Consider the following 70335-nt stretch of genomic DNA (forward strand, 5'->3'; position numbering starts at 1 on the left):
CTATGACTGGCCACCACCGACACCTACCCAGCAGCCACTCCCTTCAAGGCCCCAGAGGGGGCCTAGTGCCCGCCCCACTGTGGTGGGGAGGGGCAGCCCAGCTATTAAAGGACTGACTCATCCCCCTTTCATTTCCTCCTCCTCCTCACAGACCAAGCGGCCCCACCTTCCTCAGGCCACTCCCTCAGAATGGCTGTCTCCTGTCAGGCCCATGGAAGGGGAATCCAGGAGGGCCACCAGGGCCACAGCCAGTGGACAGTCCCCAGGTCAGGTGCTTCCTGTTGTGCTAGCCCCAGCCTGTGCAGCAGCCCCCACAGGGGAGCGGAAGGGAGCCAGCCTTTGGTGAGCACAGTGGAGCTTTCTCACATCAAGGAATGAAAACCCATTGGCCCCCAGTGGATTTTGACTCCTAGTAACCCTGTGGAACGGGGTACAACTGCCCCTAGAATCTCCAAGGCTGCATTATTTTGTTGAAGCAGAATGCCACATCTTTCCCTTCGAGAGCGGCTGGTGGGTTCCGACTGCCAGCCTGTCTGGTAACAGCCAAGCCCTTAACCACCAAACCCCAGGCTCTGTTCACCATGGAGCAGAGCAGGAGGCTGCTGCAACCCTCTTCCAAGGGTGAAGAAGCTGAGACCCCCTTGGACAGAGACTCGCCAGAGGTCCTTTAGTGGAATGTGAACCTCAGCAGCCTGACCCAGAGCTCCCTTCACTGGCCAGGGACTCCCCAAGAGTGCAGACAAGGGGTTCCATTGAGATGTCAGGGGTGCCCAGGCATAGGACAGGGCCCAGGCTTACCCCTGACTCAGAGCAGGCTCTGAAGTGAAAGCTGGAGTCATCATTTTGAAACTGTCACAGGAAGGGCAAAAATAACCAGCGGATTCTAAATCTAAGGGGAAGTGTTGATGAGATGCAACATATTTGAATGGGATTTAAATAGCTCCCAATATGAAACTTTCACAGATTTCATATTCCTTGCAAGGGAAACAAAACAAAATGCTCATTAACTATACAGTGAAAAATTGGTCAACTCAACCGGGTGATCCAATCTGCTTCCAGAATGAGCCCACGTGACCATTGCCATTTGGGGGCTGAGACCACATAAACTCAATATGGTCTGAGAAACCTCAGACAAGTGGCAAATGTTTTTATAGGGGGAGGGGCTAGATTCCTTTGGAAATGTCAACATCGGAAAGGCGAAGAAAGGCCATGGGCATGTTTCAGGTGGAAGCAGCTAAAGGCACATGACAACTAAATGCAAGGCCTGCCTACACTGGACCCTGCCCTGGAGGAAGGCGAACATAATACACGGATAACGAGTCAAATGAAGATGGGTTAGCATACAAGCAACCAATCATGGATAACTGTACTGTGGTTGGTATGCGAGAACAGCCTTGTTTTTAAGGAAGGCAGGTGGGAGCCTTTTGGAGGATAGAGCCATGATGTAGGCAAGTGGACTTTCCAGTGATTAAGGAACAAGTGCCCTTATGAATGAGGCATGCAAAGGGTAAAACCCTGGAGGGATGCAGGGAAAAGGATGTGTGGTGTTCTTCATACTGTTTTTATTCTCGTAACTTTTTGGTAAGCTGGAGATGGTTTCCCAATAAAAAGTCAAATTAAAAATAATGTTTAAGAAAATCATTGTTCCCTGACCCTTAGCTCCCAAGCCCCATGGCGATGCTTCTAGCCCTGCCTACTAATCAACTTGTCCACCCTCAGTTTCCCCAAGGCTCACTCTGGAGCTGGTCCCCCATCAACAAACAGGCTGGGGCAGAAAAGTTGTGCAGTAAAGGGTTTATTGCCAAACGTGAAGAAAGGCGCTTTATTAGTAGAAGACACAGAATGCCATTCTCCTCAGGAAGGCAGGCAAGGCAGCCCCTGGATATGGTGGCTCCTCGTCCAGGGAAAGCACCCTCCCCCTCGGGGCTCAAGTTGCCAAAGCCTGGGGAGCCAGCGGACAAACACTGCATTAGACCACTGAGGTGACCCCAGAGCCACCCATCCAGTCTGGAAACTGACAGGAGGAAACGGAGGTGCCAACTGCTGGAAGCAGGTGACTTGGTGTGGCTGTTGGTGGGCGGGGCTGGTCCCCAGCAGGCCCATGTGACTGACGGCATCTGATGACATACTTGCTCTCACGATGGAGGGGGAGAGGCATATTGTGGCATGGACACCCACTGTTCAAGGAGTGTGGTTTGGGGAAGGCTGGCAGACTTGGGAGCTGAGGCGCCTTCTACTCCTCCCCAGTGTGAGTTTCACACACCCCCGGCCACACCCTGTAAGAACAGAGTAAAGGTATAGAGTGAAGGTCTCTGGCTGTGCTTGCAGGCCCACAGTGGGCGAGTCTGGTGGCTGGAGCTGGGGGCAGTGGGAAGGGACCCCTTCCTGTAAACAAAGTGCTCAAGCACCCAAGCCCTTGGCAGGGCCCAGGGAGTCAGGCCCAAGCCTGTGGCCTGCAGGGCCTCTGTACCTACAGCTCTCCAGGGCCCGGTCACTGCAGCAAGATAGGAGACTCAAGTGCCCAGAGACCAAGGACAGCTCAGAAGGGCTCGGAGAAGGAATGGAGTCGGCTGGGATTGGGGGCCCTAACATATCACATCAGCATCTGAAGAAATGACTGGAAAATTAAGTCTATTTGGATTGAGGAGAAATCAGAGATCCGGATATATGTATCTCCCCATCCGGGAGGCACAGTTGTTGGGGAGCCGGGGAGGGAGGGTTCTTCAGAAGCCTGCTGTGATGATTATTACATATGGATTAACAACAGGATCACTTTCGAAGTTTGCCACTTCAGAATTGTGCAAGGTAGGGCACAGCTGGTCCAGGCAGGGGCTAGACTAGGAGACCCTTTGAGTCCCTCCTCCACCTTCAGACCCTTTGGCTCTAGGCCCTCCAAACACAGCTCATCAGAGGGGCCGCACAGCTATAGGCCCGGCAGAGATACCTCCTGTCTAACTTGGGTTCGAGGTCTCAGGCAGCCAAGGGGAGAACTGAGCCCACTAGGTGGGCTCTGGAGTGCTTCAGCCACTTGGAATAGGTGGGTGGGGATGGGAGAGGACTGGCTTCAAGGTGACCTCTTTCGAGAGGGTTCCCTATCTGGGAACATCTGGAGCTAGGGCTGGGGGCAGTAGAGGGGCAAGGGGGCTCAGCTGTGCTCTACTCAGAAGTCAGGAATGTAAACTACCCAGGGTGGGAGCAGAGATGGTGGCTCCCCCAGAGAGCCCAGGTGCTGTGCCAAGGACCTGGAGAGGCAGAACTGCCACACAGCATGTAGGTCCCACGCTTGTGCTCCTCAGGCCAGAGCCTGGAGATGTGCCCAGACAGTCAAGCAGCGGCCTGGGTGTCAGCTGGAACCACTGGGATGCCCAGACCAGGATGGAAGGGGCACCCAGACATCTGGGCAGTTCCTGGCCAAATTCCAGCATGTCTACTGGCCCTGTCACAGCCTTGAGCAGAAGCACATTTCTCAGCAGGGCTGGGCTTTGATGGACTGGGGCAGCCAAAGGGACTTGCCTGTGGCCTGGCAGGCCCTAGGGTGCGCTTCTCCTGTAGAGGGTCACCAGCTCCTTCCGTTTCTCCCTGAGCCCCGGTGCTTCCTGGCCCAGTTCCCCCAAATCTCTGATGTCCTGCAGGACCTGAGTGGCCTGTCTCAGCTGCTCCACAGCCTGGCTGAGCAGGGTCTCAGCGTTCACAGGTGTCAGCTCACGGTCCAGCACCTTGTTTAACAGCTGTTCTGTCTGTTCTGCAGCTACCTTCACCTCAAGCTCTGCCCGATACAGCCTTGGGTGCCGCACGCCCTCTCCAAGCAAGTCCCCAAGGGAGGAGCACCGGGGATGGAAGTGAGTCAACTGGTCCTGAAGAGGCGGTGCAGGCGATGTGCTCACATCCTCCTGCTGGGGGTCTGGGGCAGCCACAGCCTTGGATCGTTTGACAGGCTCCAGGCTGTTGTCCACACCATTCACTGCGACCTGGGCTGGACCTGGGGCAGAGCTCTCAGGGGCCCCAGGAAGCTGGGCTGGCCCAGAAGGACCCATACCACTCATGGAAGCTTTCAGTTTCTCCGATAAGATCTTGGGTGGGGGTACAGGGGGCTTCTTGCCCTCCTTGGGATCAGCCTCTGCGGTCTCAGAAGAGGTCAGCTGGGATGCTTCTGTGCTCTCAGGGGTCTCCTCGGAGCTGGGGTTCTCCCAGCTCACCTTCAGTTTGTCAGGCAGGACCTTGCTGGGGGGCTGCTTGGGGCCCCTGTCCTCTCCATCTGGGGTCTCCGAGTCCTCTTGGTCCACAGGGGGGGTCTCAGTGCTCTCTGGGACAGGAGTTAGAGCTCTCTCCCCTACAGGTGGCTCCATGCTGTCACCAGGGCTGCTTATCTCAGGCACGGGGGAAGGCCTGGTGGGGGGCATGAGGGGCCGGAGTGGTTCCCGAGGCTGGACAGCACTGACGTCATCGCTGGGGGCAAACACTGGAGGCCCACTGTCCGGAACATCGAGGTCCAGGCGCAAAAGTCCATCTGAAGCTGCACTGGCCACCTGGTGGGGTGAGCGGGTTAGTAAATGGGTATCATTTTGGAACACAAGGCTGACCCTCCTTCCAGGCTTGTCAGACCCTCCCATCCACACTCCCTCCCTCTGCCCGGGCTTCCCAGGAAACAGAAGGGGTTCCCTGAGGGGTCCTCTCCCTCATCCCCAGAGAACTGCTTTGGAATCAAAAACCAGGAAGTCATTCAGGGCCAGGTGCCCTGTTGGTGCCCCAGCCCAGCTTCTCCCAGGTGGGCAAAGATGCCATTCTTCTGGAGTGCTACTGGGCTGGCCGGGGCAGCAGGGGACATGGCCATTTCAACCCTATTTCTGCCTTCAACCTGTATGGTCTCAGGAGGGTCTCTTCTCCACAGCTCCCCCCACCCACACCCACACACCTGCCCCCATGCCTAGGGCTCCTCAGTTGGTTGGTGACAGGAGCAGGACTAAAATGTAGGCCTCCAGAGTTGTCTCAACTTCACTCATTTCTGCTTCCCCTTCCTGGAGACCTCTGTCCATTCTGCCCGCCCTGCCCCTGTCCTCCCGGCCAGACTGCTCCAGCCCTCGCTGGCCCAGGTGCTCAGCAGTCTGTGCCCGCCCTCAGCATCAGTAGCACCAGCTCAAGGATAACTCCAATGGAGCGGAGCTGGGGCACTCCTCCTCTCTCCAAACCACCCCCCCCAACTACCTCACCCGCCCTTAAAATTTTTTTCGCCTTTTTTTTTCCAAATCATTTTTGACATCAGCTTGAGCAGTCTGTGCCCACCCTCCTCGTGGTGTCAGATGAGGTCCCAGATAGGGACTGCCGCAGACCACAGCTGACGGCCAGAGGAGAACAGCTGCACCAAGCAGATGGCTGTCCCCACCTGGCTCCAGGGAACCATGAGGACACCAGGCAGCCCCATGGTCATGGGGAGGTACAGTCTTTCCTCAGAGGCCCAGGAGCAAGGCTGGGAACTAGGTCTCCACTAAGTCAAGGTTCCTCAGACAGCAGGGTCCTGGCTGGGACCCTCACATCAACAAGCCTGACCCTCGTCCACTCCCTTTCACATGTACACCCCAGTCACCTGATGTGTGACACGCATACTCAATCAGTGGGAATACCACAGACGTGACACATGCACAGGGAATTCTTCTTGGAGGGGCCACACTCCGGTGACCCTGCAGTTCTCCCATTCTCTCTGGCAACCATTCCTTTCCCTTGGCTCACAGACACGACCAGGCTGTCTCCTTTCAAAAGCAGGTCCTCCAACAACTTTGGGCCCCTTGCTTTTAAGTATGGCCTTGTCTCTTCCCTTCCACAGTCCCCTTGACCCCAGACTCCCTATAACATGCCTAAACTGACCCTTGTCTTAGAAAATATGACATAAATGTCCCAGCTGCCTTTTCCTTAGTCCCACCCTGGTGACTGGGGGAGGCCTGGCTGATGGCCACTAGGTTCTGTGTCATTCGCCTCTTCATTGGCTGCTTACACCCACTACTCTGCCCCACCCCTCAAGTGTCACATTTGCTGAATCTCTTTACTGGCCTCCAAAACTCTCCCTCACTGGCCACCCACAGGCTCACTAGCTCTGCTGCTCACAAAGAAGGCTCCTCTCTTTTTCAAGCGCTATGCTCGCCTCGCAGCCTCCATTCTCCCGACTCAGGCCTGGGGAGAAGCCTCTCTCCCCCGGAGGAGACCAATCTCCTGGTCAAGAGGTGCCAAGCAGCACACCGTGAGCTCCCCACCCTCCCATCCACCACATCCCTGCAATCCACCCACCACAATTTCCTCTCACCCCCAGTCTGCCAATTGAAACCCTTCCCACCGGCCCAGTTCCCAGGGTCAGCTCCTCATTGGTGCCCCTCCGCCCGGAGCCCTCGTCTATGTACAATGGGGCGCAGTTTTCCCTCTGCAGTCTGTGGGAGACCTGGAAGGTGAGCTCTGAGGGACAGGGCCTGGCTAAGGATTCAGCGAATGAAACCGGCTCTGGGCCCTGGGATATCTACAGCCTGAGCACATCTAGTACAGGCGCCTCCACACGCGGGCACCCTGAATGCTACCCTGGAGCCCCCAACCCCATGTGTCCTCAGAGGAAAAGCACTCCCACGTCTGCTTGCCTTACCTCTTTCAGATGAATTCTCGTAGGTGGCCGGCGCCGCTGGCCCCCCCGCACCCGGTCTCGTGTCACGTGCTCCAGGGCATAACTTTTGTCCACCTTCACCTGGGAAGTAAGGGAAACCCACCCCGTCAGCCCCACCAGGCCTTGGGGAGAGTGGGCAGTGCCCAGATCCTTACATATTGCAGAGGCAGGCCCTGTACCACCCCCACTCTCCCACTTCCCTTGTTTCCCAGGCTCAGCATCTCACCCTCATCCCCCTCTCTGAGGACCACGGCTTCTCTGTGCTTCCAGACTACCCTCTCATCAGCTATGTCCTCGCTCTATTACAAAGACCTAGGCAGCCCTGAGGCTGTTTTGAGGCTGAGCGGTGTGCTGTAGAGTGAACCGCCACCTACCCCCAGGCCAGCCCCTATGGTACCTGAGAAAAGGCCTCTCTCCACAGCCCCTGGAGCCTAGCCCAGGAAAAAGCAGGGCTGTACCCATGGGCTCAGGCATAGGAGGAGTTGTGCATGAGGTGCAGGACTGGGCAGTGTTTCGTTCTGTGGTGCAGCGGGTCACCTTGGGCCAGAACTGATGTGGTGGCATCTAACAACGGCTCCCTTAGGTCGGAGTGTCTGGAGGGGAGTCAGGGACCAGGGTCAGGAGCAGCTGGGAGCCCCAGAGTAAGGTCCTCACGGCAACTCAGGCTTGGGCTATGGGGCAGTGACAGCGAGTGAGGCAAAGGCTCTGTGCGCCATGCCAGCCTAGGGCCCAGGCCCACCTGAGGGGGCAACTGTGGAGGAACCATCCTTGCTCAGCAAGACTGTGGAACAAGGCCAAACCCAAGGCTTCTGGGGCCTCTTGTAAGCCCTACACCACAAGGTGTTCCGTGACTCTTCTCCCCAAGGTGGGGACACTTTCCCCAGGGAGTGAAGAACTGAGCAGTGCACAGCCCCCCAGGTCAGACACAGGAGCCAAGAGGCCCTGGTGATAATAGGGGACTTGCTTAGGAAGATTCACCCCCCCGGGGTAGCAGACTCTCTGCAATCTAAGGGGTTACTCAAGACAGCCCTAAGACTTACTTTGGTCAGCACAGCTAAGAACCCAACCCTCGGCAGGAGCCAGGCCTCATGGGACACCCTGCCTGCCCCAGTCACACTCTTAGCACAGGGGGCTGAGGTCTGCAGGGCTGGGTCACCACAGATGCTGAGAGGCCCAGGGTCAAGAGCAAGCCTAGCCCCCGGGGCTTTGTGGGCAAACCAAAAGCTAGCTTCAGGCTCACCAGCAGCTCTCACTAGCCTGAGCCTACCTGCTGCTTCCAATCTGCCCCACCACTGACTTGCTTTTTAACTGAAAACATGTAACCTAATCTCTTTGCGCCTCAGGTCCCTCGTCTGTAAAGCAGGGACCACCACCACTTTGGGGGAGGATTAGATGAAGTCACAACAGCTACCTCCGTGTGTACAGTCCTGGCATGATCTAGGGAGTGTGTGGGCAGATGTGGGCAGGGTCCTCGCTCTCACACAGGCAGGAGTGGGGCAGACTGGGTCCAGGCCCCACAGGGCTGCACCACACCTCACCTCGTCAAAGGCCTTGTTCTTGCCTCTGTTGATTCCTTCGTTGAGGGCTTTGATCCAGGCTTCCTTCTCCTCCCCGCTGGGGGCCTGGAATTTGATGTCACTGACCTGCCAGGAGGATGGTGAGGTTTAACAGGGCTCATGTGAGGGCTGGAGGAAATAATCACCAACTTTTCACTCCTTTCCCACACATGTGTCAAAGCCTGCTGGGATTTGGGGTTGAAAGGAAGTTTCTTGGCCCATCTCTGAGAGGCTTCCCTGGGCACAGCTGGCCAGAAACAAAATGACCCCATAATGTGTCGTACACCACAACTTCAGGAGAACAAGCCACCCACCAGCATGCATCTACCAGAGTTTTGGATTAAAACCAGCTTTGCCCAGTGGAAAGCGCCTGGATCCAGTGCCTGTACCCTGGAACTATCCTGACCTCTGGGCTTCAGTTGGTCCTCTGTGAAGAAGGCCTACTGTATATCTGTGCCAGGCATGACAGGGGGCAGGCATGGAGTATGTCCCTTGGTGCAGGCCCACTGGGACCAGGGCCTCACACCAGCCGTATAGTATAAGACTTGGAGAGAGAAAGGGCGCTGGTATTCCTCATGGAGACGACAGGGCTCAATAAACAGGCCAGGATGTGATCAAGGCCCTGTGTGGGCGGCAGTAGATCCTATGGCCCCTGGTCTATTGCCCACCCCACCCGTACTGGTCCCTTCCCATTGTAGTGAGGCGCTCCTGACTCCGGCATTAGAATCACAGGGTAGCTCAGAGAACCGCTCCGTGGTAAGCCCCACAGTCAGACAGGAAATGAGAGGTCACGTAAACTGAGGGTGGACAAGTGGTGAACCCACAGAACTAGAGGCCTCGGTTTGTAGCCTGAAGAAACGGACCCCACTGCTACTACCTGCCTCGTGGAGACGAAATCCGTGACAGATGATTTAGCCTCGGGGCTGAGTCAGGAAATGGACACAGGGCGAGTCCTGACCTAGGAGTGACCATCAGTGCCTGCCTTCCTGCCCGGAGTCATTCAGTTTCCTCATCTGCTAAATGGGACAGCAGAGCCTACCAGAGAGCTATGCTCAGGGACTTCCACGTGATCAAAACTCGGGCCTGGTATACAGTAGATGCTCTGAATGTTTATCAAGGGCTCACGAATGAATGAACTGACTGGCAGTTCCTTCCCTCACCCCGCTTTTGGGCCACTGCCCACTCGCTGACCTCAAGATGCCCTACTTCTTTGTGCAGCAGGTCTCTGGCCTGCCCACCCCCTACCCTGGTGTAAGATAGCCTTCCCTCCCCTCCGGCCACTTTCCCAGTAAAAGCGCAGTAGGCCTGGCCCCTCAGCATCCCTCTTATATAACTTCCTCCTGGCAGCCGCATACAGGGCCTGGGTCTGACCCACCTCCCACCCTCCATGCCAGACATAGCCAAATGCTCATTTGCATGACCAGGGTAAATTTGATCCTGGCAGCAGACTGGCTAGCAGTTAAGTCAGAAACCCCAGGGCACCTTGGCAACTGCCTCTCAGGCCAGCCACCAGGGCTGCCACAGGGCTGGAAGAAGAGACCGTGCAGTAGCGGGTCTTCAGTGACCTGCAAGGAGAGCAGCCAGAAAGGAGCTAGGGCCAGCACCTGGACCCTCGCTCCTCTTCACAGACCCAGGGGACGGCCCACTCCACGCAGGACTTGAGGCCATACTTGAACTCAGCAGCAGGGAGAGGTTGGTAGGCCAGTGGAAGGAGCAACAGCCAGGGAGTCACAGACAGCTGAGTTTAGCCCCACCCCACACAGGTCCTTCACTACCCTGGGCCTTAAAGGGGGAAAAAAAGGAACCATGGGCCCCCACCCAAACAGGGCCTCTTTCCCTGGGGCCAGCCAGCCAGGGCAGGCTTTGGGGAGGTGATTCTGCTCTCTTCTGTGAGGGAAATGTGGCCTCAAGGAAGACATACTAAGCTGCTGGCCGGAGGATTCCCACAGGAGGTTAACTCAGACTCACTCCGCCCTAAGGAGCCCGCTAAGCCTGGCAAATGAAGCAGGCTTTCCACAAGGAGGGTCAGGATGGAACGGTGAGAATATCAACACCAACGAGTGCCTCCCACCGCCGCCCCCACCCCACCCCACCCCACCCAGCCCTGTGCCCTAATGAACCAGGGGCCACATAGGTGCCAGGCCCAAGGCAAGCTCCCTGCTCTAAAAGAAAACAGGGCTGACCTTGGAGGAGAATGATCTGGGGAGGCGGGTAAAGGAGGGGCAGCAAAGAGGAGGAAAAGGAAAGGGCTAAGCGGGCCTTGACCAGTGGGGCAGCAAGGCCCAGCATGGGCCACCCTGCTTCCTGGCAGCGTCTGCCTGTGACCTCATGGGCAGGGGTGTGGGGATGGAGAGGCAGGGGGAGAAGGGGCATGCAAGACACTGGAGTCTTTGTTTATTTGATTAGAGTTGAAAAAAGGCAGCCTGAGGACCAGACAAGCAAGGTCACATGACCTCCTGGCTGCCTCTGGGAGGATGGGGAACACCCAGGGCGATGGGAACATAGAGTGAGAGGATGCCCTGAGACAGTCCACCATTCGACTTCTGGAGAGCTCCCTCCATCGTGGGGAGCTGGGGCGCAGCAAGGGGCAGGGGGCCATTGAGCTGGAAATGGGGTATGCTATCTTCCCACCGCCCACTGCTCCCACCCATGGCTCCACAGTCCCCATATCCGATTCCCAGAGTCATCCAGGGCCAACCTGAACTTTTGGCAGGGCTGGGTTTGGGCGGGGAGTGTTGGTGGCAGCAGCACAGAATGCAGTTATACAAACAAGCCCATTGCAGGCTCTGCCCTGTGCCTGCTGAGCCCACCACCAGCTGGTTTTCAGAGCTGGGCAAAGGGAGTGGCTCCCAGAGGACAAAGAGGTTAGGACCCTCCACCCCATCCACATAGCACACTGAAGGACACACATGGACCAGACACTCGCCCGGCTGACACTCCCTGCACAAAATGAGGGCACACATGGGCGACACTCGGGCACAGCCCCCTCACACATGATGCACTCTGCATCTCTCCCAAACTCACTAACACAGCAGCCACCCAGGTACAAATCAGATCTCTAGGCCAGTGTGGGAGCTCCCGGGTCCAAAGACCAAACATTCCCTCTTCTTCATAGAGCCCCAAGCAGCAGGTGTGGAGGGAAGCCTGGGCCAGCCCCATGAGCCCTCCTGACACCAGACTCCACCTTAAGCAGGTGAACATGTCCCCAGAGCCCCCACGTGGGGATGGGTGTCATGAGAAGAAGGGAGCCCTGGTGGCACAGTGGTTATGCATAGGGTTGCTGACCTCAAGGTCAGCAGTTTGGGAAACCCACAGGGGCAGTTTGACCCTGTCCTGTCGGCGAGCTATGAGTAGGAATCGACTCAACATGGCAAGGGAGTCATGAGAAGATGCAAGGGGGTATCAGAGCTCTGCAGCCCCTTTCACTGCTATCTGGGCTGTTTCTTCGTCTGCCCCCCACCCCCACCCTCCAACCTCCCACCGAGGAGGACAAAAGGTTGATGAGTGAAGCATCATAGAGCCTAGGGCCCAGGTCCCCTGGGGAACAAGGATCGGGTTCTAGGTCCCTCAAGTTGGAGGAAAAACCAAAGTGCCTCCAACAAGTTCCCCCACAGCTCTCTGACTCAGCCCCACTCCATCAGGCCGGGCCAGTGCTCTGTGTGTCCTGGCTCGGGATGGGCGTGAGCTGTGCACACCAGCCTCGGAATCTCAACACCCTTCTGAAAGCTCTGAAACCATGCCATGTGTCAACAACACCCATTGGAGTCCCCACCGGGGAAGGGAATAATGGCCCAAGCTGGGCCAGCCTCAGGGACTGAACAGAGCAGACTGGCCTGGAGCTAGGACAGGCTGCAGCAGACCGCTCCCTACCTTATTCCCCGGGGATCGCAGCAGGATAAACCGGTGTTTCCGCTTGAGGAGGGCACGGAGGTCTTGGCACTTTTCGTAGCTGCCCAGCTCCACTGTCTCCACACACTTCTGTTCATCCTGGGGAAGGAGATGGAGGAGACACGGGTTGGTGAGAGCTAGGCAATCCCAAACCTGCAATACCCAGGCCACACCTGATACCACTCAGCCGACGGCACCACGGTTGGGCAGGGGGGCTCGGCTGTCACTCCATCACCAGGATGCGGTGTTCAGACACCACATGGTGCTGGGTACATGCTAGCTGGAGAGATGTGAGTCCAAATGAGTCCCAGGAGGTGGGAGTGGCCATGGCACTGAGTCAGATGTGCCCGGAGAAGGAAGCCTGGAGATGCAGGAAAAGCTCAGAAGAGGAGCCTGGGAGCCCATGTCAGCCAGGAGGGAATGCGGGGCAGGTTGATAAATTCACGCCCATTGACTCGCGGTCGGCTCACAGTGACCCTATCGGTCAGGTTAGAACTGACTCCAGGAATTTCCTAGACTATAACTCAGTACAAATAGAAAGCTTGGTCTCTCTCCCATGGAGTGGCTGGTGGTTTTGAACTGCAGACCTTAAGATTAGCAGCTCAACTCATAACCACTACACTATGAGGGCCCCATTAGGATGTCAATGGGTGGGACAAAAAGAAAAGTCCAAACTGCCAACGGAAGCATGAACAAGGCTCATTTGGAGCCTCCACACCATGCCTTCACCACAAGTTTCCCCCTCCCCCCACCCATGTAGCATCTTTCTCTGTTGACCCTCCAGTAGGAGAGTCACCCCCACCCCCTACCAGCCTGAGGAGCATGCAGATGAGAGGAAAAGGCTTTCCAAGAGCACCCTGACCTGCCACCATGGGGCTCCTTCCAGGCTACCCCTGGACACAAGCCAGGCTACTTTCTCCCCAGTAGCCACTGCACCTGAGTGATTTGTCCATGGACTCAACCCACCAGGTACTTCTCCAGCAAGAAGCCAGGGGCAAGCGCCCTCGCTCAACTGCTTGCCTTCCAGGGAAGATCAAGCTGGAACAACTTCCAGGGTATGGCACATTCTTACTTGAGCAGCAGGTCCTTCCTGGCAATTCGCCAATCTGAGATTGGACATCAAGTTATGAAGACCCTCACTATGGGCCATTATGCAGAGAGCCAGCAAGAGCCTGCCCCCATGGAGCGCTGGCTCCGTGACTGCAGGGAAAACGCCCCCATTTCCCTCTGTGTGAGTCTGCTGTACTAATTATCAAGTGCTTGTGTGCCAGTGCAGTGTCAGTAGACAGCTTTATGCGATGGTCTTAAAGGAGCAGCAGCAGCAATACCAACCTGAAACCTTGTTACAACTCCACAAGCTCAGGCTCTTCCCAATTCCTGAGGAAATGGGCTGGAAAGCCCTGCAGGCAGTTCTCATCTCTACCCCAAGGGCCCTCAACTTTGATGGCATTCCGGAGCATTTCCCAAACCCCTATGTCCAGGCAATATCCCAGACCAATTACACTATAGGCTCTTGGGAGGGGGGGGGTCCAGACATAAGTATAAAGCGCCCCAGATGACTAGACAGCCAATAATCTATGCTTCAAGAGAACAGGGGTTCAGTGGTAGACTCCCCGCCTTCTATGTGGAAGACTTGGGTTTGATTTCTGACCAATGTGCCTCAAGCGCAGCCACCTTCCAGTCACTGGAGGTTTCAATGCCGCTATGATGTTGAACAGGTTTCAGTGGAGCTTCCAGACTAAAATAGACTAGGAAGAAAGGCCTGGAGATCTACGTCTAAAAATCAGTGTATGAAATTACAATGGTCTCATCCCGTGGTGCATGGAGTCATCATGAAGTAGAGGCAGACCTGAGGCAGCTAACAACATGCTTTCTTCAGCCACTCAAGAGAACGAGGACCAGCTGGCCAGGGCAGCCTGGTCTCTCCCAACCATATCTATTCAGGTGTGATTTCCCATTTGTGCAGCCACACCTCTCTTTCCCACCCCTAGTCTCTAACCCCTTCTAAGATCATTCACTGAACACGAGGACCAGTAAAATCTACTTGCTCCAGGAAGCTCCCTGACTACAGTCCCAAGCCCTGAGCCTTAGGGCTCTCCCCCTCTCCACTGAGGTCCCTCATCACTTACTGCAGAGTGCCCGCACACCTGCCAGGAGTGGGCACCATGCTATGTGCCAGGGGTAGGGCTCTGCCCTGGAGGGTCACAGTACTAACCCCCCGGCTTGGTCTTCTTTCGAGGCCCTACACTGTGTGATCCCCTGACAAAATGGCCACCCTAGGAGGTGCTCATACAGCACCAATTGGCTGGAATAAGTTCTTGGCATAGAGCAAGAACTCCAGGAAGTTCCCCTCTGGCTAGGCATCCAGAAAGAGGAAGCTGCCTGTGAAAGGGTCATCATCCCCAGAGCAGTTCACCTGCCCCGTGTCTACAGCCCTTCCTCTGCTGGGCAACCACTGGTTCAAAGGCACCCCCTCATCTAGCCCCACCACCAGATGCCAGCTGCCTGCCCTGGGTCTCCTCTCCCCCAGAAATGCTGACTCATCCTGGCCCTTCTACAGCTCAGGGGGGAAATGGACAAAGCAACAAACACTGGGCAGAGGCAGCACGGTTGGAATGTCAGCTTCTCTCACGGCAGAGACAGTCAGAAGCCGCACATACTCGCCTAGTTCCTTACATCAGAAAGAGGAATTGTGCTAATAAACATTTCTCAATTCCTATTCCTGGGCCAAGCTCCCCCACCCCCAAGGGCTAAGTTCTTGAAATTGCATTTAGGTTGTTAATAGTGATCCTTTTTTAAAAAATCCTGATTTAGATTCTTCACATTTAGGGGATGTAAAATCTTTCCTGATTCTCAGCCACGGGCAGATGTGGTGCAGGGTCCAGGATGATCGCCTGGCAGGCTGACAGCTAGGGGCCTGTCACTTACTCTTCCAGCAGCTGGGACTGGAAGAGGGTGTGACAACCCCCTTTATTTGTAAAAATATCCCCCAGCTGCCATGTTCCCAAATGTGGCACATCCTAACTCAGTGACAGCAGCATTGTGGCACATCTGGGGGCTCTCATTTGCACACCCGGATCCTCTTGAGCTCTGCTGTCCTCTGACGCCCACTCCATGAGCCTGCAGATGAGGGTAGGACCAGCAAGATGCTCCCATAGGCTTGCCCCAGCAGCCTCTGGACCAGCCAAGACGCCGAGGCACACAGGTGGGAGAGGCTAATGGGCAGAGCTTCAGTTGCTCCTTTCTCTGGCCCCTGCTCAGTTTGTTTCTATGTATTTGAGCCATCACACGAGTAGTGTTCATAGGCAGACCTCTGATCGTCCAAACCGCATAAGAGAAAACATAGTTTCTAACAAAAATAGTTTCAAACACTCATAGTGAATGGTGTCGTTTTCTCCTTGAGGTCTCACATGGCACTCTCCCAACTCTTACTTAACACACACAATTCTCATGTCCTGACTGTCCCCGCACCAAGCCTGCTGGGAACTAGAGGGTACAAGAGGCTGAGAGGGGAAAGTGCAAGAGCAAGAGCAATGGCAATGGGCAGCTTGATGTAAAAAGCGAAAGAACAGAAGAAAGGTACAGGCCAGCGTATTAAGCACTGATAGTGCAGGTCCCTGAGCCCAGAAGTTAGGACAGCACCTTTTGTGGAAGAAGACAGAAATAGGGGGAGGAGGAGAGAGTGGAGCACATCCTGGCCCACTAAGCCTTGAGGACAATATTCCCGCTCAGAGCAGCCAGTCCACAGAGAAGATCACATGGCCAGCCCCACAATGAGGCGCGACATGCCTCACTAACCCATAGCCCTACAGGGGACAACACTGGACACACAGTGTGGGAATTGTGCCCAATCTGATTCCACCACACTGAGGCAAAACACTAAGAACAACAAGGGGAACAGAGCAACAAAGTCCCCACAGAATACCAAAAATAGACTTTGGGGCCAGGCCCCAAACTGACTCGATTGGAAAACACCCCTGAAGGCCAACAAACAGTCCTTGAACTAACTACAAGCTTTTCTTTCTTGTTGTTGTGTTTTGTTTTGTTTTGTCATTGGCTTGTTGGTGGTGGTGGTGTTTTTTTTTTTTGTTTTCTTTTGTTGCTTGGTTTTGCTCTGTCTTGGTTTTGTGCATGTTATTATCTCCGCAGGTCTGTCTAAATAAGACACGCTGCATGAATGATCTGGAGGGGAAAGCACCTGATGGTTCCAGAGGGACAGGGGAGAGGGGGAGGTGGGGGGAAAGGAAGTGTTAACAAACCCAGGGACAAGGGAACAACACGGGATCCAAATCGGTGGTGAGGAGGGTGTAGGAGGCCTGGTAGGAAGTGATCAAGGGTAATGAAACTAAGAAGAATTACTGAAACACAAATGAAGACTGAGCATGATAGTGTGACAAGAGGAGAGTAAAAGGAAATAGAGGAAGGAACTAGGAGGTGGAGGACATTTATAGAGGTCTAAATAAAGGCATGTACATATGTAAATATATTTATAGATGAGGATGGGGAAATAGGTCTATGTGTATATATTTATAGGTTTAGTATTAAGGTAGCAGAAGGACATTGGGCCTGCACTCAAGTACTCCCTCAATGCAAGAACACTTTGCTCTATTAAACTGCCATTCCATGATACCCACCTTCTTGACACCATCACTGAAGACAAAGCGAGTGAATAAGCAAATGTGGTAAAGAAAGCTGATGGTGCCCAGCTATCAAAAGAGATAGCATCTGGGGTCTTAAAGGTAAACAAGCGGCCATCTAGCTCAGAAGTAACAAAGCCCACATATCAGAAACACACCAGCCTGTGTGCCCACGAGGTGCCAAAAGGATCAGTTATCAGGCATCAAAGAACAAAAAAATCGTATCATTGTGTGCTCACCTCCCTGAAACTATTGCTGAAGACAAATGGGTGCAAAAGCAAATGTGGCAAAGAAAGTTGATGGTGCTGGGCTATCAAAAGATACAGTGTCTGCGGTTTTAAAGGCTTGAAGGCAAACAAGCAGATGGCTAGCTCAGAAGCAACAAAACCCACATGGAAGAAGCACACCAGCCTGTGCGATCATGAGGTGTCGAAAGGATCAGGTATCAGGCATCATCAGAACAAAAAAATCCTATCATTGTGAATGAAGGGGAGTGAGGAGTAGAGACCCAAAGCCCATCTGTTGGCAATTGGACATCCCCTTTCAGAAGGGTTGTGGGGAGGAGACGAGCCAGCCAGGGTGCAGTGTAGCAACAACAAAACATACAACTTTCCTCTAGTTCCTAAATGCTTCCTCTGCACCGACTATCACGATCCCAATTCTACCTTACAAATCTGGCTAGACCAGATGATGTACACTGGTACAGATAAGAACTGGAAACACAAGGAATCCAGGACGGATGATCCCTCAGGACCAGTGCTGAGAGTGGTAATACCGGGAGAGTGTGTTGGAAAGGGGGAACCAATTACAAGGATCGACATATAGCCTCCTCCCTGGGGGATGGACAACAGAAAAGTGGGTGAAGGGAGACATGGGAGAGTGAAAGATATGACAAAATTATAATTTATAAATTATCAAGGGTTCATGAAGGAGGGGAGGGCGGAGAGGGAGGGGGAAAAATGAGAAGCTGATGCCAAGGGGCTTACATGGAGAGAAAATGTTTTGAGAATAATGAGGGCAATGAATGTACAAATGTACTTTACACAATTGATATATGTATGTATCGTGATAAGAGTTGTATGAGCCCCTGATAGAATGATTAAAAAAAAGACAGAAATATTCAAAATACTTTAGAAGATTCCTACCACAAATAGGCTTGGAGTTGATTTGCTGGCTCTCAGAGGGCTTCTCCATTCACTGTGAGATGCTCCACCAGCATCTTGCTCCCTGATCCTCTCCTGTACAATATGCCACGATACCCACTCTCATGGGCCTGCTGGGACGATCCAATGATCAATCGTGTGCGTGCATGCCCAACAAGTGTGAACACTGGTTATTATGTCTACTTCCAATGCCGAATGGGGTACGCTTCAGTTTCCTGGGCCCTTTGTTTATGTGGTTCATGTCCAGTGACAGGGAAATACAAGACATGTGGTGTGGGTGGACAGCTGATGAAATAAATGCACACCCATGTGCACATATGGTGCAGAGATCCTCTTATCCTCTCTAGACTTGCAAGACAGTCCCAGGACATGCCAGGGCTGCTGCCACAGGGCCACGGGCCACACAAGGAACGTATCCCTGCGTTGGGTACCTTCTGCTGTCATCCCACAGCTCCCACACCAAATACTAGTAACCCACTGGCAATAGCAACAGCAGGAGCTGTAATATCAGAGCAGCAGCCACTGTGTTTCCATTACCCACATCATCTCATTTAACAGACTGTACACAGACTGACCCCATATTACAAACAGAAGCCCAGAGAATGCTAGGCGTTACCCAAGGGTGCACAGCATGTCAAAGGTGTATCCAGTTTTTCAGCCCTCATCCCAGGCCAGTCCCTGCCAATCAAGGCTACCTCCACTTTGCCTTCAGTCCCACGACCCCTCCAATTCCATGGCCAGGCATGTTCTTACCTCATTCTCGTACACCAGCAGCTGGGCCTGGCAGAGGAGCAGGTAGCGGTCCTTCCAGAGACTCAGGAGGCCCCCACCACTCTTCTTGATCCAGCCAGCCTTGTCCGCTGTCCGCATGCCTCTCGGCTTCTCATTCACCTCCTTCGTGCCCTGCAAGACAGTCCCAGGACATGCCAGGGCTGCTGCCACAGGGCCATGCCCTCTGAGGCCGTGCCATTATCACCCACATGGCCCAGTACCCAAGGCTCACAGAGAATGAATGGCTGGCTTGCCCCCCAGCATCACACAATTGGGGTTTGGGGGTACAGAGCCAGATTTCCAAATTCAGTGTCTCTGGACCTCACTTTCTTCCCACTCCAGCGTCCCACCTCCTGATGCCTCAGTACATGTTTACTCAACCAGCCCACAGGCTGGGTTAGGCTGGGGGGAAACTCTGCCCTTGTGGAGCTCACGTGGTGGGGAGGAGGAGTTGAGGCAAAGCACCCAGCACCCATCACCAGTCACATTTGGAAAATGCCACTGGGGAAACAAACAGAGGGCAGGCGGGGTCCTGAACGACCTCCCAGAGAAGGTGATGGTTTAGCAGGGAGCAGAAGGATGGGGAGAGGCAGGCGGGCAGAATAGTCAACAGGTCATCAACCTCTCTACCTGTCCCCCTGCTTCCTGCCCTCACCCCACCTCAAGGACTTCAGGGTGCTCACTCCCTTGACACAAATCCCATCTGGTGAGGGTTCCAAGGGCCCTTTGCCATTGACCACAGGCTGGTAGAGGAAGTGTTGAACTTGGGGTCCTTCTAGACAAGGTTAGCCAAGCTGGAGTCTCAGGCTAGCAACAGAAATCTTATGTCTCCTTGATCCCCCGGTATCTGTTTAAGTGGTTTTAGGCCAACTACATGCTGACCCATGATCCACCGTGGGGTGCCCAGCCCCTGGTCTTTTACACAAAGCAGTGCTCAAGAAACATCAGTGAAATGAAACTACACAGCCACTCAAAGTGTTGAACACTTTGCTTCAGTAGTACGTAGCCACCCCTCCCCACCCCACCTTGGGGCGTATGGAAGGGAGGGAGGAGGGAAGGAGACCAACCAAGAGGGTGTCACAATCTGGAGGATGCTAGAAAGAAATTAGCACGGACACATTTCGGAGTACTTTATAATTTACATAAAACTAAAAAAAGGGTGGGGGGGCTGGTCAAAAGCAACATGCCTCTCCCCTGGGACACCCCTAGGCTGCAGCTGCCTTAGGAAAGGCAAGCCCAGGCAGACAGAGGTGTGGTGAGCTGTCTGTCAGCGGCTGGGGCAGGGCAGGGCTCTCTGGACTGCATCTTGCAGGGGAGCACCACAGTGGTTCTCACTGGGCTGCACATTCTGGTGGCTGGGAGTCTGGCCTTTGAAACCCAAGTCCTATAGAACAGAGGCAAGTCACTCAAGCCCTCTAAGCCTTGGTTTCTTCCTTGGTGAAATGGAGGTGTTAACAGTAGGAGTTCCTAGGATTGTAACACTGTGAGGGCCGGGGGTTTTTGTTTTGTTTACTGCTGTAGCCAAGGGGCCTAGCACGGTGCCTGGTACATGGGAGCTTAATAAATGTTTGTTGCTGAGTCAATATAAGGCATGGAAAACAGTTTGACTTTGAAAATGGCAGCCATCAGCTTGTTACTGTGCTGCCCCTGCCATCTCCTCGGGATCTCCAGTACTCTCTTCCTGGGCATGGTTCAGGTTGCACAACAAGATCCCTCCAGGCCCCAGGGCCCCAGGAATGCGGGATGCCCCCTAAGGGTCTCGAGAGACGTGTACATGGCGAGGGAAATGGAGCAGTGAGATGGTGCTAAATGGCCTTCCCCGATGGAGGGTGAGGAAGTAGGAGCCTTGTCCATGGGACAACTATGAGGAACCCTGTCCAGATGATAAAGGGACCTCACTTCAGGACCCTTCTACAGAAGCGGGAGGCTCTCATGCCCTATCCCTGTACCCACTGTCCCTCCCCACATCAATGCTGACACCCTGTGAGGCGCGTGAACCCAGGGTTAGAAGGGCAGCCAGGAACCCAGGGTTAGAAGGGCAGAAGTGAGAAATGGGAAACCTCACCCCCACACTTGGCCCACTCATGACCCCCGTGTCCTAGGCCTGCTGTGGCCACAGAGGCAGACTTCCATGCCTCCAACCAGGCAGTGGGGCTTCTGTCTGAGCTCCAGACTTGCTCCTGCTTTCCAGAGTCTACCTGCCATCCCACAAGACCTCACACTTCTTTTCTAAACTGCTCTGCCTCACCCGCTGTTTGCCACATGCAGTCCCCAGGGTCCAAGGCAGGACCTGTCTGGACCACTGTGCTCTGGCCAAGCAGAGCAGGTCCAAAGCACACTGTGACTGGATTTGCTGGAGGGACCACGTCAGGACTGGGGCAGGAAGCTTTGGGGCTGGGGGGAGGGGGAGGGGGAATTGAGAAGTTGGCATAAATGGAATCACAAGGAAGGATTTCCTGTCAGGAATCACCCTCAGCAGCAGCGCCTGTGCGTGGCCTGGCTGGAGACCAGGCTCCTGCTTACCGGTCATCCTCCACCCAATCCTTCTCCCTACTTCTCAGATCCCCTCTTACCAGGGGACCTAGCTCGGCCCCAGCAAGTTCTAATAATTGGCCCCTCCCCTTGGCAGGGCTCATAGGAGAGGTTTTGTCCTTTCCAGTGCAGTTTCTCAGCCTCCTCCTCTGAATAACCAGCTGACCACTGCTCTTCCTGTTTTGCCCTCTCCCCTCCCACTCATCCTCACCCAAGCCCTCCCCTGCCCACTGAGAGCAGCTCCTGAGGCAACCTTGGATCACCAGCCTGGGTCCTCTTTGCTTGAGGTGGGAAGATCTCTGAGCCATTCATTGTTTTTTAAAAATATGCTAGGTACCGGGGTGAAGATGGGGGGCAAAGGGGGATGATGTCAAGGAGTCCATGTAGAAAAAGGATGTTTGGAAACTGATTGTGGGAGCAACTGTACAATTCTACTTGATGTGATTGAACTATGGAATGATGTGATATATGCATTAAATTCCAACTAATAAAAAAAAACAGACTTTACTAAAAGATCAAAAAGAGCAAAAACTATGCTAGAGTGATCCCAACTCTGTACCAAGAGGAGCAAGTGGAAAGACAGGGCACATCCCCAGAGCATGACAGAGGGGCAGACCAGCAGAAGAAACCTTGTCGCAGGTCAGCACCTCATCTCACCTCACGAAGCCAAGCCTGAATGGTGCTCTGACCAAACTCTATTGTGAACCCATCCTGTCAGAGCCTTGTGGTGGGCAACCAGAGAGAGGAGGCACAGCCTCCATGCACATAGAACTCCCAGTCCGGTCGGGGCAGGGGAGGGGGGTGGGACACACAGTCTTCACCTTGGGGAATGCACCTCCCCCGTCAGATAGGGGACAGAGCAACCTGGGGGAACATCCAGTCTGATGGAGGTGGCACAGACCCTGTCCAAGAAAAGTCCCAGGCAGGGTTGGTGGGCACTCCCTGCTTGAGAGGGTCTCCAATTGTTGGGAGAGACATAGGAAGGGACTGAGGGATGGGGTACCCAGCCCTCCCTCCCCTTCTCCCTTTCCCCCCACCCCTTGGCCCGGCTAAGCATTTGGTTAGGGTACAGGAAGTCTCTGTCGAAAGTAGGGTTTGGGTGTGGATGTAGGAAAGAGAGATATAAACTTTGGCCCAGAGTAGAAGGAAAGGCACAAACTTCTCGAAGACCCTGGGCCCTTCACTATAGAACAAGCCAGGCCCAGAGAGGGCAAGGGATCAACCTGATATCACAAAGCCAGCGCTGGGACAGGACAGAGCTCTGCCTCTTCTAAGAGTGAGTGAGAACTGAAATGGACAGTCAGGCGTCACCCAAGGCGGAGCCAGGATAAAACTGGATGTTGATGAGTCAGAGGGAAGGGATCGAACCCCAGGGCAGAGACAGGAAGGCCCAAAGCAGAGTTTTCAACATGATCTCAATGGTAACCATACTATGCTAAGCTGATTGTTTGCAATTTCCAAAGCTCTTGCACACATGTCATCACATTTTTGGAGTGTCCCCTCTCCTCGCTCTACAGATGGGGAAACCGAAGCCCTGAGAACACGGTGGGCAGATGGCTACATCAGCAAGTCTCAGCCCGAGGGACCTATCAGCCCACTGAACAGAGGATATCACTGAGGCTGAGAGGGCTTGGCATGCAGGGGAGGAAGCTCAGAGCTAGCGGGGAGGCTAAAGCAATCATCTGAACATGAGGTGGTAAGTGAGACCTTCTGGGGTCATGGGACGATGGAGCAGGTGACTATGATCGAAGAAGAGTTTTAGAGAAACAAAGATGGGTGCTGAGGCCTCAAAAACACGGAGAAGCTACACGGGAGAGAAAAGAGAGGCGAGGATGCTAAAGGGGAGGCAGGAATGAGGGAGCATGCATGGCTAATTCCACAGATGCCCCAGGTATGGCAGGAGCTCTTGGCATCATGGAGGCAGTGAATGGTAATGTTAGAGACTCAGGACCAAAGGGAGGGAGCAGGGCTGGGCTGGCCATAGACAAACCACTGTCCTAGGAGGACTAATCTTAATTAGGGGCCATGGCAGACAGGGAAATGGAGCAATCCATACCCACATCCTCCAGGAGCAGGGAAGGGGCCCCAAGCAGAAAGCCCTGCACTGGAAGCAGCAGAGGCCCAAGGTACAGGGAGGGAAGCCCTAACTCAGGCCCCAACCCAGTCGGCAGAAAACCACAGCAAATCATAGTGGCCTGACGTTGCTGCCTCCCTCCATCCAATCTGAGAAGGGGTCACAGTCATATTGTCAGAAGTGGAGAGGAGGCCAGGTCCTATATTTTATAGAAGAGGAAATACAGGCTGAGAGGGGAAGTGACTTATCTACAGTCCTACAGCAATACAGGGCCTGGCCTATCAGGGTGCTGACGTCCTTGGACAGTGGCCATGGAAGTAGGGAAGTGGGTGCTGATAGGGATACAAGTAAGACTTGCCCACTCAGGGCTCCCCCACTGGCCAGGGCTGCCCCCAGAGTGAAGGATTCATCTTTCCTCCCCACCCATCCAGGCATAAACCCTTATACCCTTCTCTTGGGTTGAGAGGGACAAAAACTGGAACCTCCCTCTAGTCTCAACCCTATAGGCCCCTCATTTTAATGTACTAATTCCACAGACATCTACTAAGTGCCTGCTGTGTGTGTTGGACCCGTGGGTAATGGGACTGCTAGAAATGGATTTGTCAGGAGAAAGCAGGGGGCACAGAGTATCTGAACCTCCCCGCCCATCCCCACCCCGTCAGAGCAGGAACATCCTGAGGGGGAATTGGGAGGTTCACAGAGCACAACTGGTCCAGTAGCAGAGCTCCTGCTAGTCTCCCTGCTTGGAACATGGAGAAGGCAGATGAATCCTTACGCAGGCAGACAGGACTCCACACAGAGGGGAGTGGGGCAGGGGCAGGGGTGGGGGAGGGCGAGGGCATGGGGGAGGGACTCACAGGGACTTATTCAGGGAAGGAAATGAACCATCTCCAGTTCACCCATCATCACACACGGTTATTGCCTCAAATTTCTTGGGAGAAAACCCCCCAAATGCACAGAACTGGAACATGTACACACAGCTTGACCCATCCAGATGGGCAGGGGGGTATGGAAGGGTTCAAGGATTACCGGGGTTCACGTTCAGCTCCCTGAACTACTTTCATAGTCTCCAAACTCACTTCAACCTCCCCGTTAGTCCAAGAGGAACAATAACAACACCACCTCCCACGGCTGATGAGTGAAGCCTAAGAGATAATAATGCAGGAAGATGAGGTCTGCCAAGTGTCCAGCACAGATCGCCGCCCCACCTGCCGGGACCCCCTCTGGGGGAAGGAGGGTCTCTAGACCAGAGGGAAGGGGGTGGGCAGGGCTGAGGGCCTGAACCGGAGACCCCAACAGCCGTAGCGGGTTGAAAGACCCCAACCCGGCCTGCCCTAGCCCCCGCCTAGTCTGGTCCTCACCTCCTCCTCCATGGCGAATCTCGAGGTCCGGCCGCTCTGCCGTTCACTCCCGGCGCCGCGCAGGCTCCGTCACCTCCATCTACAGCCGGCCGGGCGGTGGCTCTCTACGTTCTGTCCCGCCAGCCGCCTGGGGCCCAAGAAACTTCGGGGGGCGGGGCCGGGGAGAGCCTTCGGGGGGGGGGGCAGGGGCGGGGTCTGGGAGGGGAATCGCCAGGCCGGAGGCCCAGGCAGGGGCGGGGAAGTGGGCGGGGCGGGGCCGGGGCGGGGCGGGGCCGCGGTGAGGGAGGATCCGCCCTCGGACCGAGAGAGGAACCGGGCCTGGGAGGGGGAAAGGAGGAGGTGGTGTGGCGGGCGGAGGGGGAGGGGGCTTCCGGCCTGAGGCGGAGGCACGGGGGCGGAGGCGGGGGCGGGCGGGGCCAAGTACTTGTCTGAGGCTCGGGCTGCATGTCTTTCTGAAGTCTCGGGAGAAGAGTGGGCTGGGGTGGCCAGATTGGGTGGAGTTGCTCTGGGCGGTCCAAAGCTAGGGCCACCAAAGGGCTCTGCTTCTTTTCTCCCAGCAGTCCGGGCAGTGACGACCCTCGTTTATCTTCTCTCTTCCCTCGATGCTGCTGTCAAGAGTCAGGCCTAGAGTTCAATGCCCCTTCAGGACCAGTAGCTAACAGTCTAAACTTCAGGGGCTTTCTTTGGAGGAGTCGGCCCTGCCTCTTAGGGATCCCCAAGCACAGCCTTCTCCCTAGTTGAACATCGCTCAGAACTGGTTCACTCTCTGGTTCCCATACCTGAAGACCACTACTCTTTCCAGGGGTGTTCTCCCAGACTTGACAACCTTGCTGAGAAGTGGTGCAGGATGGAGTTCTACCCTCCAGAGGAGATCAGCTCAGAAAATTGTTTTAATTATATCTTGTACCGATTTTATACTTGGAGAAACAGGCCCAGGGAGAGACACAAGTGTCCTGCACTCTGCCAGGGGAAGAATTATGTGCGTGTAGGATCAATGATGACCTTCTTTGGCTTTGGCTGCCAGGCTAGTTAGCTGAACTCTCCTTTCAGCACTACATCTGCTAGCCCTCAGGCTCCACACCATTTCCTCATCTTCCTGGAAAGGGGCAGCCTGGAGCCTCAAGACTGAGGGGGAAGGAGAAACGAACAGCTCACTGCCAACTAGTCAATTCTGACACACAGGGAACTTCCCCTGTGAGTTTTCGAGACTGTAACTAACTTTCTGGCAGTAGAAAACCTTGTCTTTCAATGGGGAAGTAGATTTATGTGCATTTATTTGTAGGTTTAGTATTAAGGTAGCAGATGGACATTGGACTTCTACTCAAGTACTCCCGCAATGCAAGAACAATTTGCTCTATTAAACTGGCATTCCGTGATGCTCACCTTCCTGGCATGATCGCTGAAGACAAAGTGAGTCCATAAGCAAATGTGGTGAAGAAAGCTGATGGTGCCCGGCTACCAAAAGAGATAGCGTCTGGGGTCTTAAAGGCTTGAAGATAAGCAAACGGCTATCTAACTGAGAAGCTACAAAGCCCACAGGGAAGAAGCACACCAGCCTGTGTGATCATGAAGTGTCTATGGGATCAGGTATCAAAGACCCAGAACAAAAAATCATATCAATGTGAATGAGGGGAGTGTGGAGTGGAGACCCAAAGCCCATCTGTAGACAATTGGACATCCCTTCACAGAAGGGTCACAAGGAAGAGATGAGCCAGTCAGGGTGCTGTCTAGCATTGATGAAACACACAACATTCTGCTAATTCTTTAATGCTCCCCCCCCCCATTATCATGACCTCAATTCTACCTTACAAATCCAGTTAGACCAGAGCTGATACAGATAAGAGCTGGAAACACAGGGAATCCAGGACAGATAAATCCCTCAGGACCAATAATGAGAGTAGCGATACCAGAAGGGGAAGGGGAAGGTGGGGGGAGAACGGGAGAACTGATCACAATGATCCACATATAAGCCCCTCCCTGGGGGACAGACAACAGACAAGTGGGTGAAGGGAGACAGTGTAAGACATGAAAAAAAATTACTTATCAAGGGTTCATGAAGGACTTTGAAGTTGAGGGAGGAGGGGAGGAAATGAGCTGATATCAGGGGCTCGAATAGAAAGAATGTTTTGAAACTAATGATGGCAACATATGTACAAATGTGCTTGACACAATAGATGGATGTATGGATTGTGATAAGAGCTATAAGAGCCCCAGTAAAATGATTTGAAAAGAAAGAAAAGACTATATTTTAGATGTAGAGCCATTGGAAGGCTTCAGGTCTGGGAGTATGACGCCTCATTGCATTTGTGCCATTTGATCAAAGGACAAGGTTTACTCAGCTCTGCTTACAATGGGGTGTTTTCCATCCATCATCCAGATATTAAATGACATGTTTAAATGACCATGTTTGGGTCAGTAAGTGGTGAGGCTGGGATTCTAACTTTGACTGACTCCACTCTGTGCTCTTCACTAAATGACTTATTTTGCAGCACTGTGTGTCCAAGCCACACAAGCCCCAGGCCCTGCCTTGGGGAGCAGGTCATCCAGTCGGAGGATAGCTAAGCCCTGAGATGTTCTATGAGTGAGGGATACAGAGCTCATGGTGAGAGGCACTTCCCAGAGCTGGGGCTGGAATGACCGGGCTATTAGCTGAACAGAGGGGTGGGGGGAGTTTGGGGGAAAGGACCATCATGAACAAGGTAAAACTGTATCGTGATTTTTCAGGGGGAATGTAGACAGTTTTCAGGCGGTCGTAATGCTTGGGGGTGGGGTTCAGAGTGATGAAAGATGCTGACAAAAACACAACAGGAGCCAGAGCCACCAAGGGCCTTGAGTGCCGATGTAAGAGTTTGAAGCTACTCCTGCAAGGGCATGTCACTGAGTCAGGGAATAACCCTATTTTCATTTTAAAATCTCACTTTCACAGCTGCTGGCTGGAGATAGAAATGATGGGGGCAAACAGGGAGAAGGAGGCCCCATGAATAAGTAATGGAAGGGAGGAAGCCTGAACCAGAACAGTTCTATGAGGAGCAGAGGGGCACATTCAAGAGATAGTGCAGAGAGAGGTGGGGTTGACACTTGAGAATGGTTTAATTATCCATTGATGTATTCATTCACTAAATATTTGTTGAGAGTCTACCATGTATTAGACAATGTCCTGGTACAAAGGACAAAGCCGTGGACCCGATGACACATGCTCCCTGCCCTCATGAAGCTGGGAGAGAGAAAGGAGAAGTAAGAACACAAGTAAACACCACAGAACCAAATGTGCTAAGTTCACCAACGGAAACAAGTGAGTTCTGAGGGAGCACTGTTTTAGAAACAGTGCGTGTACTATTGTTGTTAGGTGCCCAGTCAGCTCTCACCCATAGCAACCATACACACAACAGAATGAAACACTGCATGATCCTGCGCCATCCTCACAATTGTTCCTATGCCAGAGCCCATTGATGCAACCACTGGGTCAATCCATCTCATTGGTGGCCTTCCTCTTTTCCACTGCCCCTCCACTTGACCAACCATGATGGCCTTCTTCAGGGCAAAACTTCTCTAAAGAGGGGCGATTTTGGCTCAGACCTGAAAGATGAAGAAGATGCAGTCACTCCAAGTAGGGCGTGGGGGTGGGGGTAGGGCAGAGGGCTGTGTCATGCAGAGGAAAGAGCAGGTACAAAGAACTGGCACAGGAAAGGGCTTAGGGTGCTGGAGGAACACCAAGGAGGCCAGTGTGGTAGGCCAATGTGAGCTAGGAAGAATGGCAGCCTTGAGATTCGAGTGGAAGGGGAGTTGGCTTTAGGGTATTGTAAAGACCGTTGAGTTGTATTTTAAAAGAATAACATAGGAAGCCATTGAAGACTATTAACTAGGGCAGTGGAAAGTCAGATGTAGGTTTTTGAAAGGATCCCACTTGCTGCTGCTAGGGAATGGATTTATAGAGCAGATGAGTAGAAGATGTGGATCCAGAAAAGATCAGGAAACCACCCAGGGATGATGTGATGGGCTGCTAACTCCAGGGTGTGGGATGGGGATAATAAGAAGTGAACAGATTCAAAAGACATCTTGGAAATGGAAACTAGCATGTTCCAGTGGGGGGGGGGGTTGGATATGGTAGGTGAAGAAGGAATGAAGAATGTGGTGGTCAGTTTTTAAGTTGCACCAAAAATGGTGGATCCAGTTATTGAGCTGATAAAGACAATGAGAAAGACAGGTGGATATGGTACTGGGGAAGATTGAAAGCTCTGTTTGGAGAAAGCAAGTGGATAGAGGGAGATACACAGTGTATTAGTCTGGGTACTTTAGAGAAACAAATCCACAGAAACTCATGCATAAGAGAGAGTTTTACTTAAAGGTTAAGTGTGCATCAAGAAAACATCCCAACCCAGTGCTGCCCAAGCCCACAAGTCCAACATTAACCCATTAACCCATATGTCCAACACCAATCCACAAAGTCCTCCTCCATCTCACAAAAGAGATGCAATGATGCCGACTGCAGGAGGAAAGCCTAGTCAGTGAATGTGTAAGCATCTCAGCACTGACAGGGGTCCCCACATAGCTGCTCCAGCACTCAGGGCTGCATCAGGGTAGGTCCATGTGGCTTCTCCTTGGGGATGTCTTGCAGGAACTCAGCCTTGCAAGCTGAAGCAGGGAACTGCTAAGGCAGCTGCACCCTGGTCCAACCATCAGAAAGCAAGAGGCCCAAGAACTAGAAAGGTGAGGCTCCCTGAGCCATTTATCCCTCCACCTTTCAATGAACTCCACATGTGTTTATCGGCCAGGTTGGCACAATAAACTAACTAACTCACACAGTCTGAAGTACAGGGGAGAAGAGTACGCTGGGGATATAATATTGGGAATCAAAATTTAGTTGGTAATTAAAACCATGGGATTGGAAAAGACAAGGAAGGACATGTTGGGGGCTTTCCTTGAGAGGCCTGTCTGAAGAGAGGTTAGCCAGAAGGGAGGAGAGTCTCATGTCCTGGAAGTTCAAAAGGCTTCCAGGAGGGAGTGGTTAGCTGTGTGGAATAATGCTGGGAGAATCAACAAAAGGAGAGTCTGCTGCCCATGTGATGAAGGAATGTACGATAAGCTCGTGCCCTGGGAGTGGTAAGACTGTGGTCCAGCGCCTCTCTAAGACTGTCATATGACCAGGGCCCAAGGGAGGGTGGGATTGGGGAAACTTGGAAACAAAGTGTGGGAGGAGGTATTCTCAAATTTCAATTGAGCTAATGTTGAAATACCCCTTTTAACCCTATCAGCCTTATGCTAATGTCCTGGAGTAAATTTGTAAGGAGCCCTGGTAGTGTTGTGGGTTATGCACAGGACTGCTAACTGTAATATAAGCAGTTCGAAACCATCAGCCACTCCACAGGAGAAAGAGGAGGCTTTCTACTCCCATAGAGAGCTACAGTCTCAGAAACCCATAGGAGCATTTCTACCTACTCAGTGGTAGTGCGTTTGGTTAGATGTGAGTCTTCCTAGTGAGAGGAGAGAGTGCAGATAAGACGGATGGAGTGGCTGGGGAAGAAATTTCCTAATAAAGAGAACAAATTCACTACTGCTGAGTCAATTCTGGGTCAGGGTAGGAAGTGTCCCTGTGGGCTGCAACCTTTACAGGAGCCGAACAGTTGTTCCGCGGAGCAGTTGGTGGTTTTCGAACTGATGACTTTGAGGTTAGCACCCCAACGCGAGTAAGCCACTACGCCACTGCTTGGCTTTGGGTTAGACAAGAGGAGGTCCAGGACAGTGCTTCACCTTGCCCTCACCGCATCAAGGATTAACATCAAGGATATCAAGGGGAGGTGGGGGGCGCAATAACCACCTGGAGGGAGGAAGTCCACCCTACAGTGAGGGAGCCTCTGGCTCCACCCCTCTCTTCCACCGGCCAATCAGGATCAGGTTGATGAGACAGGGGATGTGGGGGAGGGACAGAACCACAGAACCAGTTACTGTGAGGCGGTGTCTTTAAGTTACTCATTTGATTTCTTTCCCTACAAGGACTTAACTGCGGTTCCTCTTTACAAACCTGGGTGACTGTACAACTATTCTGGAAAAAGATCTGGCCATTTCGTCTAACACTAAATATACCTACCCTAAAGTCAGTGCTCTCAAGTGGATTCCGATTCACAGAGCACACACCAACCTTATAAAACAGCAGAAAGGTTCCCTGCAAATCTTCCTAAAGCAAACAGTCTCATTTTCCTCCTCTAGTGGGTCTAGGGGCTGGTGGTTTTGAACCGCCACCCTTTTGGTTAGCAGCCCACCAGTTTACCTTATGGACCACCACAGCTCCAGACCCAGTAACGTCTTACCTACTTGCTTAAAATAAGTTAAGGCAGCGGTTCTCAACCTGTGGGTCGCAACCCTTTCACAGGGGTCGCCCGATTCATAACAGTAGCAATATGACAGTGATGAAGTAGCAAACGAAAATAATGTTATGGTAGGGGGGTCACCACAACATGAGGAACTGTATGAAAGGGTTGCAGCATGAGGAAAGTGGAGGACCACTGAGTTAAAGCATATTCACAAAAAGGGATCTTTCTATCAACAGCACTTGAAATGTGGCTAGAGAGACCCAAGAATTGAACATTCCATTTCAGTTCTTTAAAACTTCATGAGAAAACCCCATCATCTTTTAATCCCAGTTTTCCACAAACTCTTTGAAGGATAGTACAGTTCTCTATCTCAGAATTCTTCCAGTGACACACCCAAGATTTGTTTATTTGACAAATCTTTAAGAAGCTAGGCAAATATTGAGCTCTAGTGTGCAGTATGCATACTGAAGTGTTTAGAAGTGAAATGCCCTCAGGTCTGCACTCTAAAATGCATAATAAGTAAACAGGTGAGTTGATTGATGTAGAGGTAGATCGATGGATAAACAAAAACTTGCTGCTGCTGAGTGCATTTCAACTCATAGCAACTATATAAGATAGTGTAGCATTACCCCATAGGGTTTCCTAGGGAATAATCTTTATGGAGGTAAAATGTCACATTTTTTGCCTACAGATCAGTTGGTGGGTCCTAGCCACCAGCAACCTTAGCAATCAAGGCGAAACCACTGCACACCAGAGCTCCTTTGGACTGATGAAGACAAATGATAAAGTAAGTATAACAAAAATATTAGGAGTTAGGTATCAGGTATATAGCTATAGATGTAAATATCTTTCCATTCTTTCTATACATGTTTGAATATTTTCATAATAAGATGTTGGGAGACGAAATCCCATTTGGAAGTCCCCGTGTTCTCCATGGAGGCAATCTGGGGCGAAGGAAACAGGCTGTATTGAGTACCCTTGTCTTCTTTTGCAGGCGCCCTGGTGGCACGGTGGGAAGTACTCCATTGCTAACTGCAAGGCAGTTGGTTGGAAGCCAGCCAGCAGGCCTGCAGGAGAGAAGACCTGTTGATCTATTCCTGTAAAGACAACAGCCTAGGGGCTGCTCTACCTTGTGATACAGGGTCCTCATGAGTTGGAATCAATTTGAAAGCTGTGGGTTTTTATTAGTCAGTTCCCTTTTGAGCAGAGGGGAGTGGGAAAAGAGAAAACAGGCTTTGGAAACAGACCTGGGTTCACAAGCTCAACTGTTTAATTTTGTAACTGCATGACTGTATTCATTTTCTTCTGAAGCTTTAACAAACTGGACAAAGCTAGTTGCCTAAAACAGCACACATTTATTATCCAACAGGCCCAGAAGTGGGAAATCTAAAAGGAGAATTCTGGGCTGTGTTCCTGCTGAGAGCTCCCAGGGCGAATACATAGCCTCGCTTTCTCTGGGGCCTTAGTTCTAACAGAAGCACACGGGGATGGGTTTAACAAATAGAAATGTATTCTCTCGCAGTTTAGGAGGCTAGCAGTCACAGTGCCAGGTGCCAGCTCGAGGAAAGAGCTTTCTGCACTGACTCTGGAGGAAGGCCCTTTCAACATCTGTGAGCCTGCCATTCCTTGGAGATCGCCATGTGTCTTGGCATACATTTTCCCCTGGTCTAGGAGGTTCTCAGCACCGGGATCCTGGTCCAAGAGATACCCTACACTCTGGGTTCTTCTTTCTTGGTGATACTAAGGTTCCCCCCTCTCTCTGATTGTTTCTCTCTCCTTTTATTCTTGTGAGATAAAGGTTATGAAATACATACTCCAGGGAAACTCTGTTTACATGATTCTTTACAAGTCAAGATGGTGCCTTGAGCAAAGATGGTGCATCCCACCCTTGTTCCTTTAAAACGATTGGCCATTCACGTCATTCTGGCTGTACAGCACCTAACAATATTGACTGTATCATTATAAAACTGCCAATCATGGGTTTGCTAAGTGGACATATTTTGGGGGACAAAATCCAATCCATGATATAGGGGTCCTATGATCCTCCTGTATTCCTTGGTGCATGAGTCCTTTCACCATCTTAAACACCAACAGCAGCGTAGAATCTTCAAATCCCCTTCTCTGACATCTGCTTTCTTAGTTACATATCCTTCTACCACATTTTCCTTACAAGGAAATGTGATTACATTGGGCTCACCCAGATAATCCAGGATAATCTCCCTTCTCAAGATCCTTAATTTAACCATATCTGCAAAGTGCCTTTTTTTGCCCTGTAAGGTATTCACAAATTCTGAAGATTAGTACATGGGCATCTTTTGGGGAGCGTTGTTCTGCCTACAACAGCAACTTAGAGAATTAGCTTTAATGTATTTGATGCCTCATTCGTAGTTACCCATGACACTAGGTCAAGACAACACTGAATAAAACAAATATTTCTCATGATTTTTTAATAACAGGTATTTTAAACGACATTACCCACACACCAGGCAATTCACTCATCAAAAGTGTACAATTTAATGCAACCATCAGCACAGTTTTAGAACATTTTTCATCTTTCCCCATTCTTGAGTATGAGGAAGAAAAGTCTTGAAACGTTACGGAAACTTAGGGTAACATCTGACTGGCAGGGTTGGGAGAAGATTGGGCTGAAGTAGAAAGAAAATGTTCTGGAAATTATGATGGTAACATATGTACTTGACAAAATGTATGTATGTATTGTGATAAGATCTATATGGACCCCCAATACATTTTGTTAAAAAAAAGAAAAAGCTCTATGATAGCAGTTCTCAACCAGTGGGCCGCGACCCCCTTGGGGGCAGAATGACTCTTTCACAGGGGTCGCCTAATTCATAACAGTAGCAAAATGACAGTGATGAAGAAGCAACGAAAATAATTTTATGGTTGGGGGCTCACCACAACATGAGGAACTGTATTAAAGGGTTGCAGCATTAGGAAGGTGGGGAACCACTTCTCTAGGACCAGTGTGATAAGACCACTTGGCCTTGAACTCTTCATTTAAAATATGAGGGTAATTAAATCCACGGTAGGTATCATTCATTACCTGTAAACTGAGCAGGACTAGACTCACTTAAAAAGACCTCTTCCGGCTATGTAGTACCAGTCTTCAATGTGGGAAGGATAATTAAAAATAAATTCTCTGAGCATCCAGTGCAGTAGGAGAGAGAATAATTCCTGAACACAGAGGCACCAGGCACCTCAGACACTGGGAAAGAAAATGCGGAAAAAGGCGCAGAGAAGGGTGGAAAGAGTTCGAAGGCTGCAGGGAGCGATCCTAGAAGGAGAAACAAGGGCGCGCGAGACCCGAGGCATTACAGGATCAGGGCCCAGTGCCAGCTCCTCCCACTCATCCGTTACGCAAGGCAAACTCCGGCCAGAGTAAACCCGCCTCCCTTCTGCTGGGGATTGATTGGTACAGCCCCGTTGCAGGAGTTAGTACCCAATAAAAGGCACGCCTATTGACACGCCCTTTCCTCTGATTGGCTAAAGGATTTAAAGGTCCGTCCGGTGATAGGGTAATTTTATACCCCGTGTATTTGAAAATTCCTACTTCCGAACTAGGCCATCCCTAAACGACAGTCTCTGGTCACCTAGATCATCTGATTCCCTGCCTAGGAAAGTAAGTGTACCCCCGAAATTGGGAGGCGAGAGTGTGAATTCATCAAGGGGTTCGAATGTCTACCGGGAGGGTGCAGATGAATGGGTGCGATGAAAGGAGCCGTGGAGGTGGGAAGCGCCTACCAGCCGTTGAGGCTTAATGGCAAGCGTTCCACTTAACACGAGTGAGATAAAATGAACCAGGGCGCTGATTACGTGTTAGCCCCCTCCCCTCTTCCCCACGGGCAATGCCCTTGATTGCTGGGGAGAGGAGCCCGAAGATAGGCGTCCTCCTTCGTTCTCGTGGAAGCAGTCCACTTCGCGACGCGAGGGCTAACTTCGGCGGCGGCCGTTCCTTCGGAACGCCCACCTCTGCAACCTCTTGTGCCTCAATCTGGCCTCCCACCATCCAGTAAGTCCCCTGAGCCACCTTAACCTACCTTTACGTTTCCTCCCTTCTCAGACCTGCCGCGACGATGCTGCCGAGCGCCGAGACGGAGGCAGCCGAGTGCGAGGACGCGGAACTGCGGTGCCGCGTGGCCGTGGAGGAGCTGAGTCCCGGCGGGCAGCCACGAAAGCGGCAGGCCCTGCGCGCCGCGCAGCTGAGCCTAGGACGCAACGAGCGCCGCGAGCTGATGCTGCGGCTGCAGGCGCCGGGCCCGGCTGGGCGGCCGCGCTGCTTTCCCCTGCGCGCCGCGCGCCTCTTCACCCGCTTCGCCGCCGCTGGGCGGAGCGCGCTGCGTCTCGCTGCGGACCGGGCTCCCGGGCCCGGCGCCGGCACCGTGCAGCTGCTGCTTTCCGATTGCCCTCCGGACCGCCTGCGCCGCTTCCTACGCACGCTGCGCCTCAAGCTGCTGGCTGCTCCAGGGCCCGGGCCCGCGCCTGCCCGAGCGCAGCTGCTGGGCCCGCGGCCCCGAGACTTCATCACGGTCAGTCCCGTGCAACCGGAGGAGCTGCGCCGAGCCGCGGCCACCCGGGTTCCGCCGGAGAAGGTGCCGCCGCCAAAGAAGGCCAGGGCTGGAGCGGAGCACAGCAAAGTGAGGACAAGAAAGAGGGGGAAGTTTGGGGAGTAACATGTGACATTTCTAGAGATGGAGGAAACTGAGAGGCCTGAGAGTGGGTGAAGATGGTGGTTGTACCTGAGGAGGCTGCTCAGAGAAATGACCACCAGGTATCTGAGTGTCCTGAGAAGGTGGGAATTGCACATGTGCTTCTCAGAGTTGAACCCCAGTCTGGGGAAGAGCTTGGGCAGCACTGTGTGTGAAGGGAAAACAAAGGAGAAAAGGGGCGTTCAGAGAGTCAGGTTGGTGGTCAGCAGGGGCAGCGTTGGCCAAGAGCCCAGTAAAGTGAAGTAGTATCCAAGTCCAGTGGGTTGACAGTGTTCGTAGATTGACCCCAGTACACAGAGTTTGCGTAGATCATTGGGGCTTGAGATTAAGCAGGAGGAAAGATAGATAAGGGGGCAAGAAAGACCCCCCTGGCTAGGCAGGGTTTTGCTTGGGTGTATTGAGGCCAGAGAGACAGCAAATGAGACAAAAGGCTGAGGGAGATGACCAGGAGGGTAAGAGAACTGGGAAGGAGCTAGGGGAGGCTCCGAACCCAAGGAGGGGCTTCAGGGCACCAGAGGTCAGTGTAGTCCCAGCCTTGGTTCCTTCCTCCAGGACAGGTCTGAACTCCATCGCTCCAGATGAGCCAGGCCGGGGACCACACTCTTGTCCACCTTTACCCAAGGGCTCCGAGAAGGATGTTGGTAGGGAGGCAGAAGGCTGGGTGCAGGCCTAGTATTGTACCCAGGTTCATAAGGGGAGGAAGGATAATTTAGGGGGTGAGAGGAACCCCTGAGATAGTCCTTTCCCCTCCCAGGAAGCCCTGAGGTGGCCCCTGCCTGTGAAGAAGCTGAGCTTGCCTTCCACCAAGCCGCAGCTCTCTGAAGAACAGGCTGCAGTGCTGAATGTCGTCCTGAAAGGCCAGAGTGTTTTCTTCACAGGGAGTGCAGGTACTAGGGGACAGAGACGGGGTGGGAAGCAAGGGGATGGAAGAACAGACATAACTCTGACTTTGTCACCTGCCCAGGGACAGGGAAGTCATACCTGCTGAAGCGTATCCTGGGCTCCCTGCCTCCCACAGGCACCGTGGCCACAGCCAGCACTGGGGTTGCAGCCTGTCACATTGGGGGTACCACCCTCCACGCCTTTGCAGGTAAGGGGGTGTCCCAGGCTTGAGTTAGGAGCAAGCCAGGCCTGTGGAAGAGGGGAGGGGGGGAGTTTAAGTAGAGAGGGGAAGGGAGCCTCAGCTCAGACTGAGAAATGTCACTCACAGGCATTGGTTCTGGCCGAGCCCCTCTGGCCCAGTGTGTGGCTCTGGCCCAGCGGCCAGGCGTGCAGCAAGGCTGGCTGAACTGTCAGCGGCTGGTCATTGATGAGATCTCCATGGTGGAGGCGGACCTGTTTGACAAGTTGGAAGCTGTGGCCAGGTCAGTGTATGCCATGAGGGCAGCAAGTAAGGTCTGGAGTGTGGTGCTTTTGCCACGGGTTGCTGCTCACCCTAGCCCTTCTCACCCTGGGCCCCTCCCCAGAGCTGTCCGAAGGCAGGACAAGCCCTTTGGCGGAATTCAGCTCATCATCTGTGGGGACTTCCTACAACTGCCACCGGTCACCAAGGGCTCTCAGCCCCCACAGTTCTGTTTCCAGGTATCAGTGAGCCTCCGGCCCTTCCCTCCCCACCTCTGTGAGTATAAGCTCTGCCCCTGACCAGCTCCATCCCGCCCCACCAGGCTAAGAGCTGGAAGAGGTGCGTCCCAGTGACCTTGGAGCTAACCCAGGTGTGGCGGCAGGCGGATCAGGCCTTCATCTCCCTGCTACAGGCTGTGAGGCTGGGCAGGTGGGCCCTGATGGAAAGGGGTCTGAGGGAAGCGACACTCGGAAGGGAGAGATGTATTTGTCCTCGGGACCACAGTCTGCCCAGAGAGAGGAGCATGGGGCAAGACAAGGGAAGGGTGGACAGACAGATACAGGACAAACTGGAATGTGAAGTCAAACTCCCAAACCCAAGTTCCTTCTGCTCTTCGAGTCTAAGGGGCCCCTGGAGGGGTCCCTGGGTAAAGAGATGGGCAGTGCTGCAGCCATGGTGCCTCCCCAAGAGGGCAAAAGTTTGGAATGCCATGACTGATCTAATGTGGGAAAGGAAGGCAGGCCAGGAGGGTAGGAGAAACGGAGCTAGAGCTGGGCTGTGACAGACAGATCCAACTGGGTGGTGGGGGGTGGATACTGAGGGGTCTTCTCTGCCTAGAACCTCTAGTGCAGATGCAGGAGGCAGACAGGGGAGCACACATGGGGGACAAGAGGAAAGCTTGGTGACTGAGTAGGTGGAGAGGGTCCTCAACCTGTCCTCCTCTTCCCATTTGAGTTGCTGCTGGTGTGGGTTCCAGATGGGAAAACAGACACACAGGCTGGATTAGTTTCCCCAAGGCAGCAGGTGAGGGCTAGAGGATTATACACCTGAGCAGTGGTTCTCGACGTTCCTGATGGCACGATCCTTTCATATAGTTCCTCATGTTGTAGTGACCCCCAACCATAACATTTTTGTTGTGACTTCATCACTCTCATTTTGCTACTGTTATGAATCTGGCAACTCCTGTGAAAGGGTCGTTCGACCCCCAAAGTGGTCTGTCTCAACCCACAAGTTGAGAACCACTGCACTAGAGGTTGATCTGACTCTTTGGTTAGATCTTCCAAACTTCTGCCCTTCAGAATACTGGGTGAGGGGGGGAGGGGCTAGCTCCTCCTTCCTTACTGGGATCACAGCCCAGCACTCCCTTCCCCCATCCTCATCCCCCATGTCTGGAGCCCAAGTAGGGAAGGGACAAGGTGACTAAACTGGGGGCTTGCAAATATGGCCCATGTGGGCCTTTCTGACCCAAGGTCTGACTTACATGACCTGCTGCTTGGTCATAAAGCCACATGCCTTCCTGGTGCTCAGGTGACCTCTGTCCTGACATTCTGGCCTCCACAGGTGCACCGATGAGATGACCCGCCAGCTCCAGGCCACGGCTACCCATAAGGTGGGGTGGGATGGAATTGTAGCCACCAGGCTCTGCACACACCAGGACGATGTGGCTGTCACCAACCAGAAGAGGTTGCAGAAACTGCCAGGTGAGCAGGGAGCTTGGATTGGGCTGGGCCAGCTAGAAGAGCCACCAGACAGGTGTGGGAGATCCCTGCTCCCAACCACAGTGGCTGTAAATGCCCTGCCATTTGCAGATGTAACTGTGGGTGCAGTGAGGTGATTGCTCAGCCAGTAAGTGCTGGAGCTGAAGCTGGAACCCAGGCCTCTGACCCCAAGACCCCAGCTAGGCTGATCCCTTGCTTTGACTCCCCTCTCCTCCACCACATCCCCACATGCCAAGTGTTTTTGGAAACAGCATCTGTGATTTCTCATCTATTTTCCCAACTCGTTTCCCAGGTGAGGTGCACAGCTTTGAGGCTACAGACAGTGACCCTGAGCAGGCCCGGACCTTAGATGCCCAGTGCCCTGCTAGTCGTCTCCTTCAGCTAAAGCTCGGGGCCCAGGTAAGGGGGAAGCAGGGCCTAGACCTGGGAACTTGGGGTGCCCCATGTGGCCTTCCCCTCTGCCTGAGCAGCTCCTCCACCATTGTGACTGTGACTCACTCCCTGTATCCCCAGCCCCTCCTGTCTGCAGTTCTCCCTGCCTCCTTCCCTCTATCCCCTGGAGCTCCAGGCAGGGGTGCTTTGGCCAAGTGCCTTTCCTATGAAGCTCAGTTTCATCTATAAAATGTGGAGCCCCCACCCCCATGTGATGGGCTTCTGCAATGTCCCCCCAGATGTGAGGGTCCCGAGAAAATGGTGCCGAGGCCATCTTGGACCTCCTGGCTACACAGGGAGACCAGAATCCAAGTCCTCAGAGACAGGAATAGAAGAGCCATCTTAAGAAACTTCACTCCACCATACCACTAAAACCCTCTCTGCCTGTCTGCTCTCAAAGAGGCTCTTCCTCGTTGATTCTTTGGAAGCTCTCTGGACTCCTTGCCACTCTGCCGGCATGGCTCAGGCCAAGTTTGACAAAGGTGCTGAAGAAGTGAAGCCCCTCAAGGCCAAACCAGCAGATACTGAAATGCTGTTCATCTACAGCCGTTTCAAACAAGCTACTGTGGGCGACATAAACCCAGAACAACCTGGGGTGTTGGACTTTAAAGGCAAGGCCAAGTGGGATGCCTGGAATGAGCTGACAGGGACCTCCAAGGAAGATGCCTTGAAAACTTACAAAGACAAAGTAGAAGAGCTAAAGAAAAAGTATGGAATATAAAAGGGGACTGGGTGTGGCTGCCAGCCAAGCCTTTGATCCCATCAGATGTAACTACGCCTTGTCCTTTCTAATATTGCTGTTGAAATTAAGTAATGAAGATAACCAGTTAACCCAATTCCTCAAGCTGTCCAAGATAGAGCTTTCCCAGATGAAGAGCAAAAGATGGGTACTAACATTATTTGTAGATCAGTTAAAAGTGAATTTGCTACCCCCCCCCCCCAAAAATAAAAAAGAAACTTCACTCTACCCCAGATCTAAAGGACATCCATTAGGGAAACAGCAAGAACAGTAAGGCTGGGGAAGAGGATGGCAAGGCCTGGGGCCTATCCCTTAAGACTACTGCCCCACATACATCCCCCATCACAGATCTTAGTATGTTCAAAGCATGTGATGTCTGTCACCTCACTGATCTTTACTGCATACTTTGGACATGTTATCAGGAGAGATCAGTTCTGGCGAAGGACATCATGGTTGGTAAAGTAGAGGGGGAGCAAAAAAGAGGAAAGCTCTCACCAAGATGGACTGGCACAGTGGCTGCAACAATGGCTCACACATAAGAACATTTGTGAGGATGCTGTAGGACCAGGCAGTATTTCGTTCCGTGGTGCATAAGGTTGCTATGGGTCAGAACCGACTCGAGGGCACCTAACCACTATCACCTCCTCTAAGAAACATAGAGCAAATGGTATTCTCCTTTGACAACAAGCAGGAAACTGAGACCCAGGACAATAAAGCAGCTTCCCCAAGGGTAGTAGCCAGTTAGTGGCAGAGCTAAGGACAGGGACTCAACCCTCCTGTGACAGACAGCTCAGTGCCCTCAACCTCTGAGAACAGTATCCCCTGGAGGTGAAGCCAGGTAGCTTGACATTCCTCCTTTTCTCTTTCCTCTGCAGGTAATGCTGCTGAAGAACCTAGCAGTATCCCGAGGCCTGGTCAATGGGGCTCGAGGGGTGGTCGTGGGATTTGAGGAGGGGAAAGGTAAGTGATGGGGGAGATGATGGGGAGGAAAGGCAACTTCTGACCACCTCTGAACCCTGAAGTGAATGACAGATTAACTTTCTCCATTGCCACCCCCAGGGCTGCCCCAAGTAAGATTCCTGTGTGGGGTCACTGAGGTCATCCGTGCTGACCGCTGGACAGTACAGGTCACTGGGGGTCAACTAATCAGCCGGCAGCAGCTGCCCCTCCAGCTGGCCTGGGCAATATCCATCCACAAGAGCCAGGTGAGCACCCTGTGTGTGGCATAGGGGTAGGCCACAGGTAAGAGGAACGAGATGTGTTGCGGGTCTTGAAGGCTTTATGGAATTAAGCTTGCCCTGGATGGAAAAATTCCAGACCAAGCGATTAATAAAATTTCTTTTAGTATATTTCCCACCTCTCCTCTGCCATCCTCGCCCCATCATTTTGAGCTCCTACCAACCCACAGCCACTGAGTCGATTCTGATTCTGAGTGACCCTATAGGACAGAGAACTGGTCCATAGGGTTTCTGAGACTACATCCTTAAGGGAACTGGAAACCTCATCTTTCTTCTGGGGAGTGGCTGGTGGGTTTGAGTCACTAACTTTCTAGTTAGCGGCCCCATGCTTAGCCCACTGCACCACTAGGATTCCCTGAGCCCCTACTAAATATGTTACATTGAATCCTTACAACGTATAGTATAAGGTATAGGTGTAATTATTATTCCCATTTTACAGGAAAACAGGTTCAGAGAAGTTAGGGAGTGAATGGCAGAGTCAGCATTCCCCAAGTCTGTCTGTCTGTCCTCAAGCCTGAGCTCTTTCCTTTCACCGTTGCACTTCAACTCTTTCCTAGATCTGTAGGAACCTCTCCTGCTCAGCCATCCACCTGCTGGCAGCCCTTCCTCCTGCTTCCAACATCTTGGGCTGCAGCTGGGCTGGAGAAGGTAGGGTCAGGCTCACTCTCCGCCACCAGGGGCTTCCAGCTCAGGTGGCTACATTTCTGCTCCTCCACCCACTAGGGCATGTCCCTGGATTGTGTGGAGATCTCTCTGGGCCGAGTGTTTGCCAGCGGCCAGGCCTATGTGGCACTCTCCCGGGCCCGCAGCCTGCAGGGCCTACGTGTGCTGGACTTCAACCCTACGGTGGTGTGCTGTGACCCCCAAGTGCTACGCTTCTATGCTGCCCTACGGCGGGACAGGGGACTCAGGCTGGTAATGTGATTCACCCAGTGTTGTGCTGCGGATCTGTGGCTGGGCTGGGAGTTAGACTGAGAGGTCCCATGGGCCTCTGGGGCAGGAATAGCAGAGCTCCTTGCTGGCTCCTTTGTGGATGGGGTGAAGGGAAGGAGCAGCACCTCCCCTGACTAGTTTCTCTGCCTCTGATCCAGGAGTCCCCAGATGATGAGGAACATGGACCCGAACCACTGAGCTCAGCCCTAAAGAGAAGACAGAGGGGGTCTCCCCATCCTCCTGCTCCCACCTGAGAAGCCTGGAGGTTGGGGGAGGGGGACTGGAAGGGTGGCCAAAGCCCCTTCCATCCTTCTTCAGGGGCTCTACCTCTTGGCAGGGCGGAAGAGAGAGTGCTTCCCTCAGTTTGCCAGCAACCTGTTCCCGCCTCTTCCCCGGGTGAACTGCTTTCTGTGGCAGCCAGGAATGGGCTTGTAGTGACACCAGGTATCAGAGGACAAAGCTGTGTGGGTTGGCCACAGGACACAGGGTTTCTCACACTGCGGCAGGGGGCTGCAGTGGAGAGAGGCCAGCTATCGCTCAGCCCAACATTGCTCAGACAAGCACTTCCTAGGCCTAACCTGATATGCACTACAAGTGAATGCCCATATTCCAAGCTGCTTTTGTTGTGGGTGCAGGGACAAGTATTGAGGACATTGAAATGTGTTCTATTAGATGGTATTTATTTAAGACAAATAAACTTGTGAATTGTGTAAGTACTTTGAATCTGAATCTGCGCTGCCTAGAATCTGGTCTATGCATGCCAGGAAGGCCTGGTGTCTGTTTTCTCTCTCACAAGCATACCAAGTCGTTGGTTTACATCATGCTGGCTAAGAGTACAGCATCCTTAGGTGAGGGTGTGTGGTTTGGGAAGGTGAGTTATCTGAGGTTGGTGACTGACAGTGTGAATCACGTCCCCCAGTCATCAACCAGGGACACACGAGAGAAAGAATGTGGGAAGACACGAGAAGCAGCCAGAGGCAACACTGCAAGAAAGCGGTTGGCCTTGGATGAGGCGGTCTCGGTGTGGGCCCTCCCAGAGCTCCAGCTTGAAAACTAACAGGGCCAGGATCATCCACACGTTCACTTCAGTTTATCCGAAAGCAGATGGATGTGGGGCAACTGAAACCCACACTACCCATGGTAGATGGGATTGTAAAATGGCACTGCCTCATGGCAAATAGTCTGGCAACTCCTCAAAAAGTGAAACAGATGCCCCAACTATTCCATCCTCCATATATATCCTGAGGAAATTAACACAAACAGATACGCAATCCCCAATGTTACACTGCAGACTCACTCACAATAACTAAAAGGTAGGAACCCCAGTGCCCATCAGCAGAGGAGTGGATAAACCAGAGGTGGTACACCACCTCCAGGAGTCCCTCATAAGGTGACCAGACGTCCCGCTTTTGGCGGGACAGTCCCAATTTTTTTTACATTTTATTTTGGGCTCATACAACTCTTCTCACAATCCATACATACATAAATTGTGTAAAGCACATCTGTATATTCTTTGCCCTCATCATTTTCAAAGCATTTGCTCTCCAGTGAAGCCCTTTGCATCAGGTCCTCTTTTTTCCCCCCTCTCTCCCCCACTCCCCACTCCCTCATGAGCCCTTGATAATTTATAAATCATTATTTTGTCATATCTTGCCCTGTCCGACGTCTCCCTTCACCTACTTTTCTGTTGTCTGTCCCCCAGGGAGGAGTTCACATGTAGATCCTTGTAATCGATTCCCTCTTTCCAACCCACCCTCCCTATACCCTCCCAATATCTCCACTCACACCCCTGGTCCTGAAAGTATCATCCGCCCTGGATTCCTTGTGCCTCCAGCTCCTATCTGCACCAGTGTACATCCTCTGCTCTATTCAGATTTGCAAGGTAGAATTTGGATCATGAGAGTTGGGGGTGGGGGGGAGAGGAGCATTTAGGAACTGGAGGAAAGCTATATTCTTCATCGGTACTACATCGCACCCTGACTCATCTCCTCCCCTAGACCCCTCTGCAAGGGGATCTCCAGTGGCTGACAAATGGGCTTTGGGTCTCCACTCTGCACTGGCCCCTTCATTCACTCTGGTAAGATTTTTTTTGTTCTGATGATGCCTTATACCTGATCCCGTTGACACCTTGTGATCGCACAGGCTGGTGTGCTTCTTCCATGTTGGCTTTGTTGCTTCTGAGCTAGATGGCCGCTTGTTCACCTTCAAGTCTTTAAGACCCCACACATTATCTCTTTTGATAGCCAGGCACCATCAGCTTTCTTCACCACATTTGCTTATGCATCCATTTGTCTTCAGCGATCGTATCCTGGAGGTGTGTGCCCAATGATACGATTAAAAATTTGTTCTTTGATGCCTGATAGCTGATCCCTTCAGAACCTTGTGATCACACAGGCTGGTGTGTTCTTCCATGTGGGCTTTGTTGCTTGTGAGCTAGATGGCCGCTTGTTTACCATCAAGCCTTTAAGACCCCAGACGCTATATCTTTTGATAGCCGGGCACCATCAGCTTTCTTCACCACATTTGCTTGTTCACCCGCTTTGTCTTCAGCGGTTGTGTCGGGATGGTGAGCATCATAGAATGCCAATTTAATAGAAGGAAGTATTCTTGCATTGAGAGAGTACTTGAGTGGAGGCCAAATGTCCTTCCACCGCCTCAATACTAAACCTATAAATGTAGGCACATAGATCTATTTCCCCAACCTCATATATATATTTGCATATGTACATGTCTTTGTCTAGACCTCTATAAATGCCCTTTGCCTCCTAGCTCTTTCCTCTCTTTCCCTTAACTTTCCTCCTGTCCCACTATTATGCTCCATCTCCCCCTGGGTTTCAGCTATACCTCTTAGTTACATTACCCTTGATCATGCCCTACCAGGCCTGCCACACCCACCTCAAAACCAATTTGGATCACTTCTTGTTCCCTTGTCCCTGGGCTTATTAACACCATTCCCTTCCCCCACTCCCCCGGTCCCCCTATCCCATGTCCCCCAGGAACTGTCAGTCCCGTTGTTTTTCCTCCAGATAGTTCATCCAGCCTATCTTATTTAGACAGACCTGTGGAGATAATAACAAGCACAAAAACAAGACAGAGCCAAACCAAGCAGCAATATACAACAAAACAACAAACCTCTGACAACAAAACAAAACTCAACAAGAAAGAAAAGCTTGTAGTTAGTTCAAGGGTCGTTTGTTGGCCTTTAGGAATGTTTTCCAGTCCAGTCTGTTGGGGCACCATGTCCTGGCCCCAAAGTCTACCTTCAGCCTTCCCTGGGGACCTTGCCTCTCTATTCCCTTGCTGTTCCGCTGCACTCCCCCAGTGCTTTGCCTCGGTGTGGTGGGATCAGGTCGGGTGCAATTCCCACACTGTGTCTCCAGTGCTGTCCCCTGCAGGGTTATGGGTCTCATAGTGGGACTGGCCATGTGGTCCTCTCTGTGGACAGTCCCGATTTTTAACAATTTGTCCTGCGTCCTGCGGCGTTTTAAAAAAGTCCTGATTTTTAGAAAGAATGCACGACAAGCTAGGGAAAGGCGGGAGAACGGGAAGGGAATATACGGTTTTTGGCTGACATGTGGTTATTTCACCAGGATATGAGTTTTATATTATTTTTGTTAATTTTATAATGTTAAACTTCAATAATAATTGTTGAGAACTGATTATTGAGAACTGCTTATCAGAGTTTGCATTGTTGATCAGTTATTAGAATTCGACCACTATTGTTTGGACTTAATGAACAATGGCATTTTTTGGCTTTGGCAATGACAAAAACATTTTGTAACTGTCTCTCAGACGATACACATCGTACTGGGTGCTAGTGCTAGTTAAACAAGTGATGTCAACAAATCAGCTATTCAGATAATTTAGGTAAGTAATTTATTTACTTCATAAATACATAAATTTTCTTGAATTTATTTATATTTTATAGTGGCTGCACAAAGTCTAGTGCCGGCCTTGAAAGTAACATGACTTACCTTATGGCAAATTCAGAGAAAAAATAATAAAAGTTAGTATTATTATTTAGAAAGAAATATAGGATTCAAATTAAAATAATTTAAAATATATAGATATTTTGTAACAATCTAATTTAATTTATAAACTAACAATAAAATATGTTCATGTAATTCTGTACCTACTTGCTGTGTTTTTAAGCAATATGTATATAATAACTTATAATTTTAAATTATTTTGTTTAGATTTTTAACATAATGAATAAGAAAAGAGGATGCAAATTCAACAGTGATCTAAGAAGTGAATTTCCTTTCATTAAAAAAAGTAAAAGCAATTACATGGTAAATGTGAGAAATGTGATGGTGAATTTTCTATTTCACATGGCAGGAAGAATGATATTTCAAAGCACTTGGAGACACAGAAACAAAAGATATTTAAGTACTGCTGCATCATCCACCAAAATACAGGAAAACAACTGATGGAGATGAAGAAAAAAAACTAGCATTAGCAGAAGGACTTATGTCTTTTCATATTATTAATCCAAATCATTCCTTCAGATCTATGGACTGTACATCACAAGTTGTCAAAAAGTTAATCAACAATAAATTTGCCTGTGCTAGAAAAAAATCTAAGGCAATTGTGTGTAATGTACTTTCCCCATATGCATTTTCAGAATTAAACAAAAATCTAGAAAAAATTAATTTTGTATCCATATATTCTGACACATCTAATCATAATGATATAAAATTATTTCCAACCATTATTAGCTTTTTGATTTGGAAACAAAAAAAATTAGAATTTTAGATTTCGTTTCTGTGCCTGGCAAAACTTCTGAAATAATTTTCAGTTCCATTATTAATATTTTGGAAAAAACAATTTAAAACATAAAATGATTACATATTGTGCAGACAACCTGAATGCAAATTTTGGAGGAAAAGCGAGAAGAGGTACAAATAAGTTTTATAAATTAAACAAAAACTTTAATCCAAACATTATTGGTGTTGGTTGTTCAGCATACACAATACATAACACCATTCAAACAGCTGCTGATTTGTTGCCTGCAGATGTGGAAAATATTGTTATTAAAATATATTCTTATTTCTATATATACACTGTGTGTGTTGAAGTGCTTAAAGAATTTTGTGAAACTGCGGAAGTCAAATATCAGAAAATACTTGGATACGGTAAAACGCACTGGTTAGCTCTTTTGCCAGCTGTCAAAAGAATTTTGAAAATATAAGATCCTTTGAAACCCTACTTTCTATCACAGGATAAATGTCCTAGAATTTTAGAAGAGTTTTTTGAAAAAGAATCTTCAAAAATTTGACTAGAGTTTGTACACAATCAAGCAGCTCTTTTTCAAAATGCTATAAAAATTATTAAAGGTGACAAAATTTTGGTAATCGAAGTTGCAAATGAAGTTAATAATTTAAAATTTCAGTGTCAAGAGTGGTTAGAAAATAATTTTCTTCTGTTAACTATCTGTAATAGTATAAGCCAGCTAGAAGAACAAGGTGCAATAAATCGTGCAGATACCATAAATCACGTTAAAAAGTTCTATAGTAACTGCATAGGTTATTTAGAAGAGTGGACGGTACATTACAATGCTATTGAACATTTTAATTGGGTTATATTAAAACAAGAACTTAATTGGAATTATGTGCAAAAACCATTCGATCATATTACTCAAAATTTCCCATATAGTAATATTTCTGAAAATGATCTTTTTAGTGAGGTATCATTATTAAAAATATATACTGATAAGGAAAAGGTTAAATCTTGGGCATCATCAAAAATCACAATAGAGAACAAGTGGTTAGAAATATTTCATCATTTTGAAACAAACCATGTTCCATACAATAATGCACTAAAAATTGTGGAATACACGCTGCCCTTACCAGGAACTAATGCTGTGATTAAATGTGTTTTTTCTACGGTAAAGTGTGGACATCAGAAAAATCACAATTAAGTGTTAAGACTTTGAAAGTCATTTTATGTGTGAAATATAATTTAACAAATTCTTGTGAAAAATTTCATGACCTTTTAAACGACAGCAATCTACTAAAAAAATTCACTCAAATAAGAAATATGCCAAAGAATAAAATAATACTATGCATAATTGTTTTAATGTATTATAGTTGTAAATTGTACTTATGTTAAAATTTAAAATATATATATTACAATTCTATTTTCACGTTTCATGAAAATTTTTTTTTATTTTTCATGAAAATTTTTGTTGCTCCATATAGACCAAATTTTATTTTTTAAACATTTTATTAGGGGCTCATCCAACTCTTATCACAACCCATGCATATACATACATCAATTGTATAAAGCACATCCGTCCATTCTTTGCCCTAATCATTTTCAAAGCATTTGCTCTCCACTTAAGCCCTCTGCATCAGGTCCTCTTTTTTTCCCCCTCCCTCCCCGCACCCCCCTCCCTCATGAGCCCTTGATAATCCACAGATTGTTATTTTGTCATATCTTGCCCTATCCGGAGTCTCCCTTCTCCTCCTTCTCTGCCATCCATCTCCCAGGGAGGAGGTCACATGTGGATCCCTGTAATCAGTTCCCCCTTTCCAACCCACTCACCCTACACTCTCCCATCATCGCCCCTCACACCCCTGGTCCTGAAGGTATCATCCACCCTGGATTCCCTGTGCCTCCAGCCCCCATATGCACCAGTGTACAACCTCTGCCCTATCCAGTCCTGCAAGGTAGAATTCGGATCATGGTAGTTGGGGGGAGGAAGCATCCAGGATCTGGGGGAAAGCTGGGTTCATCAGTACTATATCGCACTCTGACTGACCCATCTCCTCTCCTAAACCCCTCTATGAGGGGATCTCCAGTGGTCGACACTTGGGCCTCGGGTCTCCACTCTGCACTTCCCCCTTCATTCACTATGGTACACACACACACACACACACACACACACACACACACACACACATATTCTTTTTTTGTGTGTGTGCATGATGCCTTATACCTGTTCCCTTTGGCACCTCGTGGTCGCACCGGCTGGTGTGCTTCTTCCATGTGGGCTTTATTGCTTCTGAGCTAGATGGCCGCTTGTTCACCTTTAATAGACCAAATTTTTAATTAAGAGCCTCCTCTCCCCAGTCAATGGTGTCCCGCTTTACCAATGTTAAAATCTGGTCACCTTACCTTTGAGCCAAATGACAGACTGGCTTGCCAGCAGAATCACCCACGCTGAGCCATGAGGTGTCAGCATTCAGCTAGATGAGAGCAGCCTGTCAGCTTCATTGGGCCAAAAGCACAGGGGAGATGAAATAGCGGCAGGGTAGCTAGGTCAGTAGAGACAGAACAAGGAGGTGGAGATGCTGACACACTGAGAAGATTGTGATACTTTGCATAAAAATTGTTAATTGGGTGCCTAATTGGCCATATAAACCTACCTAAGATACTACTTAAAAAAAAAGGTGGTATAGGAGAGGGTGTACCCCCTAAAATGGAATTTTTCTCTCACAGCTATATATTTGTTGTTGTTATTTTTCCATAAAAACCTATCACCTTCAAAATATTCTCCATTACACTTAATATATTTGTCAAATCTGCAATTCCATTCTTGGAAACATTTTTCAAACTCATCTGGACGGCTGATAGCACCTCCCTTGTTTTCTTCACCTCCTCTACATCTTGAAATTGCTGTTCTTTCATGTCCCTCTTCATTCATAGGAACAAGAAGAAGTCACATGGAGTGAGGTCAGGTAGTCAGGTGCGTGAAGCAAGAGAGGAAGGCAGTTTTTTACCAAAAACTGGCACACTGAGATGGCTGCATGAGCAGGTGCATTGTCACGGTGGCAAAAACAGTCCTCCATCTACCACAAGTCAGACCTTTTTTGTCACACAATGTTATACAATCTTTTCAGAATCTCTAAATAGAAAGCCTGATTGACAGTCTGACCTGGTGGAATGAACTCCAAATGCACTACGAGTCAGCATTTTCATCCGTTCAGGAAGTTGATGTCCAGAACAAGGTTTGTCATCAATCAACATTTCACCTTTTTTTGAAATGAGAAAACCACTCACATGCTTGAGTTTTTCCCATAGCACTGTCCTTGTAAGCTGTGTTCAACAACACAACAGTTTCTTCGGCATCTTTCCTGAAAAGGAAACATTTCACAGTTGCACACTGTTCTCTTAAATCTGTCATCACAGAAAATGAGGTTCAAGTGAAACTGCTTTTACAAAAATACTCACTGTGACCAGAGAGAACCTTCCCAGGAGATGCCACCAGATGCACTAACTCAGAGTGAGTTGCTTGATGTTCGCCTAGAGGGAAAAATACATACTACAAAAACTATGTTATGCCCAGTGTAATTCCAGTTTTTTTGGGGGGGTACCCCCTTTTATGCATACAATGGAATGAATACTCCTCAGCCATAGTGGAAAATGAAGGTCTATACATGCTATAACATAGATGAACCCTAATAATCTAGTGAGTGAGATATGTTGGTCATAACTGGGCAAATACATGTTCCCACTTATATATGATCTAGAATAGACAAGCAAACAGATAAAAATTTGTTAGTGGTTATAAGGAGTAGATGGGGGAAAGGAAAATAAAGACATAAGTTGAGGAGAGCTCTGGTAACCTAGGAGCCCTGGTGGCACTGTGGCATAAATACTGGGCTAATGACCACAAGGTTGCTGGTGCAAACCCATCAGGTCCCCTGGGGAAAAGATGAGTGTATCCATTTCTGCTAAGAGTAGAGTTGATGGTAGTAGGTTTGGGTCTTGGTAAGGGTGGTGGGAGGCACCCTGGTGGCACAATAGTTAAGTGCTCACCTGCCAACCTGAGCGTCATTGGATCAAACCACCAGCTGCTGCTCAGGAGAAAGAAGTTGTAGCCTGCTTCTGCAGAGGCTTCAGCCTTGAGAACCCCTGGGGGTAGTTCTACTGCGTCATGCGAGCTTGTTATGAGTCTGAATCAGCTGGATTTTGTTTTAACAATTTTTAAAACTGTGAATGAGGTGAGAATTTACACTTCAGATCACCAACTTTGCATTCAGCAGTCCAAACCACTAGTCAAAGCCTCCAGTTTCCACTCCTACTTGATCTCCACCCCTCTTCCCCTGGCATGGACCACCATGCTCCATTTCACCCAACTCAACACTCATCACCTGCCCAGCTCATCGTCCTGTTTTCACTCACCTGGGTTCTGAATCAATTTGGTGAATGCAGGAGGGGGAAGGGAACATTAGAACTGATTGTGATCATGTACATATAACTCTTTTTTAATCATTTTATTGGGGCTCATACAAGTCTTATCACAATCCATACATACATCCATTATGTCAAGAACATAGTACATATAACTTTTTTTAAAAAACATTTTATTAGGGGCTCATAGAACTCTTATCACAATCCATACATATACATACAATTGAAGTACATATAACTCTTAAAAAATATTCCTCCAGAAGAATATATTTCAGAGGACAGCACTGAAGCTGCAGCTCAGGGAGAGGGACATGTCTGATCAGAGCACATGGGAGCAAAAGAAGGGACAGGAAGAGAGAGTGGAGCACATCCTGGCCCACCAAGCTTTGAGGATGATATTCCTGCTCAGAACAGCCAATCCACAGAGAAGACCACATGACCAGCCCTATTCTGAGACACGACATCCCTCACTGACCCAAAGCCCTACAGGGAACAACACTGGAGACACAATGTGGGAATTCTGCCCAATCTGATCCCATCACACTGAGGCAAAACACTAAGGGGGTGCAACAGAACAGCAAGGGGAACAGAGCAACAAAGTCCCCAGGGAATACCAAAAATAGACTTTGGGGCTAGGGATTGGTGCCCCATCAGACTTGACCGGAAAACACTCCTAAAGGCCAACAAGCAGTCCTTGAACTATATTTACAGGCTTTTCTTTTATTTTTATCATTGTTTTTATTTTTTTATATCGAAAAAGTTTCTATTTAGCATTAGCCAGCTGGGCTCACTTTAGATGATTCCAATTTTGTTGGCAACATCTAAAGCGTCATAGTCAGGAGCCAGTCGAACATATGCCTTCTTCTCCCCGTCAGGCCTGATCAAGGTGTTGACCTTGGCTACGTCAATGTCATAGAGCTTCTTCACAGCCTGTTTGATCTGGTGTTTGTTGGCTTTGACATCCACAATGAACACAAGTGTGTTGTTCTCTTCGATCTTCTTCATGGCAGACTCTGTAGTCAAGGGGAACTTGATGATGGCATAATGGTCCAGCTTATTTCTCCTGGGGGCACTCTTCCCAGGGTATTTGGGCTGCCTTCTTTGTCTCAAGGTCTTGGGCCGCCGGAAGGTGGGTGATGTGCGAATCTTCTTTTTTTTTTTGTGGCTGTGGATGCCTTTCAGCACGGCCTTCTTGGCTTTTAAAGCCTTTGCTTTGGCTTCCGTTTTGGGAGGGGCAGGAGCTTCCTTCTTCGCCTTCGGCACCACTTCATGAAAAGGCTATCATTGTTTTTATTGTTGGTGTGTTGTTTTGTTGCTTGGTTTTGCTCTGTCTTGTTTTTGTGCATGTTATCTCTGCAGGACTGTCTAAATAAGATAGGCTGGATGAACAATCTGGAGGAGAAAACAATGGGACCAGCAGTTCTGGAGGACATGGGAGAGAGGGAGGTGGGGGAAAGGAAGTGGTGTTAACAAACCCAGGGACAAAGGAATGACAAGTGATCCAAATTGGTGGTGAGGAGGGTGTAGGAAGCCTGGCAGGGCTTCATCAAGGGTAATGTAACGGAGAGGAATTACGGAAACCCAAGTGAAGACTGAGCATGATAGTGGGAAAAGAGGAAAGTAAAAGGAAGTAGAGGAAAGAACTAGGAGGCAAAGGACATTTATAGAGGACTAAATAAAAGGAATGTACATATGCAAATATATTTATGTATGAGGATGGGAAAATTGATCTATGTGCAAATATTTATAGGCTTAATATTAAGGTAGCAGAAGGACATTGGGCCTTCTCCACTCAAGTACTCCCTAAATGCAAGAACACTTTGTTCTATTAAACTGGCATTCTATCATGCTCACCTCCCTGACACAATTGCTGAAGACAAAGCGGGTGCATAAGCAAATGTGGTGAAGAAAGCTGATGGTGCCTGGCTATCAAAAAGTATAGCATCTGGGGTCTTAAAGGCTTGAAGGTAAACAAGTGGCCATCTAGCTCAGAAGCAACAAAGCCCACATGGAAGAAGCACACCAGCCTGTGTGATCACAAAGTGCTGAGGGGATCAGGTATCTGGTATCATCAGAACAAAAAATGATATCATTGTGAATGAGGGGGTGTTGTGTGGAGTGAAGACCCAAAGCCCATTTGTAGGGCATTCCCTTACAGAAGGGTCTCAGAGAGGTGATGAACCAGTCAGGGTGCAATGTAGCAACGATGAAACATACAACTTTCCTCTAGTTCCTAAATGTTCCCCGCCCCCACTATCATGATCCCAATTCTACCTTACATATCTGGCTAGACTAGAGGATGTACGCTGGTACAGATAGGAACCAGAAACACAGGGAATCTGGGACAGACGATCCCCTTTAGGACCAGTGGTAAGAGAGGTGATACCGGGGGGGTGGGGTGGAAAGGGGGAACCGATTATAAGGATCTACATATAATCTCCTCCCTGGGGGTTAGACAACAGAAAAGTGGGTGAAGGGAGACGTCAGACAGTGTAAGATATGACAAAATAATAATAATTTATAAATTATCAAGGGTTCATGAGGGAGGAGGAGAAAAATAAGCTGATGCCAAGGACTCCAATAGAAAGCAAATGTTTTGAGAATGATGATGGCAACAAATGTACAAATGTGCTTGAGAGTTGTATGAGTCCCTAATAAAATGATTAAAAATAATAATTATTATTATCTTATTGAGGGCTCTTACAGCTCTTATTACAATCCATACATATATCCATGTGTCAAACACATCTATACATAAGTTGCTATCATCATTTTCAAAACATTTTCTTTCTACTTGAGCCCTTGGTGTCAGATTCTCCTTTTTTCCCCTCCCTCCTTTACCCTCCCTCCTCCATGAACCCTTGATAATTTATAAATTCTTTTTTTTTATGTCTTACACTGACCACTGTCTCCCTTCACCCACTTTTCTGTTGTCTGTCCCCCTGGGAGGAGGACCATATGCCGATTTATTGTGATAGTTTCCCCCTTCTCACTCCACACCCCTCTCTTCCCTTCCCCTCCTAGTGTTGATACTCCCTTTATTTGTCCTGAGGGTTTTATCTGTCCTGGATTCTCTGTGTTTTGAGCTCTTATCTGTACCCAGTATACATGTTCTTGTCTAGTCAGATCATACAACTCTTTTTTTTCTTTTTTTACATTTTATTAGGGACTCATACAACTCTTATCACAATCCATACATATACATACATCAATTGTATAAAGCACATCCATACATTCCCTGCCCCAATCATTCTCAAAGCATTTGCTCTCCACTTAAGCCCCTTGCATCAGGTCCTCTTTTTTTTTCCCTCCCTCCCCTTTCCCCCCCTCCCTCATGTGCCCTTGGTAATTTATACATCGTTATTTTGTCATATCTTGCCCTATCCGGAGTCTCCCTTCCCCCCCTTCTCTGCTGTCCCTCTCCCAGGGAAGAGGTCACATGTGGATCCTTGTAATCAGTTCCCCCTTTCCAACCCACTCTCCCAGCATCGCCCCTCACACCCTTGGTCCTGAAGGTATCATCCACCCTGGATTCCCTGTACCTCCAGCCCTCATATGTACCAGTGTACAGCCTCTGTCCTATCCAGCCCTGCAAGGTAGAATTCGGATCATGGTAGTTGGGGGGAGGAAGCATCCAGGATCTGGGGGAAAGCTGTGTTCTTCATCAGTACTACCTCGCACCCTAATTAACCCATCTCCTCTCCTAAACCCCTCTATGAGGGGATCTCCATTGGCCGACACTTGGGCCTTGGGTCTCCACTCTGCACTTCCCCCTTCATTTAATATGGTATATATATACATATATACATATATGTATACATATACACACATATACACATACATACACACACACATATATACACACATATCTTTTTTTTTTTTTGCATGATGCCTTATACCTGGTCTCTTGGCACCTCGTGATCGCACTGGCCGGTGTGCTTCTTCCATGTGGGCTTTTTTGCTTCTGAGCTAGATGGCCGCTTGTTCACCTACAACTCTTTTAAAAAGGGATTTAACTATGGAATTGTATGACATGTGAATACTATATCAAGAATATTGCTATTAAAATAAAAGACAATTGGTAAGGGTGGCGGAAGAATTTAGGAATGGCAGTAATTGAATATGAAGAACACGTCACTGAATTATTCCTATGAAGATTTTCAACATGGCAACTGTTTTGTTACCTATGTTTATCACACGAACACACACATAAAGCCTGCTGGAGACCTCACCCTACCCACAAGGACCCTCGGGTTGGCTAAAACCATTAGGTTCTCTGAAGTGGAGAAGTGTCAGTGCCGGGTGGAAGGATGCGCGGGCGGCTCCTTGTGTGTGAGTGGGAAAAGGGAGCAATGGTTCCTGAAACTTCAAATCGCTGCAGGGGAGGAGTAGAGAATAATGCAAGTGGTCCCTGCTGCTTGCTGGGACATGAGATCTGGGTGCTTGAAGGAGAACTGTTTCTCGGAAGCCAGCAGAGATCCCAATCAGTGGGTGCTCAGGGAGCTTATGGCTAAATGGTAGAGGCCACCAGAGACCCAGGGACTCACCCCCTCGCTGTGGGCCTGGTGGAAGAGGCAGGGCTACAGCTTGTTTGAACTCAGCAAACTCTCAGGTGTCTGTCTTCATTGTGCCCTTCCTCACCAGCGGTGTGGCCTCGGGCTTGTTTGACAGCCTTTCTGAGGGAGTTTCCTCACCTAGAAAGTGGAAGTTCCTTTCACATAAACTGTTGGGAGAAAGGTCATTCACATAAGAGGTCTTGGATAAGTAGTTATTAACATTAATTATTGCTTTTGATGGTCACCTGGAGGAGCCCTGGTGACACAGTGGTTAAAGTGCTTGGCTGCTAACTGACATGGCTCAGCAGCTCTGCAGGAGATCGGTGAGGCAGTCTGCCCTGGACCGGCTCTGGGGCAGTTCTACTGTGGCCTTGAGCTCATGAGGAGTGGGAATTCACTGGGACGCAGTGCAGTCTGGCGCCCTCCGTGGTTTTGCCAGCAGGTGGAGTGGGTCAGAGAGGTGTTTGCTCTCTTTCCTGGCCTTGAGGAAACCAATTTTTTTCCTGTGGCAGGATCCCTTTTCTCTGCCCTGAGTGGAAGGCAGAAGCAAGTCCACCAGGGTGGACTCCCCTCCATAGGAAGCAGGCAGCGAAGGGGCCTTTAAAAGTGGTACCACACGGCCATCCTTGGGGCCCCAGCTGTGAACAGGGCAACCCAGGCCCCGTGCTTAGGGGGCTATCATCTGGTCTCTCTTGGAGTTTTCATGCTTTCCCTTCCACTCAGCCAAGTTAGGGGACCACCCATTTGAGCCCCCTGCACTGCCTCTTCCTTTCTAGCGCTGTACTCTTTAGGGCGCAGGTGGTGGTTCCTGGATGGAAACAGCAGGCATGGATTCAGAAAAAGAAGCTGGAAAGGAAGGTTCGCTTGTCGAGCTGACACAAAGCCCAGAAAGCTTGCCTTTGGAGCAAGCAGGAACCAGGGCGAGTACAGTCCATGACACAAGACGACCTGGGAGCAGCCGGCCGGCCGGCCAGAATCACTGTGGCCACTGCTGGACACTGAGCACAGCCACCAGGGAAAGGGCTTTGGCACTCTGTTGCCCCCTCCCAGCATTCAGTCAGACTTCACGGGTGCTGGGGTGTGCCCCCTGCCCAGAGGCTGTTGAAGACAGCCCCCCCACCCACCCAGAAGTTTGTGTTCTCATGCAACTAACCTGATAACAACCTCCATCCCCCAAGGCTCTCTTGAGGCATCTCCATCAGCCTTGCCAGCCCCTCACCTCATCCAGAGATTGATTTCAGCTTTTCCTGGCCTCATATGGGAACCGAAGGACCTGCCTTGTTCAAAGATGTCTTCCTCCGGAGCCTACCTGGACACTTGAATATCCAGTGGTTAGTGATTCTTTCTTTCTTTCAAAAAGTCATTTTATTGGAGGTTCACACAACTCTTATTACAATCCATACATACATCAATTGTGCCAAGTACATTTATACATTCGTTGCCCTCATCATTCTCAAAATATTTGCTCTCTACTTAAGCCCTTGGTATCAGCTCATTTTTCTCTGCTCCCTCCCCGCTCACCCCTCCCACATGAACTCTTGATCATTTATAAATTATCGTTATTTTTTCAAGTCTTACACTGTCAGACGTCTCTCTTCACGCACTTTTCTGTTGTCTGTCCTCCAGGGAAGAGGTCATATGTAGATCCTTATAGTCGCTTCCCCCTTTCTACCCCACCTTCCCTCCACCCTCTGGTATCATCACTCTCACCACTGGTCCTGAAGGGATCATCTGTCCCAGATTCGATGTGTTTCCTGTTCCTATCCATACTAGTGCACATCCTCTGGTCTAGCCGGATTTGTAAGTTAGAATTGGGGGGGTGGGGGAGAGAAGCATTTAAGTATTAGAGGAAAGTTGTATGTTTCATTGTTGCTACACTGCATGCTGACTGGCTCGTCTCCTCCCTGCGGCCCTTCTATAAAGGGGTGTCCTGTTACCTACAGATAGGCTTTGGGTCTCCACTCAGCATTCCCCCTCATTCACTATGATATGACGTTTTGTTCTTTGATGCCTGATACCTGGTGATCCTTTCTTAACATGAAGATATTTTGCAGAGGATCCTAGCTGATGGCAGCTCTGTTCCCTCTGAAGTGGAGTCCCAGGCACCCCTGCCCCGCAGGCCATATTAGGGTAAGGAATTTCCTTGTTAACTGCGCAAGAAACCACATGGTCATTTTCTTGTCTCATGCTTTTCTGTAGTAATAGCATCATTTAAGGAGACCTAATGGCATAGCGGTTAGTTACACAGGGCTGCAATCCTCACGGTCTGAAATTTGAAACCACCAGCTGCTCCATTGGAGAAAGATGGGGCTCTCTACTCTCCTAAAGAGTTGCAGATGCAGAAACTCACAAGGGCAGTTCTACTCTGCCTTATTAGTCACTATGAGTCAGCATCAATTCAATGGCAGTGGTTTTGTTTTTGTTTGGTGGTGCTGTGGGTCAAGCATTAGGCTGCTAACTACACGTTCAGTGGTTTAAACCTACCAGCCCCTCTCCAGGAGAAACACGAGGCTCTCTGCTCCCATAAAGATATAGTCTTGGAAACCCTATGGGGCAGTTCTATGCCATTCTATAGGGTTGCAATGAGTTGGAAACAACTTGATGACAGTGGTTAGAGATTAAAGGTTAAAATCGCAATGTTGACTAAGCACTTGCTGGTGATGTTAGGCATGAGGACAGACACTGCACAAACATTCTCAAAACCTGTCAAGAATGATATCCATTTTTAAGATGGAGGAAGCTGAGGGGGAGGGAAGTGGAGGACCTTCGCCACACGAGGTTCAGCCTGGGTCCTTTGTCTTTGAGAACATCATGGGCCTTGGGAAGCTGTGGCAGAGCCAGGCAATACCAGGTGGAGAAACTGCCAGTTGTGTGTCTTCAAGTTCACTTGCCATCACTGGGAAGGCAGGTCTCTCTCAGGAGAAGGTGAGCATTGAGCCTCCAGGTAGAGACACCATTACACCAAGTGACTTGAATGGAAAAACTATGGCTGGAACCTAAAATTGTTAGGTAACTCAAATCTTCAATTTTAATCAATTTATTTGGGTTTGCAAAGCTGGGTTGAAAGCCAGGTCTTGTTTGTGAATACGCTTCAATTCTACAAGTATGTGTTACTGTCGACATTGGATTTCATTGGACTTTGATTGATCAAGGTGGCTTAATCAGCACAGGGTCCCACCCCCAGGGTCACACAGGGGCTGAGCTTGCAGGAGCAAGTCTCTCACTTGTAAGGTCTCACTTACTGCCACCCCCACTGACCTATAGGGTTTGCAGTGGCAGGCTTTGGCCTTTCCAGGTGCCTCCCCCCAGGTCTCTGTGACCCTGCCATCTCCTTGCTTGGCTCACAGAGTACCCTCTGACCACTTACCTCTTCCTTCTCCTCATAATCTCCTTAAGGAACCAGGTCTGAGAAGCAAACGCTAGGAAATAGTGTGTTCTCAGGTAGATTTGTGTTTGAAGCAAAGAAGCACAGAAGCCTGGTGCCCCCCCCTTAAATATAGGAGCAGGTGTAGAGGGTTAAGAACAGGCAGAAGACAGGAGATAATGTCTTCAGTATCATTATCTTGGAGTCCTGGTGGTGTAGTGTTTACACATTGGGCTGCTAACCACAAGGTCAGTAGTCTGAAAACTACCAGCCACTCCACGGGAGGAAGGCGTTTTCTACCCCCTCAAGAGTCACAGTCTTGGAATCTATAGGGGCAAGTTCTAGCCTGTCTTATAGGGTCACTATGAGTGAATTTTTTGAATCTTTCTGTCATGCTGGGACTAGGGTACCCTTCCACCCTGTGTGTTCATTCATTTCTTCATTCATTCCACAAATGCTGACCGAGCAGCTCTAACATGCCACGGTCCCAACCGACCGGAAGGTGTGTGTTTGGTGAGAGCACTAACCCTCCCCCCAGACTGTGCACATACCCTTGTCCATCTGAAATGCCACATTCATTCTTCAAGACCAGTGCCCACACCACCACCCTTTCTCCCCAGGACCTAGCCCTGCCCCTTGTTAGCTAGAGTGGTGGGGGGAGGTTCTTGCTGTGAGCCCCCCCACTCTGGTTTGTCCTTCGCTGTGGAACAGTCTCCACCGACAATCACCTCTAAACAGGCTTGAGCCCATGTGCAGCTCCAGCACAGGACAAGTGCAAGAGGAGGAAAGAAGAGACACGGAGACTGCTGTAGGGACCCAGGTCAGCAGGCTCTCTGGGGGTTCTGCCCCAATAAAGGGTGGCAGGAGCCCTGTTGCTTAGTGGATAGTCTTGAACTGCTAAGTGAAAGGTCAGCAGTTTGAAACCACCAGCGACTACCTGGGAGAAAGAAGAGTACTATTCCTATAAAGAGTAGTCTCTCTCCTCTCCTCTCCTCTTCTCCTCTCCTCTCCTTTCCTCTCCTCCCCTCCCCCCTCTCCTCCCCTCCCCTCTCCTCCCCCCTCCCCTCCCCTCTCCTCTCCTCTCCCCTCCCCTCTCCTTCCCTCTACCCTCCCCTCCTCTCCCCTCCCCTCTCCTCCCCTCTCCCCCCCTCCCCTCCTCTCCCCTCCCCTCTCCTCCCCCCTCCCCTCCCCTCTCCTCTCCTCTCCTCTCCTCTCCTCTCCTCTCCTCTCCTCTCCTCTCTCAGGGGAAAAAAAAAAGTTCCAGTCTCGGAAACTACAGGGAACAGTTCTACCCCGTCCTTTAGGGTTTCTGAGTCAGAATGGACCCCATGGCTGGGGAGTGCTCTTCAGGGAACCTATTAGGACCTAACAGTTAGGTAGCTAGCATAGGAACTGGGACGTCCATTAGGCTTCTGGCCAGGAAGGGGTGGTACACCCAGGTGGGCGTTACACCTGTATTGGCCCATCTAAGCCAGGTGAATTTGATTCAACCAATATGGTCGGCCAGTCTTGTCAACCACGCCTCCCAATGAGGTCCCTGAAAAGGCACAGTTTACTCTCTCGAGCTCTCTTGCTACAGGACTTAGCACAGCCGCCGCCGGGGTGCAGTCTGGAGCGGCCAGGCTGCAGTCCCACAATTGGGCCGCTGACTCTGTCGGGTTTGTGTTCCATTTACTGTAGGTCCCGAGACTACTTCTATTCTCTGTAAACCCGCTTGGATCACAAACCAGGCTTCAGCGTGAATTCTTCCTCGAGCAGAGCCAAGGACCGAGGTAGATCTCTCCCCTGCGAGATCTAACAAACCCTTAACGTCTGTTTTCTACCTAAAGCTGCCATGCATCGCATTCCAACCCAGAGCAAGCCTGTGTGTGGTTGCAGAGCCTCTCAGAGTGTTTTCAATGGTGGATTTTTTTTTAATACGAGGAGCTTCAAAAGCTTTATGGAAAAATGGAAAAGAGAATGAAATTTCCCCACAAACTCTTGGAAGAGCTCTCATAAAGAACCGAGTTTTTCTTCCAAGGCATTTCTTCTGAAAGGACTTGAACTCCCAACCTTGCAGTTAGCAGCTGTGAGGGCAGTAATCATCAGGACCTCATTTCTTGCCGGGTCTCCCCCGAATTTGGAGGAGAGCTGTTGGTCAGGTGGTTGATTTGGAGAATGGCATTTTGGAAAAGGGAGTTGCACAGTACACGGGTTCAAGAACCAACCCAACCTCACTGCCATAGTCCATTCTGACTCATACAGCCCTGGTAACGCATGGCTGCTAACCACAAGGACAGCAGTTTGAAACCACCCACCAGGCCTCCAGAGAAAGATGAAGTTTTGCCTACTTCAGTGAAGATCTACAGCCCTGGAAACCTTCAGGGACAGTACAAAGGTAAGGAGATGTGAAACAAGTGATCCCTACACTCACCCTCCACAAGAGGAGAAGGCAGGGCTGCTCTTGGGGGCCCATGCAAGGGGACTCAGCACAGGGTGAGCCAGTGCCTGCTGGGAGGCAGGCAGGGTCTGGTTAAGGAGCAGGGTGAACATCACCCCTAGAAAGATAATCCCAGGACCTGACTTGCTACAGCTTCATGCACTCTCCAAAGCCCTTGAGGCGGGAGCAGTGAGAGGGTCTCCTCTCAGGCTGACGGTATGATCCTCCCTTGCTGCACTGGTCTCCCAGGAGACTCGGTTCCCTCATAGCCTTATGATTTTAAAAAGCAGACCTTCATAAAATGACAAGTGAGAGGACACTTACAACAGGTCCCTGAGAAAAGGATTGCTCACATTTGTTAGTGAGAGAGACAGAAGCTGGGACTTGAACCCAGTGCCCTTCCCTTGTCTAAAGAGAACAAAATGTGGAAAGGGGATGTGGAGGTGCTGGTGGGATGCCATTTGCACCTGCTCTTAGTGTGGTGTCCAGGGAAGGACATGGCTGGATGGAACCCCATCCTTCCTGAGACCCTGGCATTTGCACATACCTCAGTGAGCCAAGAAGCCCAAGTGGTGCAGTGGTTTAACCAACACAGTGGCTGCTAACAACAAGGTCATTAGTTCCAACTCAGCAGCTGCTCTGTGGACTAAAGACAAGGCTTCCTGATCCTGTAAAGATTTACAGTCTGGGAAATCCTACTGAGCAGCTCTGTAGGGTCCCTATTGGGCTTGGGTTTTAGATCACAATAAGACCCTGTCCACCAAGCCCAGAACAGCCAGGTCCTCTTGCCCACTAAGCAGCAAACACCATGAACCACGAGGTGGCGCCAAGTGGCCATTCAGTCCCAGAGAGCCAGGATGAGGCTGACAGACATTTCCAGAGTTGGAGAGTTGGGGAAGCTGGTTAAGATGCTTCCACCCACATCTGTTGGCCACGATTGGAATCCATAGCCCCTTGGGTTTTTGTTTTAATTTATTACAAAAGCTCTGTGAGAATGGTGATTTTGTAAGTATCCCCTCCCTCCAAACCCAAGGTCATGGAGTTGATTCTGAATCTTAGCAACTCTGTCTAGGCTCCCAGTACTGATGCTGTAGATCTTTACAAGAGCAGAAACACTCACCTTTTCCTCTATGAGCTGCTGTTTGAACTGTTGAACTTGGGGTTAGCAGTTGAATGCTTACCTGACAGCGCACATCCCCATTTTAGAGCTAGTTTATTAGCTCCAGACTGCGTTGAAAATTTAGAATCCAAGTTCGGAATACTGCTGTGGTTTGGGGGTGTTCAACAGAGGGCCTTGAAGCCAGATTCCTGAACTTAAATGTTGACTCAATTCCTTTCTGACCATGTGGCCTTGGGTGTGTGCCCTGACTCCTGGGAAGGTTCCCTAGTGAAAAGCAGACAATATGCAAGTGATGGAGTTAGGACCCAGAAGACCACAGTGGGAGCAGGGGGGTGGGGGGGAAGTCAGACACAAGTAAACCCTCACATTAGTAGCTTTTATTTACGTTTTATTGCCTTTACCCGAGAAGGCTGCCCCTCCCCAGCATGAGCTTTCCCCTCTACCTCCCAGCCTTTGCAGAGGTCTGCAGGTAAAAACCAAGAGAAGACAACTAACCAGGACCCAGTCTAAGTGCTCATCCTCTTTCCCCAAGCCTTCTTTCCAGCCTCCCTCCTGGTCCCTCCTGGGGCCACCCACCGCAGGGAGAGGAACTTACAGTCTTGTCCCCACACATCAGCTTCCAGGACTGCTCATCCAGGGTGTTCAGTCACCCCGCCATTCCTCTTCTTTCCTTCTCATCAGGGACAACTGAGTGGGGTCATTAGACCTAGTGACAGAAGAGGAGGGATGGAACCTTGCAGAAGGCAGGCTGTAAATGGCAGAACTAGGAGAGGCATGTGGATATCTGACCTTTGCCAAGGAATCAATCACTTGGCTTTGTCCCTGAGAGCCCACCCAAGGCCTTGCATGGAGATTCTAAGAGCTTTCCCTGCAGAGAAGTAAACTACCAGGAGGGGAGAAACCACCAGAGCCTCAAGCCTAAGTGACAGTCAGCCCAGCTCCATCTCCTCCGCCAACTCTCTCCCTCAGGGCTCCAGCTCCTCTGCCAGAACTCAGGTCCCCCAGATGGATGCCCATCCCCAGAGCACCCTTACCCTTCACCTCCCTCCTCTTCCGGGTTTAGTAAGCAGAACCTCAACTCACCTGGGAAGGTGCAGAGTGAAGAGGGCTTTCAGTTACAATCTGGGCCTGGTTGGAGCAGGTGGGCAGGGCAACCCTGGGGCAGGAGCTAAATGTCTGGGGACCGAACATAAATAAGGGCAGCTGTCAGCAGGGGCCCTAAGGCTGCTAGGAGCCCAACTGCAGGGCTCCTTGCCTCTGGGTTCCACAAAGCACCACCATGACCACCCTGCCAGACTCCTGGCAGAATGACTATCACTCTTTGCTTCATCACCTTTAGTTACTAGCACAAGCCAGCTAACAGATTTGTCCAGTCTGAAGGGCCGCTAAGCCAGGGGTGATGCCTGGTAAACTGGAGGGCAGTGCAAACCACACCATTTGCTCCTTGTAGTGAAGAAAGCAAACAGGGCCTGAGCTTAGAAAGGTTGTGGATGTAAACACCCAAATATTCCAACAGTTGATGGGCATAAGGTGGAATAGGGATGGGATAGGTCTGACACCATTGGTCCATGTCACATCATGAGCCAGGGAGCGAGCGAATCCTGGTATCCCCACCCCAAGCCTCCCATTTGGCTCTCTCAGGACTTAGGTCTTGGATTGTCTCAAACTCCTCAGGATACTCCCAGAATGCTACATGTAGCCCCTTAGAGGAAGGGCAGGCAGTGGGTGCTTGGGGGCACAAGGGGCACAGCAGTGTGACCCACAAGGGGAGTGGTAGGGCCTGAGGTAAGATGGACTTCTACTTCACAGCCACCCAGTATGTAGTATGAAATGCAACTGCTGTTTGGGTTTTTAACACAAGACTCAGAGAAGCCCATGGACCAATCCAGAGCCACACAGTTAGCAAAGGTCTTTTACCATCAAAAGCCCCCTGCCACACCCTTCCAGGCCAAGAGCACCTGCTGTTCCCTCTCTTCCAGCTCCCTGCTCTTTCTCTGGAAACTATACTTCCCATCTCCGAGTCCTCAGCTCAAGCCCTCAGACCTGCTCCCCTTGGATCACATCCAGAAACCCAACACCTGCAAGAAGGCATACCCCACACCTCCACTCACCGAGGAGCTGTACTCAGGGTACCTTCCCACCGACAGGACCCGCAGTTGGGGCCGACTTAGTTCCAGTTGCTCAGTAGCCTGGTGAGAAAGAAGTTCTAGCTCCACCTTCCTCTGGGTCTGCAGCTGGCTCCCTAAGCCCAACCTGCCCCAGCTCCTCCCGGGTTCCTAAGCTGCCTCCAGGGCTGAGGTCCCTGAGGGTCCCCTCAGTGTGACAGCTGAGCTCCTGGGGGCAGAACCCTGCTCCTTAACTGAGACCTCGATAACCTCAGGTAAGGATTTGAGCCCTGGGATCAGGATGGGGAAATCTTGCCCCAGTGTTAGTGGGGTGGTGGTGGGCTGTTTGAGGGCTTCTCAAGGTTCTTCTAGCCGGGATCACCCATGAACCCTTTGGGGCCTAACTTTCCTCATGTAAAATGACTGGGCTGGATACATGAACTCTGAGACTTCTTCCAGCTCAGACCTGACCCCCATCAACCCAGCCCAGCTCACAAGTGTCCAGACTCCTGCCTGACCCAGACCCGCCTCAGCCCACCAAGACTACCCCTCAGGCCTCTGCTCTCTAACCTTTTGGTAAACTGCCTCACAAGAATTACCCAAGTAACCTCCTGATGCTTGGAGACCTGCCATGGCTCTTCCTTTCATCCTTCAGAATGATCCACTTCAGCACCTTTCTCCTGCCTGCACCCTCAGCTCCCAGGCACACCCCTAACTTCAGTGTCCTCATGTGGCAAAGGCTGGTGGTTTGACCAGCACTCTGAGCTGTCCAGCATTGGATAGGCTGCCCATCATTCTCCCACTTTCCATCCAGAGAGGCTGGAGTCTTGGAGGCATGGTTCAAGTCACAGGTCCTCCCAGAGGCCTGTCCCTCGGCCCTTGTATGCCCATCAGAGGTGACCATCTGGAACCTCCCACCGGGCTGGAAGCTCTTCTTTTCCGTATCTCCATCTGCACCTCCTCGCACCTAGAGTAGGGTCCTCAAACTTTGTAATCAGGGGGCCAGTTCACTGTCCCTCAGACCTGTTGGAGGGCCGGACTATAGTTTAAAAAAAACAACTATGAATAAATTCCTATGCACACTGTACATATAGTACTTTGAAGTAAAAAAAAAACAAACAAACAGGGCAAAAATACCCGGCAGACTGGATAAATGTCCTTGGTGGGCCGCATGTGGCCCGCGGGCCGTAGTCTAAGGACCCCTGAATAATTGCCACCTATAGAGAACTAGCTGGGAGGGCATGTCCTGGGGGGAATGGCTGAGTCTGTGAGCTCCTTTCCACTCCCCTACCTTCTCAGGGCTGCATCTTTCCCACAAAACTACCTTTGACTTTTAAAAAGTTTAGTGTTGGGCCTCAGGGCAGACCCTCACCTGGCGTTCTGCCTTGCTCTATTCCAATGTCTGACCAAATGGACTCTCAGAGACTTTTTCCAGTGCCCGATGGGAGTTGCATGTTTGAGTGACATCTAGTTGATTGATTCTGACCCATAATCATTCCATAGGTCAGAGTGGAGCTGCCTTATTGGGTATCCTAGACTGTAATCTTTCCAGGACCCAGATCTCTTTTACCCCAAGGGGCTGCCCTTTCACTTAGCAGCCGACACTTAACTATTGCAATTCCAGGGCTCCTTCCGTGAAGTAGTATCAGGCAGAAAATACAAGTTATTGCACTATGCTGCTAAGCAGAGAAACTAGAGTCTTATAAGTTAATGTCCTCCCACTCTGGATCTGAACTTGCTAGTTCTAATGGTCTGGTACCTCTTTAACCCCACCCCCACCAAAGCACACACATACATTGGTAGCTAATACCCTTATTGAAGAAGGATGAACCAAAGCTCCAAGCTGAGGTCAAAGGAAGGGTCGGGAAGCAGGTAGGCACAAAACTCAGGTGTCTCTGCCAGAGATGGGCATTCTTAATTAGTCTCTGGAATAAACCACAAAGTTCCAAGCCTGGTGCTCATCACTCTGCATACATTATTTCATATAAACATCAAAAGTAGGAGTTTGATTCATCGTATTTAAAAAGTGCATTCAAAATGGATCAAAGACCTGACTTTAAGAATGAAAATGATAAAACTCTTAGAAAACTGTATCGTGGGAGATCTTGATGATAACTACTTTTTTATTTTTTTAAGCATTGATGAGGTCCCAAGCTGTTAGCCATGGTTTCTTGACTATGACACCAAAAGCATATGTAACTGACAACCACCACCACCACCACCACCACCAAAAACCTAGGAAACTTGTAACTCACCCAAGTTGAACATTTTATGCAGAGACGGGCACTCTCCAGAGTGAGAAGATAGCACATGCAAGCAGCAAAAGGATCTTCAGCCCATGAGAGTCAGTCTCGGAAATGCATGGGGGTGGATTTCCCTGTCCTAGAGAGTCACTATGAGTTGGAATCAACTCAGCTGGAGTAAGTTGCTGTCTTGTTTGTTATTGTTGTTTTTGACCTTAGTTCACACCTTAGTAGAGGGTGTGAAAAAAGCCACACTCTTTGCTTCCTTGTAGGCATTTCTAAACTCTACTAGACAATGTGACTTAAGACACCATCCTTGGTTTTCCTTGGAGGTGTGGTCTGCTAAGACAACCACAGCTCCATCAGAGCCATTCCTTCATCTGGGACACAGAAACTGCATGTACAAGGCCTTTGTCTTAAGTGATGGAAGGCCCCCAAATGAGATGCACCAAAGATTGTGGCACAGAGACTCAGAGGAGCAGCTGAGACTGTGGGCTGCTTTCTCCTCAGCTGCCTCAAGCTTGGCACTGTGAGCCCGAGAAACCATGGGGCTGGCTTCCCAGCCCGTGGAGGCGAATGCCTAGGGACCGTATGGCTGAGAGGCTGAGGACAGGCGAGAGACTTACCTACTGGCCGAGGGGAAGTGTTGCTGTGGATCAATGGCGGTATCCTTGTTGTTTGCTGGTTTTGATTTGCGGTGACCTGTGAGCATCTGTAATAACCCCCCTTCCTTGTGAGTATTGTCTGTGAGATCTGTGTGGCTACTGCAATGAACTATTAAACCTGGCATGGAAACAGAATGCCTTGGGAGGAATGGTTGGTGTCAGTACAGGTAATACAGGATGGAGCAGGGAGTCATGTCTGATTCAGCCTTGTAGCAATAGGGAAGCCAGCGGAGGTCAGATGTGTCCATCTCCATTGCCCTTGACCATACTCACAGCAACCCCATAGGACAGGATAAAACTACTCCAGAGAAACTACAAATCTTTAGGGAAGCAGACAGCCTCATCTTTCCCCCAAGGAGCAACTGGTGGGTTTGAACTACCAACCTTGGATTAGCAGCCCAGTGCTTCACCCCTATGCTATATTATTCAGCCAGAAAAAGGAATGAAGTACTGATGCATGCTATGTGAAAGAAGTCAGTCACAAAAGACCATTTGTTGCATACTTTTATTTTATTATTTGTTGTTTGAGAATATACTAGGAGGCTTCAAAAAGTTCCTGGGAGAATTGGAGAAGTGATACCAGAAGTGTAGGAGAAGGTAGGGAGGAAGGAGGAACCAATGGTAATGATCGACACATAACCACAGACACCCCCCCCCCCTGCCAGGGGATGAACCACAGGAACCATGGGGGAAGGGAGACAGCGGTCAATGTAAGATATGAAAATAATAATAACTTATAATTAATTCATCGAGGGGTGACAAGGGTTGGGGGGTGGGAGGGAGGGAAAAAAGAGGAGGTGATACCAAGGGCTCAACAGAAAGGAAATGTCTAGAAAAGAATGATGGCAACATATGTATCAATATGCTTGATAAAATTTATGCATGGATTGTTATGAGTTGTAAGAGCTCCCAATAAAATGATCTTTTAATTAAAAAAAATCTTTTAATTAAAAAAAGATCGTGTTTGCTTCAGCAATACATGTGGAACGATACAGAGAAGATTAGCATGGCCCCTGCTCAAGGATGACATGCAAATTCATGAAGCATTCCATATTAAAAAAAAAAGATTATGGTCAAGAAAAAAATGTTCCTGAGAAAATTGAAAACTGAAGCCCCTTGTACACAAAAGAGCCTAAATCAATTCAACAATGTCTACATGTATAATTTGTGATATTGCTCACATTTTTCAAGGTGGTTCTTTTGTAAGAAATATCCAGCACAAGCATACCCCAGAGACAAAAGATTAGAAGTTTACAGGGACTGAGTTGAGGGGAAAGAGGAAACGAGTGATTGCTTAATGGATATGGGGTAAAGAAAAGGCTCTAAAGATAGAATAGTAATAACTGTACCACATTGAGAATGTTTAGTACGTTCCATTAAGTATGGAACTAAACTGTATGCTTTAAATGATGCAACGGTAAGTTTTGCATATATTTTGGTGGTGTTACTAAGTGCCCTTGAATTGATGTCTGATCACGGTGAGCCAATTAGATGCTGCCCAGCCCTGTACCGCTCCTTGGATGGGGAGTGGCTACTGTGGTCCACAGGGCTTTTTCATTGGCTCATTTTCAGAAGTTGGTCATCAAGCCTCTCTTCCCAGGTTTGTCTTAGGTTGGAAGATCCACGGAAACATATTCAGCATCACAGCAAGCCACTAATGACTGGTGGCTGTGACTGAGGTACATTGACCAAGAACCTGCCTCAGGTCCCCTGCATATGCCTCATGTCATACAAAGAAAAAGAAGGTATACATTTGTGTTCCTGTGATAAATAGGAGGGAGTAGTCCCAAAGCACAGAAGGTTCCAAAGGCCTTTCTAGCTGAGTAGATGTGGGGGGAATGTTGTAAGCTTATAAATTACTTTTTACTTCATAGACCCAGTTTCCATGAAAATCTTAGACATTTAAGTCTGTTGTCAATGCTCATACAGCTGGTGAACAGCGTATCTGGGACCAGAACCAGCCAGAGCCCCATGGCAGGGTTGAAGCCCCAATTCCAACCTAAAAGGAGGGGGGCAGGATGCCTGGACGACAATGATATCATGGAAGTCAGGCTCTGGCTCCCAGCCAACAATTGGTCCTGGAGGGCTGGGTCTGGAAGTCATTTGCTCCCACTTGTGAAGCCTATCCTGGTCATCACACAGGGCTTCAGCTTTCACCAGGGAGTGAAGCTGAGGGTGAGTGTAGAGTGGTCTCTGTCCAGGGGCACATATCCCACCCGTCCTGCTGACCAAGGCGAAGGAGTCGTGCTCCTGCTAGCCAAGCACCTCTAATTTAGGTCTAGTTTTTAGATATTGTCTCTGTGGCTACTGAAGGGATTACATATAACATCCTAAATTTATAACAATCTAGTTTACATTGCTATTAACCAAGGGGAAAATTCATTAACTTATTAATCAATTGTTGTGTTTGTCCGGGTAGACTAGAGAAACAAATCCATAGAAACTCGTATGTGTCTAAGAGAGAGTTTTATATAAAGGGTAATTATACATTAAGAAAGCAGACCAGTCCAGTACAGTCCAAACCCCTAAGTCCAATATTAGCCCATATGTTCGATACCAATCTATAAAGTCCTTGTCAGATTCAGGAGACATATACAGTGACACTGAATGCAGGGCGGTCACAGGCCAGTGGTAGAAAGTCTTTGGATCCAGTGGTGGTGTAAGCATCTCAG

General features: G+C 50.1%; 2 protein-coding genes and 2 pseudogenes across 4 annotated transcripts; 3 read left to right on the forward strand and 1 right to left on the reverse strand.

The window, feature by feature from the left end:
* Window positions 1–1779: 1779 nt before the first annotated feature.
* PLEKHO2 (pleckstrin homology domain containing O2) lies at window positions 1780–24776 on the reverse strand. 2 transcript variants are annotated; one of them, XM_075535969.1, is made up of 7 exons: window positions 24620–24776; window positions 18635–18784; window positions 12064–12180; window positions 8176–8280; window positions 6620–6718; window positions 3514–4526; window positions 1780–2276 (listed from the first exon to the last, which is right to left on the reverse strand). In XM_075535969.1, the coding sequence occupies exons 1-6, from the start codon at window positions 24629–24631 to the stop codon at window positions 3531–3533; spliced, it is 1479 nt and encodes a 492-aa protein (XP_075392084.1). In that variant the 5' UTR covers window positions 24632–24776; the 3' UTR covers window positions 1780–2276; window positions 3514–3530. The 2 variants fall into 2 exon arrangements, with proteins under 2 accessions (XP_075392084.1, XP_075392083.1); XM_075535968.1 differs by having other exon boundaries at window positions 1780–4526.
* Window positions 24777–34502: 9726 nt separating this feature from the next.
* On the forward strand, window positions 34503–42752 carry PIF1 (PIF1 5'-to-3' DNA helicase). 2 transcript variants are annotated; one of them, XM_075535768.1, is made up of 13 exons: window positions 34503–34564; window positions 35006–35579; window positions 36406–36538; window positions 36616–36741; window positions 36862–37015; window positions 37118–37232; window positions 37316–37422; window positions 38554–38693; window positions 39004–39110; window positions 40758–40842; window positions 40942–41087; window positions 41844–42035; window positions 42212–42752. In XM_075535768.1, the coding sequence occupies exons 2-13, from the start codon at window positions 35019–35021 to the stop codon at window positions 42305–42307; spliced, it is 1962 nt and encodes a 653-aa protein (XP_075391883.1). In that variant the 5' UTR covers window positions 34503–34564; window positions 35006–35018; the 3' UTR covers window positions 42308–42752. The 2 variants fall into 2 exon arrangements, with proteins under 2 accessions (XP_075391883.1, XP_075391882.1); XM_075535767.1 differs by having other exon boundaries at window positions 36862–37232.
* On the forward strand, window positions 39264–40019 carry LOC142430830 (acyl-CoA-binding protein pseudogene; annotated as a pseudogene).
* A 25874-nt stretch (window positions 42753–68626) lies between the features above and the next one.
* On the forward strand, window positions 68627–68721 carry LOC142431138 (U6 spliceosomal RNA; annotated as a pseudogene).
* The last annotated feature ends 1614 nt before the right edge of the window (window positions 68722–70335 follow it).

The sequence above is a fragment of the Tenrec ecaudatus genome, chromosome 17, assembly GCF_050624435.1.
Source record: "Tenrec ecaudatus isolate mTenEca1 chromosome 17, mTenEca1.hap1, whole genome shotgun sequence".
NCBI classification, from domain to species: domain Eukaryota; kingdom Metazoa; phylum Chordata; class Mammalia; order Afrosoricida; family Tenrecidae; genus Tenrec; species Tenrec ecaudatus.

Excerpts from the sequence above, each read along its gene's own strand:
- PLEKHO2 (XM_075535969.1), bottom strand. Across the intron at positions 12,181-18,634 it reads TGCTGGTGTACGAGAATGAG|GATGAACAGAAGTGTGTGGA; the intron begins GTAAGAACATGC and ends CTCCTTCCCCAG. Across the intron at positions 6,719-8,175 it reads AGAACAAGGCCTTTGACGAG|GTGAAGGTGGACAAAAGTTA; the intron begins GTGAGGTGTGGT and ends CTTACTTCCCAG.
- PIF1 (XM_075535767.1), top strand. The coding sequence starts at position 35,019 with ATGCTGCCGAGCGCCGAGACGGAGGCAGCCGAGTGCGAGGACGCGGAA. Across the intron at positions 37,423-38,553 it reads CAGGCTGTGAGGCTGGGCAG|GTGCACCGATGAGATGACCC; the intron begins GTGGGCCCTGAT and ends TGGCCTCCACAG. Across the intron at positions 42,036-42,211 it reads GGGACAGGGGACTCAGGCTG|GAGTCCCCAGATGATGAGGA; the intron begins GTAATGTGATTC and ends CCTCTGATCCAG.